Source organism: Pleurodeles waltl, chromosome 3_1 (assembly GCF_031143425.1).
Source record: "Pleurodeles waltl isolate 20211129_DDA chromosome 3_1, aPleWal1.hap1.20221129, whole genome shotgun sequence".
Lineage (NCBI taxonomy): Eukaryota > Metazoa > Chordata > Amphibia > Caudata > Salamandridae > Pleurodeles > Pleurodeles waltl.
The window spans coordinates 4,075,383-4,147,471 of NC_090440.1; positions in this window are offsets into that span (position 1 = coordinate 4,075,383).

Here is a 72,089-nt window from a genome sequence, read left to right on the forward strand (position 1 = left end):
GGAAATGCTTTCTTGGGCACAGATGTGCCCAATTCTGCATAAGCCAGTCTACACCGGTTCAGGGGACCCCTTAGCCCTGCTCTGGCGCGAAACTGGACAAAGGAAAGGGGAGTGACCACTCCCCTGACCTGCACCTCCCCTGGGAGGTGTCCAGAGCTCCTCCAGTGTGCTCCAGACCTCTGCCATCTTGGAAACAGAGGTGCTGCTGGCACACTGGACTGCTCTGAATGGCCAGTGCCACCAGGTGACGTCAGAGACTCCTTCTGATAGGCTCCTTCAGGTGTTGCTAACCTATCCTCTCTCCTAGGTAGCCAAACCCTCTTTTCTGGCTATTTAGGGTCTCTGTCTCTGGGGAAACTTTAGATAACGAATGCAAGAGCTCATCCGAGTTCCTCTGCATCTCTCTCTTCACCTTCTGCCAAGGAATCGACTGCTGACCGCGCTGGAAGCCTGCAAAACTGCAACATAGTAGCAAAGACGACTACTGCAACTCTGTAAAGCTGATACTGCCGCCTTCTCGACTGTTTTCCTGGTGGTGCATGCTGTGGGGGTAGTCTGCCTCCTCTCTGCACTAGAATCTCCGAAGAAATCTCCCGTGGGTCGACGGAATCATCCCCATGCAACCGCAAGCACCAAAAAGCTGCATTACCGGTCCCTTGGGTCTCCTCTCAGCACGACGAGCGAGGTCCCTCGAATCCAGCAACTGTGTCCAAGTGACCCCCACAGTCCAGTGACTCTTCAGTCCAAGTTTGGTGGAGGTAAGTCCTTGCCTCCCCACGCCAGACTGCATTGCTGGGAACCGCGACTTTTGCAGCTACTCCGGCACCTGTGCACTTCCGGCGGAAATCCTTTGTGCACAGCCAAGCCTGGGTCCACGGCACTCTAACCTGCATTGCACGACTTTCTAAGTTGGTCTCCGGCGACGTGGGACTCCTTTGTGCAACTTCGGGTGAGCACCGTTTCACGCATCCTTGTAGTGCCTGTTTCTGGCACTTCTCCGGGTGCTACCTGCTGCTGAGAGGTCTCCTTGTCTTGCTCGACGTCCCCTCTACCTCCTGGCGCAATTTGCGACATCCTGGTCCCTCCTGGGCCACAGCAGCATCCAAAAACGCTAACCGCACGATTTGCAGCTAGCCAGGCTTGTTGCCGTTCTTTCGGCGGGAAAACACTTTTGCACGACTCTCCATGGCGTGAGGGATCCGTCCTCCAAAGGGGAAGTCTCTAGCCCTTGTCGTTCCTGCAGAAACCTCAGCTTCTCCTGTCCAGTAGAAGCTTCTTTGCACCCACAGCTGGCATTTCCCGGGCATCTGCCCATCTCCGAATTGCTTGTGACTTTTGGACTTGGTCCCCTTGTTCCACAGGTACCCTCGACTGGAAATCCATTGTTGTTGCATTGCTGGTTTGTGTCTTTGTAGGAGGCTGGACTGGCTTGTAGTGAGTACCAAGGGGTACTTGCACCTTGCACCAGGCCCAGTTATCCCTTATTAGTGTATAGGGTGTCTAGCAGCTTAGGCTGATAGATAATGGTAGCTTAGCAGAGCAGCTTAGGCTGAACTAGGAGACGTGTGAAGCTACTACAGTACCACTTAGTGTCATATGCACAATATCATACGAAAACACAATACACAGTTATACTAAAAATAAAGGTACTTTATTTTTATGACAATATGCCAAAGTATCTTAGAGTGTACCCTCAGTGAGAGGATAGGAAATATACACAAGATATATATACACAATAGCAAAAATATGCAGTATAGTCTTAGAAAACAGTGCAAACAATGTATAGTTACAATAGGATGCAATGGGGAAACATAGGGATAGGGGCAACACAAACCATATACTCCAAAAGTGGAATGCGAACCACGAATGGACCCCAAACCTATGTGACCTTGTAGAGGGTCGCTGGGACTATTAGAAAATAGTGAGAGTTAGCAAAATAACCCTCCCCAAGACCCTGAAAAGTGAGTGCAAAGTGCACTAAAGTTCCCCTAAGGACAAAATAGTCGTGTTAGAGGAATAATGCAGGAAAGACACAAACCAGCAATGCAACAACTGTGGATTTCCAATCTAGGGTACCTGTGGAACAAGGGGACCAAGTCCAAAAGTCACAAGCAAGTCGGAGATGGGCAGATGCCCAGGAAATGCCAGCTGTGGGTGCAAAGAAGCTTCGACTGGACAGAAGAAGCTGAGGTTTCTGCAGGAACGAAAAGGGCTAGAGACTTCCCCTTTGGTGGACGGATCCCTCTCGCCTTGGAGAGTCGTGCAGAAGTGTTTTCCCGCCGGAATGATGCCACAAGCCTTGCTAGACGCAAATCGTGCGTTTGGCGTTTTTTGGACCCTGCTGGGGCCCAGGAGGGACCAGGAGGTCGCAAATTGGACCTGAAGAGAGAGGGGACGTCGAGCAAGACAAAGAGCCCTCACTGAAGCAGGTAGCATCCGGAGAAGTGCCAGAAACAGGCACTACGAGGATGCGTGAAACGGTGCTTGCCGAAGTTGCACAAAGGAGTCCCACGTCGCCGGAGACCAACTTAGAAAGTCGTGCAATGCAGGTTAGAGTGCCGTGGACCCAGGCTTGGCTGTGCACAAAGGATTTCCGCCGGAAGTGCACAGGGGCCAGATTAGCTGCAAAGTCGCGGTTCCCAGCAATGCAGCCCAGCGAGGTGAGGCAAGGACTTACCTCCACCAAACTTGGGCTGAAGAGTCACTGGACTGTGGGGGTCACTTGGACAGAGTCGCTGGATTCGAGGGACCTCCCTCGTCGTGCTGAGAGGAGGCCCAAGGGACCGGTAATGCAGCTTTTTGGTGCCTGCGGTTGCAGGGGGAAGATTCCGTCGACCCACGGGAGATTTCTTCGGAGCTTCTGGTGCAGAGAGGAGGCAGGCTACCCCCACAGCATGCACAAGCAGGAAAACAGTCGAGAAGGTGGCAGGATCAGCGTTACAGAGTTGCAGTAGTCGTCTTTGCTACTATGTTGCAGGTTTGCAGGCTTCCAGCGCGGTCAGCGGTCGATTCCTTATCAGAAGGTGAAGAGAGAGATGCAGAGGAACTCGGCTGAGCTCATGCATTCGTTATCTAAAGTTTCCCCAGAGACAGAGACCCTAAATAGCCAGAAAAGAGGGTTTGGCTACCTAGGAGAGAGGAAAGGCTACTAACACCTGAAGGAGCCTATCAGCAGGAGTCTCTGATGTCACCTGGTGGCACTGGCCACTCAGAGCAGTCCAGTGTGCCAGCAGCACCTCTGTTTCCAAGATGGCAGAGGTCTGGAGCACACTGGAGGAGCTCTGGACACCTCCCAGGGGAGGTGCAGGTCAGGGGAGTGGTCACTCCCCTTTCCTTTGTCCAGTTTCGCGCCAGAGCAGGGGCTAAGGGGTCCCTGAACCGGTGTAGACTGGCTTATGCAGAATTGGGCACATCTGTGCCCAACAAAGCATTTCCAGAGGCTGGGGGAGGCTACTCCTCCCCTGCCTTCACACCATTTTCCAAAGGGAGAGGGTGTCACACCCTCTCTCAGAGGAAGTTCTTTGTTCTGCCATCCTGGGCCAGGCCTGGCTGGACCCCAGGAGGGCAGCTGCCTGTCTGAGGGGTTGGCAGCAGCAGCAGCTGCAGTGAAACCCCAGGAAGGGCAGTCTGGCAGTACCAGGGTCTGTGCTACAGACCACTGGGATCATGGAATTGTACCAACAATGCCAGGATGGCATAGAGGGGGCAATTCCATGATCATAGACATGTTACATGGCCATATTCGGAGTTACCATGGTGAAGCTACATATAGGTAGTGACCTATATGTAGTGCACGCGTGTAATGGTGTCCCCGCACTCACAAAGTTCAGTGAATTGGCTCTGAACAATGTGGGGGCACCTTGGCTAGTGCCAGGGTGCCCTCACACTAAGTAACTTTGCACCTAACCTTTACCAGGTAAAGGTTAGACATATAGGTGACTTATAAGTTACTTAAGTGCAATGTAAAATGGCTGTGAAATAACGTGGACGTTATTTCACTCAGGCTGCAGTGGCAGGCCTGTGTAAGAATTGTCAGAGCTCCCTATGGGTGGCAAAAGAAATGCTGCAGCCCATAGGGATCTCCTGGAACCCCAATACCCTGGGTACCTCAGTACCATATACTAGGGAATTATAAGGGTGTTCCAGTAAGCCAATGTAAATTGGTAAAAATGGTCACTAGCCTGTCAGTGACAATTTGGAAAGAAATGAGAGAGCATAACCACTGAGGTTCTGATTAGCAGAGCCTCAGTGAGACAGTTAGTCACTACACAGGTAACACATTCAGGCACACTTATGAGCACTGGGGCCCTGGGTTACCAGGGTCCCAGTGACACATACAACTAAAACAACATATATACAGTGAAAAATGGGGTTAACATGCCAGGCAAGATGGTACTTTCCTACACAACCCCCCCCCAAATGAAGGACAATAAGACTAGCCATGACCTGATGAGTCTTCATTGTCTAAGTGGAAATATCTGGAGAGTCCATCTGCATTGGAGTGGCTACTCCCAGGTCTATGTTCCACTGTATAGTCCATTCCCTGTAGGGATATGGACCACCTCAACAATTTAGGATTTTCACCTTTCATTTGTTTTAGCCAAAGTAGAGGTTTGTGGTCTGTCTGAACAATGAAGTGAGTGCCAAACAGGTATGGCCTCAACTTCTTCAGAGCCCAGACCACAGCAAAGGCCTCCCTCTCAATGGCAGACCAACGCTTTTCTCTAGGGGTCAACCTTCTACTAATAAAAGCAACAGGTTGATCCTGGCCCTCAGAATTAAGTTGTGATAGGACTGCCCCTACTCCTAATTCAGATGCATCAGTTTGGACATAGAATTTTTTAGAGTAACAAGGGCTTTTCAGGACAGGTGCAGAGCACATGGCCTGCTTCAGCTCCTCAAAAGCTTTCTGACAGCTTGCTGTCCATAATACCTTTTTAGGCATTTTCTTGGAAGTGAGGTCATTAAGAGGGGCTGCAATGGAGCCATAGTTCTTAATGAACCTCCTGTAATACCCAGTGAGGCCTAGGAAGGCTCTCACCTGAATCTGAGTGGTAGGGGGAACCCAATCAATAATAGTTTGGATTTTCCCCTGAAGTGGTGCAATCTGTTCCCCACCAACAAGGTGTCCCAGATAAACCACCTTACTCTGCCCTATCTGGCACTTTGAAGCTTTGATAGTGAGGCCTGCCTTTTGCAGAGCCTCCAAAACTTTCCATAGGTGGACCAGGTGATCATCCCAGCTGGAGCTAAAGACAGCTATATCGTCCAAATATGCTGCACTGAAAGCTTCCAGCCCTTGCAGGACTGTGTTCACCAACCTCTGAAAAGTGGCAGGTGCATTTTTCAAACCAAAAGGCATTACAGTAAACTGGTAATGTCCTCCAATGGTAGAAAATGCAGTCTTAGGTTTAGCATCTTCTGACAATTTGATCTGCCAATACCCTGCAGTCAAATCAAAAGTGCTTAGATACTTGGCAGATGCCAGTGTATCTATGAGCTCATCTGCCCTGGGTATAGGGTGAGCATCAATTTTGGTTACCAAGTTGAGACCTCTATAGTCTACACAAAACCTCATTTCCTTCTTTCCATCTTTAGAATTGGGGTTTGGTACCAGTACCACAGGAGAAGCCCATGGACTGTCAGAGTGCTCAACCACTCCTAGTTCCAACATTTTCTGAACTTCTTGCTTTATGCAGTCCCTGACATGGTCAGGCTGCCTATAGATCTTACTTTTGACAGGTAAACTGTCTCCAGTATCTATAGTGTGCTCACACCAAGAAGTGGTGCCTGGCACAGTAGAGAAGAGTTCTGAAAATTGTCCTAGGAGATTTATGCAATTGTCTTTCTGCTCAGCAGTAAGACAATCAGCCAAAACTACACCTTCCACCAGAGCATCTTGTTCTGTGGAAGAGAAGAGATCAGGTAGAGGATCACTGTCTTCTTCCTGTCCCTCATCAGTTGCCATGAGCAGGGTGAGATCAGCCCTGTCATAGTAGGGTTTCAGGCGGTTGACATGGAGCACCCTAAGGGGACTCCTGGCAGTGCCTAAGTCAACCAAGTAGGTGACTTCACCCTTCTTTTCAACAATTGTGTGGGGTCCACTCCATTTATCTTGGAGTGCTCTTGGGGCCACAGGCTCCAAGACCCACACTTTCTGCCCTGGTTGGTACTGAACCAAAACAGCCTTCTGATCATGCCATTGCTTCTGGAGCTCTTGGCTGGCCTGAAGGTTTTTACTGGCCTTTTTCATGTACTCAGCCATCCTTGATCTGAGGCCAAGTACATAATCCACAATATCCTGCTTGTAGGAGGCTGGACTGGCTTGTAGTGAGTACCAAGGGGTACTTGCACCTTGCACCAGGCCCAGTTATCCCTTATTAGTGTATAGGGTGTCTAGCAGCTTAGGCTGATAGATAATGGTAGCTTAGCAGAGCAGCTCAGGCTGAACTAGGAGACGTGTGAAGCTACTACAGTACCACTTAGTGTCATATGCACAATATCATAAGAAAACACAATACACAGTTATACTAAAAATAAAGGTACTTTATTTTTATGACAATATGCCAAAGTATCTTAGAGTGTACCCTCAGTGAGAGGATAGGAAATATACACAAGATATATATACACAATAGCAAAAATATGCAGTATAGTCTTAGAAAACAGTGCAAACAATGTATAGTTACAATAGGATGCAATGGGGAAACATAGGGATAGGGGCAACACAAACCATATACTCCAGAAGTGGAATGCGAACCACGGATGGACCCCAAACCTATGTGACCTTGTAGAGGGTCGCTGGGACTATTAGAAAATAGTGAGAGTTAGAAAAATAACCCTCCCCAAGACCCTGAAAAGTGAGTGCAAAGTTCACTAAAGTTTCCCTAAGGACAAAATAGTCGTGTTAGAGGGAAAATGCAAGGAAAACACAAATCAGCAATGCAACAACGATGGATTCCTGACTGAGGGTACCTGTGGAACAAGGGGACCAAGTCCAAAAGTCACAAGCAACTCGGAGATGGGCAGATGCCCAAGAAATGCCAGCGGTTGGTGCAAAGAAGCTCTTACTAGGCTGAAGAACTGTGAATACTGCAGGAACGACAAGGGCTGGAGACTTCCCCTTTGGAGGATGGATCCCCCACGCCTTGGAGAGTCGTGCAGAAGTGTTTTCCCGCCGGATGGACGCCAACAAGCCTTGCTACACGCAAATCGTGCGTTTGGCGTTTTTGGACGCTGCTGGGGCCCAGGAGGGACCAGAAGGTCGCAAATTGGACCTGCCGAGAGAGGGGACGTCGAGCAAGACAAAGAGCCCTCACTGAAGCAGGTAGCACCCGGAGAAGTGCCAGAAACAGGCACTACGAGGATGCGTGAAATGGTGCTCGCCGAAGTTGCACAAAGGAGTCCCACGTCGCCGGAGACCAACTTAGAAAGTCGTGCAATGCAGGTTAGAGTGCCGTGGACCCAGGCTTGGCTGTGCACGAAGGATTTCCGCCGGAAGTGCACAGGGGCCGGAGTAGCTTGCAAAGTTGCGGTTCCCAGCAATGCAGCCCAGCGAGGTGAGGCAAGGACTTACCTCCACCAAACTTGGGCTGAAGAGTCACTGGACTGTGGGGGTCACTTGGACGGTGTCGCTGGATTCGAGGGACCTCGCTCGTCGTGCTGAGAGGAGACCCAAGGGACCGGAAATGCAGCTTTTTGGTGCCTGCGGTTGCAGGGGGAAGATTCCGTCGACCCACGGGAGATTTCTTCGGAGCTTCTGGTGCAGAGAGGAGGCAGGCTACCCCCACAGCATGCACAAGCAGGAAAACAGTCGAGAAGGCGGCAGGATCAGCGTTACAGAGTTGCAGTAGTCGTCTTTGCTACTATGTTGCAGGTTTGCAGGCTTCCAGCGCGGTCAGCGGTCGATTCCTTATCAGAAGGTGAAGAGGGAGATGCAGAGGAACTCGGCTGAGCTCATGCATTCGTTATCTAAAGTTTCCCCAGAGACAGAGACCCTAAATAGCCAGAAAAGAGGGTTTGGCTACCTAGGAGAGAGGAAAGGCTACTAACACCTGAAGGAGCCTATCAGCAGGAGTCTCTGACGTCACCTGGTGGCACTGGCCACTCAGAGCAGTCCAGTGTGCCAGCAGCACCTCTGTTTCCAAGATGGCAGAGGTCTGGAGCACACTGGAGGAGCTCTGGACACCTCCCAGGGGAGGTGCAGGTCAGGGGAGTGGTCACTCCCCTTTCCTTTGTCCAGTTTCGCGCCAGAGCAGGGGCTAAGGGGTCCCTGAACCGGTGTAGACTGGCTTATGCAGAATTGGGCACATCTGTGCCCAACAAAGCATTTCCAGAGGCTGGGGGAGGCTACTCCTCCCCTGCCTTCACACCATTTTCCAAAGGGAGAGGGTGTCACACCCTCTCTCAGAGGAAGTTCTTTGTTCTGCCATCCTGGGCCAGGCCTGGCTGGACCCCAGGAGGGCAGCTGCCTGTCTGAGGGGTTGGCAGCAGCTGCAGTGAAACCCCAGGAAGGGCAGTCTGGCAGTACCAGGGTCTGTGCTACAGACCACTGGGATCATGGAATTGTACCAACAATGCCAGGATGGCATAGAGGGGGCAATTCCATGATCATAGACATGTTACATGGCCATATTCGGAGTTACCATGGTGAAGCTACATATAGGTAGTGACCTATATGTAGTGCACGCGTGTAATGGTGTCCCCGCACTCACAAAGTTCAGTGAATTGGCTCTGAACAATGTGGGGGCACCTTGGCTAGTGCCAGGGTGCCCTCACACTAAGTAACTTTGCACCTAACCTTTACCAGGTAAAGGTTAGACATATAGGTGACTTATAAGTTACTTAAGTGCAGTGTAAAATGGCTGTGAAATAACGTGGACGTTATTTCACTCAGGCTGCAGTGGCAGGCCTGTGTAAGAATTGTCAGAGCTCCCTATGGGTGGCAAAAGAAATGCTGCAGCCCATAGGGATCTCCTGGAACCCCAATACCCTGGGTAACTCAGTACCATATACTAGGGAATTATAAGGGTGTTCCAGTAAGCCAATGTAAATTGGTAAAAATGGTCACTAGCCTGTTAGTGACAATTTGAAAGTAATGAGAGAGCATAACCACTGAGGTTCTGGTTAGCAGAGCCTCAGTGAGACAGTTAGGCACCACACAGGGAACATATACATGCACACCTATGAGCACTGGGGCCCTGTGTGACAGGGTCCCAGTGACACATACATATAGGCCACAAACCTATGAGCACTGGGGTCCTGACTAGCAGGATCCCAGTGACACATAACAACCATACTGAAAACATGGTGTTTTCACTATGAGCACTGAAGCCTGGCTATCAGGATCCCAGTGAGACAGTGAAAACAGTGACAAACACCCTGACATACACTCACAAACAGGCCAAAAGTGGGGGTAACAAGGCTAGAAAGAGGCTACCTTCTCACACAACCCCCCCCCAAACGAAGGACAATAAGGCTAACCTTGGCCAGTTGAGACTTTATTGTCTAAGTGGTGATAAGTAGAGAGTAGCTCTGCAATAGACTGGTTACTCCCTTTATCATCCACTATATGGTTACTTCCCTGTGGGGATGTAAACCACCCTGTTTGAAGTTTTTTAGCTAAGCAACAATGTGAAGATGTATTTTCAGAGTTTCTATCAGTAAGTTTTAGTTTAGAGCAGTGGGAATTGTCCACTGAACCTATTTGTAGTGATGGAAATGCCAGACAGGGATGCTGTCTCAGAAAAGCCATAGCTGGGCAAAAACTTTGTCCATCTGGCTGGAAGAGAGAACAGGGATGCTGTTTCTCTTGAGTTGGAGCAGGGCAGGGATGCTGTCCTATGAGCTCCACACTAGGGCAGGGATGCTGTCCTAAGTGTTGTGAGGTAGTGCAGGGTTTCTGCACTAAAGTTTCTCTGGGAGGGTTGGAGGGATGCTCCATGTTAACTAAAATGGTGCTGTTTTTCTCACCAATGTTAGTTATCCCACAGAGAGGTACTTCCACCTCAGGGAGTCTAGCTTTGCCAGCTGATGATTCCCTTGGAACAGGTGCCACCCCAGGAGAGGTTTCTCCCACCACAGGAATAGTATCCTGAATGGTAGGGTGGTTAGGGGATACTGTGATACCCTTTTTACCTGTTGATGGAGAGGGATCCTGAGTTTTCAGGCCTTCTCTCCTTTGCTTTTTCATTTCACTTGAAATGAGAGGGAACAATTCCTCAGGGATGCCCAGCATGGCTGCATGGGCATAAAACTCTACATCAGCCCAACCTGAGGCCTCTAGGTCATTACCTAAGAGACAGTTTACAGGTAAGCTAGGTGATACCACCACCTGCTTAGGGCCAGTAACTCCACCCCAACTAAACTGAATTATAGCTAAGGGAAGAAACTTAGTGGAGTTATGGACATCAATAATCTTATATTGTTGTCCAATGATGTGTTGTTCAGGAGGCACTAGGTTTTCAGTCACCAAAGTGAAACTGGCACCTGTGTCCCTGTAGGCCAAGGCCTCAACACCATTTATTGAAACTGTCTGCCTGTACTTATCCATTGTAAGGGGACAAGCAGCCAGTGTGGCAAGGCCAATGCCACTAGGTGTGACAGAAACTGTCTTGGGACTGATTACATCAGTTTCCACTATGGACCCATAAGTGAACCCAACTACACCCTTTGCTTGACTGTTGCCAGCAGTCCCACCACTAGTACCACTACTGCTAGGGGCACTAGAGCTTGATGTATTAGTGGTGGTAGGCTCAGGGGGTTTACCTGGACAGGACTTATCCCCTGGCCTATGGCCTCTATTTTTACACACAAAGCACCAAGGCTTTTTAATGTGTGCAGGTTGGGAAGAAGAGGAAGAATTTGTTTTATCCCCACCCTCTGAAGAGTGTTTAAGATTTGAAGTGGGATCTTTGGTTTTACCCTTATCCCCATGCTTATCTTGAGATTTTTCACCATCTTTCTTCTTATTGCCATCTTTGTCACCCCCTGTATGAACTTTTCTGTTCACCCTTGTTCTGACCCATTTGTCTGCCTTCTTTCCCAATTCTTGGGGAGAGGTCAGATCAGAGTCTACCAGGTACTGGTGCAACAAATCAGACACACAATTATTAAGTATATGCTCTCTCAGGATTGTATTATACAGGCTTTCATAATCAGTAACTTTACTGCCATGTAACCACCCCTCCAAGGCCTTCACTGAATGGTCAATGAAATCAACCCAGTCTTGTGAAGACTCCTTTTTGGTCTCTCTGAACTTTATCCTGTACTGTTCAGTGGTTAAGCCATAACCATCCAGGAGTGCATTCTTAAGAACTGTAAAATTATTGGCATCACTTTCTTTCACAGTAAGGAGTCTATCCCTACCCTTTCCACTAAATGATAGCCATAGGATAGCAGCCCACTGCTTTTGAGGGACATCCTGTACAGCACAGGCCCTCTCAAGTGCAGCAAACCACTTGTTAATGTCATCCCCCTCCTTATAAGGGGGAACTATCTTGTGCAGATTCCTGGAATCATGCTCTTTTGCAGGATGACTATGGGGAATACTGCTGCTGCCACCATGGGTATCTAAACCCAACTTCTGTCTTTCCTTCTCTAATTCTAAAGACTGTCTATCCAAATCCAGCTGTTGCTTCTTGAGCTTCAGTCTGGTTTGCTCCACTCTCAATCTATTGAGCTCCCTTTCTAACAATCTGTCATCAGGGTGGGTGGGAGGGACATTTCTAGATACAGAGGTATGATGGGAATGAACAGAAGGAGACCTGTCCCTTACAAGGGGCAACCTAACAGCTTGGCTACCAGCATAATGTGAGAGCACATCATCAGTATGATGTGATTCAACCTCTGTACCAACTATGCTAGACTGTCTAGTAATGGGCAGGCTGAGAAGTTTCTTTCCTGAACCTTTTCCTGGGGGAGTCCCTGGATCAGATTGAGAACCATTAGCTACTTTTTCTACAGATTGGGCACTTATGGCCTTATCCTGTACTCTAAGCATATTAATTAACAGTTCTAAGGAAGGATTCTTCCCTACACTCAAACCTCTCTCTATGCAGAGACTCCTTGCTCCTTTCCAGCTAAGGTGATCATATGCAAGTTTGGACAGTTCAACTTTTTGGCCTGTGCCAGACATTTTTTACAGAGAGTTAAAGTGATAGCAAAAGATAAAAAAAGTTTTCAGAACTTTTTGGAAAGACAGAAAAAAAACTTTTTAAACTTTTAAGAACTTTTTGAAAGTTTAGAAGTACTTTTCAGCACTTAGAAAAGAGTGAAAAGAGGAAATGCAAAACTTTTTGGCTATGTGTATATACACTGACCTTGTTTTGTATATTTTTCTCTTATGAAAAGTACAATGACAAGAGTGGTAAGTAGTCTCAAAGCACTTATCCCACCGCTGCACAACCAATGTAGGAGGCTGGACTGGCTTGTAGTGAGTACCAAGGGGTACTTGCACCTTGCACCAGGCCCAGTTATCCCTTATTAGTGTATAGGGTGTCTAGCAGCTTAGGCTGATAGATAATGGTAGCTTAGCAGAGCAGCTCAGGCTGAACTAGGAGACGTGTGAAGCTACTACAGTACCACTTAGTGTCATATGCACAATATCATAAGAAAACACAATACACAGTTATACTAAAAATAAAGGTACTTTATTTTTATGACAATATGCCAAAGTATCTTAGAGTGTACCCTCAGTGAGAGGATAGGAAATATACACAAGATATATATACACAATAGCAAAAATATGCAGTATAGTCTTAGAAAACAGTGCAAACAATGTATAGTTACAATAGGATGCAATGGGGAAACATAGGGATAGGGGCAACACAAACCATATACTCCAGAAGTGGAATGCGAACCACGGATGGACCCCAAACCTATGTGACCTTGTAGAGGGTCGCTGGGACTATTAGAAAATAGTGAGAGTTAGAAAAATAACCCTCCCCAAGACCCTGAAAAGTGAGTGCAAAGTTCACTAAAGTTTCCCTAAGGACAAAATAGTCGTGTTAGAGGGAAAATGCAAGGAAAACACAAATCAGCAATGCAACAACGATGGATTCCTGACTGAGGGTACCTGTGGAACAAGGGGACCAAGTCCAAAAGTCACAAGCAACTCGGAGATGGGCAGATGCCCAAGAAATGCCAGCGGTTGGTGCAAAGAAGCTCTTACTAGGCTGAAGAACTGTGAATACTGCAGGAACGACAAGGGCTGGAGACTTCCCCTTTGGAGGATGGATCCCCCACGCCTTGGAGAGTCGTGCAGAAGTGTTTTCCCGCCGGATGGACGCCAACAAGCCTTGCTACACGCAAATCGTGCGTTTGGCGTTTTTGGACGCTGCTGGGGCCCAGGAGGGACCAGAAGGTCGCAAATTGGACCTGCCGAGAGAGGGGACGTCGAGCAAGACAAAGAGCCCTCACTGAAGCAGGTAGCACCCGGAGAAGTGCCAGAAACAGGCACTACGAGGATGCGTGAAATGGTGCTCGCCGAAGTTGCACAAAGGAGTCCCACGTCGCCGGAGACCAACTTAGAAAGTCGTGCAATGCAGGTTAGAGTGCCGTGGACCCAGGCTTGGCTGTGCACGAAGGATTTCCGCCGGAAGTGCACAGGGGCCGGAGTAGCTTGCAAAGTTGCGGTTCCCAGCAATGCAGCCCAGCGAGGTGAGGCAAGGACTTACCTCCACCAAACTTGGGCTGAAGAGTCACTGGACTGTGGGGGTCACTTGGACGGTGTCGCTGGATTCGAGGGACCTCGCTCGTCGTGCTGAGAGGAGACCCAAGGGACCGGAAATGCAGCTTTTTGGTGCCTGCGGTTGCAGGGGGAAGATTCCGTCGACCCACGGGAGATTTCTTCGGAGCTTCTGGTGCAGAGAGGAGGCAGGCTACCCCCACAGCATGCACAAGCAGGAAAACAGTCGAGAAGGCGGCAGGATCAGCGTTACAGAGTTGCAGTAGTCGTCTTTGCTACTATGTTGCAGGTTTGCAGGCTTCCAGCGCGGTCAGCGGTCGATTCCTTATCAGAAGGTGAAGAGGGAGATGCAGAGGAACTCGGCTGAGCTCATGCATTCGTTATCTAAAGTTTCCCCAGAGACAGAGACCCTAAATAGCCAGAAAAGAGGGTTTGGCTACCTAGGAGAGAGGAAAGGCTACTAACACCTGAAGGAGCCTATCAGCAGGAGTCTCTGACGTCACCTGGTGGCACTGGCCACTCAGAGCAGTCCAGTGTGCCAGCAGCACCTCTGTTTCCAAGATGGCAGAGGTCTGGAGCACACTGGAGGAGCTCTGGACACCTCCCAGGGGAGGTGCAGGTCAGGGGAGTGGTCACTCCCCTTTCCTTTGTCCAGTTTCGCGCCAGAGCAGGGGCTAAGGGGTCCCTGAACCGGTGTAGACTGGCTTATGCAGAATTGGGCACATCTGTGCCCAACAAAGCATTTCCAGAGGCTGGGGGAGGCTACTCCTCCCCTGCCTTCACACCATTTTCCAAAGGGAGAGGGTGTCACACCCTCTCTCAGAGGAAGTTCTTTGTTCTGCCATCCTGGGCCAGGCCTGGCTGGACCCCAGGAGGGCAGCTGCCTGTCTGAGGGGTTGGCAGCAGCAGCAGCTGCAGTGAAACCCCAGGAAGGGCAGTCTGGCAGTACCAGGGTCTGTGCTACAGACCACTGGGATCATGGAATTGTACCAACAATGCCAGGATGGCATAGAGGGGGCAATTCCATGATCATAGACATGTTACATGGCCATATTCGGAGTTACCATGGTGAAGCTACATATAGGTAGTGACCTATATGTAGTGCACGCGTGTAATGGTGTCCCCGCACTCACAAAGTTCAGTGAATTGGCTCTGAACAATGTGGGGGCACCTTGGCTAGTGCCAGGGTGCCCTCACACTAAGTAACTTTGCACCTAACCTTTACCAGGTAAAGGTTAGACATATAGGTGACTTATAAGTTACTTAAGTGCAGTGTAAAATGGCTGTGAAATAACGTGGACGTTATTTCACTCAGGCTGCAGTGGCAGGCCTGTGTAAGAATTGTCAGAGCTCCCTATGGGTGGCAAAAGAAATGCTGCAGCCCATAGGGATCTCCTGGAACCCCAATACCCTGGGTAACTCAGTACCATATACTAGGGAATTATAAGGGTGTTCCAGTAAGCCAATGTAAATTGGTAAAAATGGTCACTAGCCTGTTAGTGACAATTTGAAAGTAATGAGAGAGCATAACCACTGAGGTTCTGGTTAGCAGAGCCTCAGTGAGACAGTTAGGCACCACACAGGGAACATATACATGCACACCTATGAGCACTGGGGCCCTGTGTGACAGGGTCCCAGTGACACATACATATAGGCCACAAACCTATGAGCACTGGGGTCCTGACTAGCAGGATCCCAGTGACACATAACAACCATACTGAAAACATGGTGTTTTCACTATGAGCACTGAAGCCTGGCTATCAGGATCCCAGTGAGACAGTGAAAACAGTGACAAACACCCTGACATACACTCACAAACAGGCCAAAAGTGGGGGTAACAAGGCTAGAAAGAGGCTACCTTCTCACACTGCTTAGGAGCTTTTAAAGGTTGTTCCCAACCCTCCTTTACAAGTGTGAGTGGACCCCTAACAGGGTGTCCAAAAAGAAGTTCAAAGGGGCTGAAGCCCACTCCTTTCTGGGGTACCTCCCTGTAGGCAAAAAGGAGGCATGGTAGAAGGATATCCCATCTCCTGCGGAGTTTTTCAGGGAGACCCATAATCATGCCTTTTAGAGTTTTATTAAATCTCTCCACCAGTCCATTTGTTTGTGGATGATAGGGTGTTGTGAACTTGTAAGTTACACCACACTCCTTCCACATGGCCTTTAAGTATGCAGACATGAAATTGCTTCCCCTGTCTGATACTACTTCCTTTGGGAAGCCCACCCTGGAAAATATTCCCAGGAGGGCCTTTGCCACTGCAGGTGCTGTAGTGGTCCTTAAAGGAATAGCTTCAGGATATCTTGTGGCATGGTCCACTACCACTAAGATAAACCTATTGCCTGAAGCAGTAGGAGGGTCAAGGGGGCCAACTATGTCAACCCCTACCCTTTCAAAGGGAACCCCAACCACAGGCAGTGGGATAAGGGGTGCCTTTGGAGTGCCACCTGTTTTGCCACTGGCTTGACAGGTTTCACAGGACTTACAAAATTCCTTTGTGTCCTCAGACATCCTAGGCCAATGAAACAATGGAACCAATCTGTCCCAAGTTTTCATTTGACCCAGGTGCCCAGCTAGGGGAATGTCATGTGCCAGTGTTAGGAGGAACTTTCTGTACTCCTGAGGAATCACTAATCTCCTGGCAGCTCCAGGTTTAGGATCCCTATGCTCAGTGTACAAGAGGTTGTCCTCCCAGTAAACTCTGTGAGAGTCACTGACATCCCCATTAGCCTGTTTGACAGCTTGCTGTCTGAGACCCTCTAATGTGGGACAGGTTTGCTGTGCCACACTCAGCTCCTCTCTGGCAGGCCCCCCTTCACCCAAAAGCTCAGCAGTGTCTGCTTCCAGCTCCTCTGGTGTAGGTTCTGCACAGGGAGGGAATTCTTCTTCCTCAGAAGTAGAATCCACTGTAGAGGGAGGGATAGTAGGAAGTGGTTTGCTTCTACTAGCCCTAGCTTTAGGGAGCACTTGGTCCATTGTTCCAGGATCCAAGCTTCCCTGTCCTTTTTGCTTTTTGGCCTGAGCCCTTGTCAAAGCAAAAATATGCCCTGGGATGCCCAGCATTGCTGCATGGGCCTCCAACTCCACATCTGACCAAGCTGATGTCTCCAAATCATTCCCTAATAGACAGTCTACAGGTAAATCTGAAGCTACCACAACTTTCTTTGGACCAGTTACCCCCCCCCCAGTTGAGATTTACAACAGCCATGGGGTGGCTTTGTGTTAAGTTGTGAGCATCGGTTACTTGGTACTGGTGTCCAAGTATGTGTTGTTCAGGGTGCACCAGTTTCTCAATCACCATTGTGACACTGGCACCTGTGTCCCTGTAGGCCTGGACCTCAACACCATTTATTAGGGTTAGTTGCTTATACTTCTCCAAGTTATGGGGGCAAGCAACCAAAGTGGCTAAATCAATAGCCCCTTCAGAGACTAAAGTAGCCTCTGTGGTCTCCCTAATTAGACCAACCCCAACTAAATTACCAAAAGTGAGCCCAGCTACTCCCTTGGATTGGCTATTAGTAGGTTTGCTCCCACCACCACTGCTATTAGTAGGGACACTAGGTGTAGCAGTAGGGGTTGTAGTGGTAGGAGCTGTGGTGCCTTTCTTTGGACAACTGGGATCTGTTGTCCAATGGCCTTTTATTTTACATAAATAGCACCATGGTTTATTTTCCTTGTTCTGATTAAAGGAGGATTTTGACCCACCACCCCCACCAGAGTGTTTTTGTGGGCCTGATGAAGACTCATTTTTAGATTTGTCCCCACCCTTTTCTGAAGACTTACCATCCTTCTTTTTGTTGCCATCTTTGTCACCCCCGTATGAACTTTTCTGTTCACTCTTGTTCTGACCCATTTGTCTGCCTTCTTTCCCAATTCTTGGGGAGAGGTCAGATCAGAGTCCACCAAGTACTGGTGCAACAAATCAGACACACAATTATTAAGAATATGCTCTCTCAGGATCAAGTTATACAGGCTGTCATAATCAGTAACTTTACTGCCATGTAACCACCCCTCCAAGGCCTTCACTGCCTGGTCAATGAAATCAACCCAGTCTTGTGAAGACTCCTTTTTGGTCTCTCTGAACTTTATCCTGTACTGTTCAGTGGTTAAGCCATAACCATCCAGGAGTGCATTCTTAAGAACTTGGAAATTATTAGCATCATTTTCTTTTACAGTAAGGAGCCTATCCCTACCTTTTCCACTAAATGATAGCCATAGGATAGCAGCCCACTGCCTTTGAGGGACATCCTGTACAACACAGGCCCTCTCAAGTGCAGCAAACCACTTGTTAATGTCATCCCCCTCCTTATAAGGGGGAACTATCTTGTGCAGATTCCTGGAATCATGCTCTTTTGCAGGATGACTATGGGGAATACTGCTGCTGCCACCATGGGTATCTAAACCCAACTTCTGTCTTTCCTTCTCTAATTCAAAAGACTGCCTATCCAAATCCAGCTGTTGCTTTTTAAGCTTCAGTCTGGTTTGTTCCACCCTCAACTTATTGAGTTCCCTCTCTAACATTCTGTCATCAGGGTTGGTGGGAGGGACATTTCTAGAAACAGAGCTATGATGGGAATGAACAGAAGGAGACCTGTCCCTTACAGAAGCCAACTTAACAGCTTGGTTTACAGAAACATTACTACCAGTATGGTGAGAATATATGCTTTTGCTATGATGTGAGACAACACTATTTCTATGGTGTGGCTCATCATCATTACCATCTATGCTAGATTGTCTAGTAATGGGCAGGCTAGGAAGTTTCTTTCCTGAATCTTTTCCTGGGGGAGTCCCTGAATCAGATTGGGAACTATTAGGTACTTTTTCAACAGATGGGGCACCTATGGCCTTATCCTGTTCTCTAAGCATGTTAATTAACAGTTCCAAGGCAGGATTCTTCCCTACACTCAAACCTCTCTCTATACAGAGACTCCTTGCTCTTTTCCAGCTAAGGTTGTCATATGCAAGTTTGGACAGATCAACACTTTGGCCTGTGCCAGACATTTTTTAGAGAGAGTTAAAGTGATAGAGAAAGAGACAAAAGTTTTCAGAACTTTTTGGAAAGACAGAAAAAAAACTTTTTAAACTTTTAAGAACTTTTTGAAAGTTTAGAAGTACTTTTCAGCACTTAGAAAAGAGTGAAAAGAGGAAAATGCAAAATTTTTTGGCTATGTGTATATACACTGACCTTGTTTTGTATATTTTTCTCTTATGAAAAGTACAATGACAAGAGTGGTGAGCAGTCTCAAGCACTTATCCCACCACTGCACAACCAATGTAGGAGGCTGGACTGGCTTGTAGTGAGTACCAAGGGGTACTTGCACCTTGCACCAGGCCCAGTTATCCCTTATTAGTGTATAGGGTGTCTAGCAGCTTAGGCTGATAGATAATGGTAGCTTAGCAGAGCAGCTTAGGCTGAACTAGGAGACGTGTGAAGCTACTACAGTACCACTTAGTGTCATATGCACAATATCATAAGAAAACACAATACACAGTTATACTAAAAATAAAGGTACTTTATTTTTATGACAATATGCCAAAGTATCTTAGAGTGTACCCTCAGTGAGAGGATAGGAAATATACACAAGATATATATACACAATAGCAAAAATATGCAGTATAGTCCTTAGAAAACAATGCAAACAATGTATAGTTACAATAGGATGCAATGGGGAAACATAGGGATAGGGGCAACACAAACCATATACTCCAAAAGTGGAATGCGAACCACGAATGGACCCCAAACCTATGTGACCTTGTAGAGGGTCGCTGGGACTATTAGAAAATAGTGAGAGTTAGCAAAATAACCCTCCCCAAGACCCTGAAAAGTGAGTGCAAAGTGCACTAAAGTTCCCCTAAGGACAAAATAGTTGTGTTAGAGGAATAATGCAGGAAAGACACAAACCAGCAATGCAACAACTGTGGATTTCCAATCTAGGGTACCTGTGGAACAAGGGGACCAAGTCCAAAAGTCACAAGCAAGTCGGAGATGGGCAGATGCCCAGGAAATGCCAGCTGCGGGTGCAAAGAAGCTTCGACTGGACAGAAGAAGCTGAGGTTTCTGCAGGAACAAAAAGGGCTAGAGACTTCCCCTTTGGTGGACGGATCCCACTCGCCTTGCAGAGTCGTGCAGAAGTGTTTTCCCGCCGGAAGGACGCCAACAAGCCTTGCTAGACGCAAATCGTGCGTTTGGCGTTTTTTGGACCCTGCTGGGGCCCAGGAGGGACCAGGAGGTCGCAAATTGGACCTGAAGAGAGAAGGGACGTCGAGCAAGACAAAGAGCCCTCACTGAAGCAGGTAGCACCCAGAGAAGTGCCAGAAACAGGCACTACGAGGATGCGTGAAACGGTGCTCGCCGAAGTTGCACAAAGGAGTCCCACGTCGCCGGAGACCAACTTAGAAAGTCGTGCAATGCAGGTTAGAGTGCCGTGGACCCAGGCTTGGCTGTGCACAAAGGATTTCCGCCGGAAGTGCACAGGGGCCGGAGTAGCTGCAAAGTCGCGGTTCCCAGCAATGCAGCCCAGCGAGGTGAGGCAAGGACTTACCTCCACCAAACTTGGGCTGAAGAGTCACTGGACTGTGGGGGTCACTTGGACAGAGTCGCTGGATTCGAGGGACCTCGCTCGTCGTGCTGAGAGGAGGCCCAAGGGACCGGTAATGCAGCTTTTTGGTGCCTGCGGTTGCAGGGGGAAGATTCCGTCGACCCACGGGAGATTTCTTCGGAGCTTCTGGTGCAGAGAGGAGGCAGGCTACCCCCACAGCATGCACAAGCAGGAAAACAGTCGAGAAGGCGGCAGGATCAGCGTTACAGAGTTGCAGTAGTCGTCTTTGCTACTATGTTGCAGGTTTGCAGGCTTCCAGCGCGGTCAGTGGTCGTTTCCTTATCAGAAGGTGAAGAGAGAGATGCAGAGGAACTCGGATGAGCTCTTGCATTCGTTATCTGAAGTTTCCCCAGAGACAGAGACCCTAAATAGCCAGAAAAGAGGGTTTGGCTACCTAGGAGAGAGGAAAGGCTACTAACACCTGAAGGAGCCTATCAGCAGGAGTCTCTGACGTCACCTGGTGGCACTGGCCACTCAGAGCAGTCCAGTGTGCCAGCAGCACCTCTGTTTCCAAGATGGCAGAGGTCTGGAGCACACTGGAGGAGCTCTGGACACCTCCCAGGGGAGGTGCAGGTCAGGGGAGTGGTCACTCCCCTTTCCTTTGTCCAGTTTCGCGCCAGAGCAGGGGCTAAGGGGTCCCTGAACCAGTGTAGACTGGCTTATGCAGAATTGGGCACATCTGTGCCCAACAAAGCATTTCCAGAGGCTGGGGGAGGCTACTCCTCCCCTGCCTTCACACCATTTTCCAAAGGGAGAGGGTGTCACACCCTCTCTCAGAGGAAGTTCTTTGTTCTGCCATCCTGGGCCAGGCCTGGCTGGACCCCAGGAGGGCAGCTGCCTGTCTGAGGGGTTGGCAGCAGCAGCAGCTGCAGTGAAACCCCAGGAAGGGCAGTCTGGCAGTACCAGGGTCTGTGCTACAGACCACTGGGATCATGGAATTGTACCAACAATGCCAGGATGGCATAGAGGGGGCAATTCCATGATCATAGACATGTTACATGGCCATATTCGGAGTTACCATGGTGAAGCTACATATAGGTAGTGACCTATATGTAGTGCACGCGTGTAATGATGTCCCCGCACTCACAAAGTTCAGTGAATTGGCTCTGAACAATGTGGGGGCACCTTGGCTAGTGCCAGGGTGCCCTCACACTAAGTAACTTTGCACCTAACCTTTACCAGGTAAAGGTTAGACATATAGGTGACTTATAAGTTACTTAAGTGCAGTGTAAAATGGCTGTGAAATAACGTGGACGTTATTTCACTCAGGCTGCAGTGGCAGGCCTGTGTAAGAATTGTCAGAGCTCCCTATGGGTGGCAAAAGAAATGCTGCAGCCCATAGGGATCTCCTGGAACCCCAATACCCTGGGTACCTCAGTACCATATACTAGGGAATTATAAGGGTGTTCCAGTAAGCCAATGTAAATTGGTAAAAATGGTCACTAGCCTGTCAGTGACAATTTGGAAAGAAATGAGAGAGCATAACCACTGAGGTTCTGATTAGCAGAGCCTCAGTGAGACAGTTAGTCACTACACAGGTAACACATTCAGGCACACTTATGAGCACTGGGGCCCTGGGTTACCAGGGTCCCAGTGACACATACAACTAAAACAACATATATACAGTGAAAAATGGGGGTAACATGCCAGGCAAGATGGTACTTTCCTACAGTCTTTCCTGCAGTATTCCCCTATCACGACTTCTTTGTCCTTTGGGGAACTTTAGTGCACTTTGCACTCACTTTTCAGGGTCTTGGGGTGGGCTATTTTTCTAACCCTTACTATTTTCTCATAGTCCCAGCGACCCTCTACAAGGTCACATAGGTTTGGGGTCCATTCGTGGTTCACATTCCACTTTTGGAGTATATGGTTTGTATTGCCCCTATCCCTATGTGTCCCCATTGCATCCTATTGTAACTATACATTGTTTGCACTGTTTTCTAAGACTATACTGCATATTTTTGGTATTGTGTATATATATCTTGTGTATATTTCCTATCCTCTCACTGAGGGTACACTCTGAGATACTTTGGCATATTGTCATAAAAATAAAGTACCTTTATTTTTAGTATAACTGTGTATTGTGTTTTCTTATGATATTGTGCAAGTGACATTAGTGGTACTGTAGGAGCTTCACTCGTCTCCTAGTTCAGCCTAAGCTGCTCTGCTAAGCTACCATTATCTATCAGCCTATGCTGCTAGACACCCTATACACTAATAAGGGATAACTGGGCCTGGTGCAAAGTGCAAGTACCCCTTGGTACTCGCTACAAGCCAGTCCAGCCTCCTACACCAGGTGTTACAGTTCCTGCAGGGGGAGGCGAGAAGCACCTCCACCCAGTACAGGCTTTGTTCCTGGCCGCAGAGTGACAAAGGCACTCTCCCCATGTGGCCAGCAACATGTCTGGTGTGTGGCAGGCTGGCAAAAACTAGTTAGCCCGCAGTGGAAGTCGGGTAGGTTTTCAGGGGGCATCTCTAAGATACCCTCTGGGTGTATTATACAATAAAGTGCACACTGGCATCAGTGTGCATTTATTGTGCTGAGAAGTTTGATACCAAACTTCCCAATTTTCAGTGTAGCCATTATGGTGCTGTGGAGTTCGTGTTTGACAGACTCCCAGACCATATACTCTTATGGCTACCCTGCACTTACAATGTCTAAGGTTTTGCTTGGACACTGTAGGGGCATAGTGCTCATGCACATATGCCCTCACCTGTGGTATAGTGCATCCTGCCTTAGGGCTGTAAGGCCTGCTAGAGGGGTGACTTACCTATGCCACAGGCAGTGTGCAGTTGTGGCATGGCACTCTGAGGGGAGTGCCATGTCGACTTAGTCCTTTTCTACCCACCAGCACAAACAAACTGCAAAGCAGTGTGTATGTGCTGAGTGAGGGGTCCCTAGGGTGGCATAAGACATGCTGCAGCCCTTAGAGACCTTCCCTGGCATCAGGGCCCTTGGTACCAGGGGTACCAGTTACAAGTGGCTTACGTGGGTGCCAGGGTTGTGCCAATTGTGGCGACAAAGGTACAATTTATGGAAAGAACACTGGTGCTGGGGCCTGGTTAGCAGGGTCCCAGTACTCTTTCAAATCATAACTTGGCATCAGAAAAGGCAAAAAGTCAGGGGGTAACCATGCCAAGGTGGCATTTCCCTACAGCGTCCACAAGGTCACATAATGCCGAGAAGGGGTTAAACACAAACTGTGTGGTCTCACGCACCAGACGAGAGCGCTCCTCTACTGCCTGTGCCGGGGTGGTTTTAGTCCCCAAATGAGTCCGGCGCTTACGTTTCCCCTTGGGAGGCAACCATCTCTCTCCTGTGTCTTCCAGCTGTGCCGGTTGGGTGAGACACTTGGCGTGGAACCAGGTCCATGCATCTTCCGCAGAGGCAAAAATATGTGCTTTAGGGCCATCCTGAACACGTAGTTTCGCAGGGAACAGAAGGGCATGTTAAATGTTATGTTCGCCGAGACGCTGCTACACCTGGTAGAAGAAGCTACATTTCTTTTGAACTTCGGCAGTGAAGTCCGGGTACGCAGTTATTATAGCATTCTCAAACTTCAGTGGGCCCTCCTTACGAAACAACTAGAGAACTAGATCTCTGTCCCAGTAATTGGGTAATCGGGCTATCAATGTGTGGGGATACGCTCCCGGTGGCAGGGGTCTGCCTGGAACCCTATGGGCACGTTCCACCGAGAAGAACTTTAGCACTCTATCCTGCAGGACTCTGTCTGTGAGCCACTTTTCTATGAACAATTCAGCGTTGAGACCCTCTGCCCTCTCTGGAAACCCCACCAATCGGATGTTATTCCGTCGCAATCTCCCCTCTGCATCGTCCGCCCTGCGTTGCAACCCGTCCACCTCTGTAGTCAAGTGAAGCATCTTCTCCTGGAGTGCCCTCACGGTGGGGGTTAGCTCAGCCACATCTCTCTCCGCATCTGTAACTCTCTCAGCCAAAACCCGGTGGTCAGTTCAGAGTAGATTGACATCAAGTGTTACGGCATCAATCTTTGTCTCCAGGGTGGTGTTGGTGTCCATTATTGCCTGCAGCACCCTTTCGAATTGCGAAGTGTGACTATGTAGGGAAACTTCCATTTGTCGTACTGCCTGGGAGGTCGTATCCTGCCCCGTAGCTGGGGTATCAGCCGCGTCCATGTTCACCTCAGGTGTACTAGTAGTCTTTGGTTTGCCCATTCGGCCTCTCAAGCTTTGGGGAAGCCCTCAGGGGGTCTTCCCACCCAATATTGCACCAATTAGGCCGGCGCCGGTGGTGGCCGTCAAGGCGGAGGTAGCAGGCGTCCCACCAGGTGACCTCGGAACACCAGTAGGCCTCCACCCCTTCGTGGTGTGAGCACCACTATATTGGGCACGGTAAAGATCTGGGCTGGGCCGTGCTCACCAGGCCACAGCACGAACAACACCCTAAATCATGCTAGCGAGATGGTCTTCACTGTCAAAGTGGGTGCTGGGTGGTTGACTCCAAACGTCTTGCTATTGACTCTCCACTTGTTGAGGAACCCTACCAGGACGAACCCCTGGTCTGCGCAAGGTGTGGGGCCCTGTGAGGCAGGGTCGAGTGGACCGACGACATAGGCCAACCTGCAGTGGCACCAGGGTACAGTCAACAGATCTCCAGTCCCCAGGGCGTGCCTCCAGGCCTCGGGCCATCACTGTGTGCCCTTGATTTCGAGTCCGGTAGATGGCCTCTTATCTCACGCTGGATCTTAAATTCCAGCCTCAGAGCACGGAATGCATAGGCTGCGGCTCGATGAATGCCGCTGATGCGTCGCACCACAGCTTCGAAGCTCCCGCTCGTACGACCGCAAGCCTTCGCGTCCCCCAAGCAGTCACCAGTGCCGGGGTATGTTAGTCCCGAAGGACGATGAGCCCAAGCCAGACGGCGCCCGCACCCCAGCGGTGACAACAGATACACTCACCGGGGCCGGCGCTTGTCTCTGCGGCCTCAGTGTTCAGCACGCCAGGGGAGAGGCCCCTCTGTTCCAAGTTCCGCTCCCCCTCAGCGAGGGCCAGAGTTCTGCAGGATGCTCCTGCGGCAGCAGGGCATGCGGCGATCTGACAGAGAAGTCCGGAGATCGCCAGGAAACAGGAGATTTTACTGGCCGGGAGCAGAGCTGCAAATTATGCTGCCGCTCCGGTCGCCATCTTAGCCACGCCCCAACAAATCCAAAGTTTCTACCAAAAGTTGTATCAACATTCCATATAAATCAAACAGTGGAACTGCCGGTCTTCTTCCCACAGCCAGATTCTGTGGCAGAAAGAGCTCTGCATAAATGGGACCTCAAAAGATCTTTAATATACTATGTAAGCAGAACTAAACCATTTAGAAGGACTAAACAACTCTTTGTAGCTTTTCAACAACCACATACAGGCAATCCTATATCAAAACAAGGTTTAGCAAGATGGATTGTAAAGTACATCCAAACATGCTATATCGAAGCAAAAAGACAGTTTTTAGTTACTCCAAAAGCACATTCTACATGAAAGAAAGGTGCAACAATGGCTTTTTTAGGGAATATATCAATGGCTGAAATATGTAAAGCAGCTGCATGGTCAACACCTCATACATTCACTAAACACTACTGTGTAGAGGTATTATCACAACAACAAGCCACAGTAGGTCAAGCTGTTCTAAGAACATTATTTTAAACAACTTCAACTCCCACAGGCTAACCACTGCTTTTATGGGAGGACTAACTTCTTTTGTAGTCTATGTACAGCATGTGTATCTGCAGCTACACATGCCATTGAACGGAAAATGTCACTTACCCAGTGTACATCTGTTCGTGGCATGTTCCGCTAAAGATTCACATGCACCCTCCCTCCTTCCCGGCAGCCTGTAGTTTAAATTAACACATTTTTATATACATTTACATTTGCATGGACATCTCTTACTTTATACCTATATACTCTATCATTCCTCCCTTTACCCTCTGCAGGAAAACAATCCAACAATGGAGTTGATGCCCATGCGAGTAGAACCGAAGAGGAGGTGTCACTCGATCCCGTGACTCTAAAACACTTCTTCAAATAAAAACAACTTGTAACACTCCGAGCCCAACACTAGATGTCGGAATCCATATGCACAGCATGTGAATCTGCAGTAGAACATGCCACGAACAGATGTACACTGGGTAAGTGACATTTTCCATATATATATGCAATCCGAAAGTGCTCAATTTTGAGGTAGTGTGCTCAAGCAGCCTTAGACTTAACAGAGAGGAGTGTAAGACATCTACAAATACACACAATAGTCAATACATGAGAGAACTCAAAAAGGAGATCCACACCAATTTATGAAAATGGCAAGTATCTATATATGTTTAGGCATCAAAGAAAAATTGTTCAGGTAAGTACGTTTTGAAAAAGTGGACACTGCAATTTCTGAATTCTGCAAAGTTATCCTATGGGAGGAAGAATAAGTTCTGCAAACAAGTAGAGTACAGTGACTTACACGACCAAACTCCAGGAGTTAAGGTGATTGGTGGACAAAGTCGAAGGCAGCACCAGCAGTACACCACCAACGGAACAGGGGCAGCCGGGTGCAGGGTGCCAAACAGTGTTGGGTGCCCAATAAGTTTGAATAGAGATCGGTCACTGCGGAAAGAGGCTGCAGGTTCTAGCTAAGAGGCCTCTAGGGCTGAAACAACAGTGGGACTCAGGCCTTCTGATGCTCGGGCACAGGTAGGCACCTTTGGTCCTCCTCTCCAATGCCCTGGGGTGACGGCTGCTGGGATGTCTTCAGGTGTAGGGTTTTCCTTACTGGAGCAGTCGCGATAGAGGGAAGCTGTGTGCAGAGACTCAAGCGAATTTGAATCCAGGAGGGATGTTGGCACCTCCACCCAGGAAGAGCTTTGTTCTACAAACCAGAGAGACAGATCTCTCCCCCAAGGTTTGTAGATTGGGTGTCTGGAGGCGGCAGGCTGGAAAGAACCAGTCCAGGGACCCCCAGTCTCTTCTCTGGCACAAAACTGGACAAAGGAAAGGGGAGTGACCACTCTCCTGTCCACCCCCACCCCAGGAGTGGTGTCCAGAGATCCTCCAGGTGGCCACTCGATTCTGCCATCTTGGAAACAAGATGTGCAGAGGTCCCTGGGAGCATCTGAGTGGCCAGGTCAGGTAGGTGACGTCAGTGACCCGCTCAGATAGGTGGTCACCAAGCAAAGTGACCACAAGGGCTATTTTGGGACTCTCTTGCGGATGGGTCCCCAGATTTGGCATGCAAGACTCCACCAGAACTCCTCTACATTGACCTCTTCTGCTCCTGGCCACCAGAACTGCAACTGGGCACTTCAGGAACTGAACAAGACTGCAACTCCTGAGACAACCTCGCCTTGCAACATTGTTTCCCCGGCTCCTTCCAGTGTAGGAGGCTGGCCTGGTTTGTAGTGGGTACCTTGGGTACTTATACCTTACACCAGGTCCAGTTATCCCTTCTTAGTGAATGTAGTAGTGTTCTAGCAGCTTAGGCTGATAGAGGTAGCTATAGCAGAGCAGCATAGGCTGAACTAGGAGACATGCAAAGCACATGCAATACCACTTATAGTTACACAGTACTTATACACAAGTAAAGACAATACTCAGTGTTACCAAAAATAAAGGTATTTATTTGGGTGGCACAATACCAAAAATATCTTAGAGACAATACCCTTTCTGGAGGTAAGTATTATACACAATATATACACTAGACACCAAAATTAGACAAGTAAATAGTCATAGAACAATGCAAACAGTAGGAAATCCTATAGAATGCAAAGGGAGAAAATAGGTCTCCGGGCAACACAAACCACATACTAAAAAAGTGGATTGTGTACAATACAGTAAAGGTAAGTAAATTACCCCACCCCAGAGCCCAGAAAAGCAGTAGAGTACTACAAGTTTCCTTAGGACACACTACACCTTGTTTTGGGGATTTTGCAGCAGCCCACCAAGTCTGCAAAGAACAACTGCTGGATTATTGGACCTGAAGACCTGCAAAGGAAGGGGACCTAGTCCAGAAGTCGAAAGAAGTTCCAGAAGGACAGGAGCCCCTGCCAACCCAGAAGATGGTGCAAAAGAAGAGTCCCCGGTTGGTTGAAGACTGCAGAAATGCACCCTAGGAAGATGCCAGCAGGTTCCTGCATAATGCAAAAGATGCCCCATGGCGTGAGGATCGTTGCAGATGAAATTTTGTGTTGGAAGGCACCAACAAGCCTCGGCTACGACAAAAGTGCATTTTTCTTCAAAATGGCACTGGATGGACCCAGGAGGGACCTGAGGGCCTCAACTCTGTGTGAGGAGGAAGAGGTGGCTCTCAGCACTTTACAGAGCCCTCAGGATGCCAGCCAGCACCACCAGAAGCTGCAGGATCTGGGTTCAAAGGAGGTGCAAAATGCAGTTGATGCAGCACAACAAAAGAAGGTCACACGCCGCCGGAGAACAACTCAGCGAGTTGAGCGTCACAGGGTGCAGTACTGGGGACCTGGGCCAGGCTGTGCACGAAGGAAGTTTGCAAAGAGTGCACAGAGGCCTCAGGAGGCGAAGAAGACACAATACACAGGGGTACCGTCATTCTCGGAGAAGACAAGGTCTTACTTCCTCCAAATTGTGTCAGCAGGACCTCAGTACAGTCTATGTCGATGATGTCCACCCTCTTTGTCCTTAGGAGCACGCTCGTCGCCATGAGAGGAGTCCCAGGGTACCGGTCGTTGCCTTGGATGGTGCCTGCTGGGACCAGGGGAGTGACTTGGTCACTCCACTGGAGATTTCTTCAGTCCTTCTGGTGCAGGATGAAGGCAGGGAGTCCCCCAGAGCATGCACACCGTGGAAACTGTTGCAGTTACTGACTTGGAGCTGAGGTTGCTGAAGAAAAGTGTCTCTTGTAGACACTTTGTTGCAGTTACAGCGTTTCTTGGAGCAGGCTGTGGTTATCCGAGGTCAGAGGATGTTGAAGTTGTTGCAGAGGATTCTTGAAGGAAACTTGCAAGCAGAATCTGAGGAGAACCCACAGGAGAGACCCTAAATAGCCCTGAGAGAGGGATTGGCTCCCTTATCAGGTATGGACCTATCAGGAGGGGTCTCTGACGTCACCTGCTGGCACTGGCCACTCAGAGCCCTCCAGAGTGCCCCCACACCTTGCAAAGCAAGATGGTTGAAGTCTGTGACACACTGGGGGAGCTCTGGGCACCACCCCTGGGGTGGTGATGGACAGAGGAGTGGTCACTCCCCTTTCCTTTGTCCAGTTTCCCGCCAGAGCACGGGAGAAGGGGTCCCTGAACCGGTGTTGACTGGTTTTTGCAAGGAGGGCACTATCTGTGCCGTTCAAAGCATTTCCAGAGGCTGGGGAGGCTACCCCTCCCCAGCCTGTTACACCTATTTCCAAAGGGCGAGGGTGTAACACCCTTCTCTCAGAGGAAATGCTTTGTTCTGCCTTCCAAGGACTAGGCTGCCCAGACCCCAGGAGGGCAGAACCCTGTCTGTGAGGTGGCAGCAGCTGTAGCCGCAGTGCAAGCCTCAGAGCTGGTTTTGGCAGTACTGAGGTTCCATGGTGGAGCCCGCAGGATGCATGGAATTGACTCCCCAATACCAGATTTGGAATGGGGGGACAATTCCATGATCTTAGACATGTTACATGGCCATATTTGGAGTTACCAATGTGAAGCTACATATAGGTATTGACCTATATGTAGTGCACACGTGTAATGGTGTCCCCGCACTCACAAAGTTCGGGGAAATGGCCCTGAACTATGTGGGGGCACCTTTGCTAGTGCAAGGTGTAGGAGGCTGGCCTGGCTTGTAGTGGGTACCAAGGGGTACTTACACTCTGTACCAGGTCCAGTTATCCCTTATTAGTGTAGAAGAGGTGTTTCTAGCAGCTTAGGCTGATAGAAGGTAGCTATAGCAGAGCAGCTTAGGCTGAACTAGGAGACATGCAAATCTCCTACTATACCACTGGTGTCATATGCACAATATCATAAGAAAGCACAATACACAGATATACTAAAAATAAATGTACTTTATTTTTATGACAATATGCCAAAAGTATCTCAGTGAGTACCCTCAGTATGAGGATGCCAAATATACACAAGATATATGTACACAATACCAAAAATATGCAGTAATAGCAAAAGGAAGTAATGCAAGCAGTGTAAAGTTACAATAGATTGCAATAGGAGCACATAGGTATAGGGGCAACACAAACCATATACTCCAAAACTGGAATGCAAACCACAAATGGACCCCAAACCTATGTGAGCTTGTAGAGGGTCGCTGCGACTGTAAGAAAACAGTGAGGGTTAGAAAAATAGCCCACCCCAAGACCCTGGAAAGTAGGTGTAAAGTGCACCTATAACCCCCAGAGAGCACAGAAGTCGTGATAGAGGGTTTCTGCAAGGAAGACCAAGACCAGCAAAGCAACAACAGTGGATTTCCGGACCTGAGTACCTGTGAAACAAGGGGACCAAGTCCAAGAGTCGCAACAATGTCGAGAGTGGGCAGATACCCGGGAAATGCCAGCTGAAGGTGCAAAGGAGCTGCCACCGGATGGAAGAAGCTTGGTGTTCTGCAAGAACGAAGAGGACTAGGAACTTCCCCTTTGGAGGATGGATGTCCCACGTTGTGAAGAAGCTTGCAGAGGTGTTCCCATGCAGAAAGACCACAAACAAGCCTTGCTAGCTGCAAGGGTTGCGGTTAGGGTTTTTGGATGCTGCTGTGGCCCAGGAGGGACCAGGATGTCGCCACTTGGATGAGGAGACAGAGGGGGTGCCCAGCAAGTCAGGGAGCCCTCACAGAAGCAGGCAGCATCCGCAGAAGTACCGAAACAGGCACTTAGAAGAGGAGTGAACCGGAGTCCACCCGAAGTCAGAAAAGGGAGTCCCACGACGCCGGAGGACAACTCAGAAGGTTGTGCACTGCAGGTTAGAGTGTCGGGGACCCAGGCTTGGCGGTGCACGAAGGGAATCCTGGAAGAGTGCACAGGAGCTCGAGCAGCTGCAAATCACACGGTACCCAGCAATGCAGTCTAACGTGGGGAGCCAAGGACTTACCTCCACCAAACTTGGACTGAAGAGTCACTGGACTGTGGGAGTCACTTGGACAGAGTTGCTGAGTTCCAGGGACCATGCTCGTTGTGCTGAGAGGGGACCCAGAGGACCGGTGATGCAGTCTTTTGTTGCCTGCGGTTGCAGGGGGAAGATTCCGTCGACCCACGGGAGATTTCTTCAGAGCTCCTGGTGCAAGATGGAGGCAGGCTACCCCAAGAGCATGCACCACCAGGAAACAGTCGAGAAAGCTGGCAGGATGAAGCGATACAAGGTTGCAGTAGTCGTCTTTGCTACTTTGTTGCGGTTTTGCAGGCGTCCTGAGCAGTCAGCGGTCGATTCTTTGGCAGAAGGTGAAGAGGGAGATGCAGAGGAACTCTGATGAGCTCTTGCATTCGGTATCTGAAGAATTCCCCAAAGCAGAGACCCTAAATAGCGAGAAAAGGAGTTTTGGCTACCTAGGAAGGAGGATAGGCTAGTAACACAGGTAAGAGCCTATCAGAAGGAGTCTCTGACGTCACCTGCCGGCCCTGGCCACTCAGAGCAGTCCAGTGTGCCAGCACACCTCTGAATCCAAGATGGCAGAGGTCTGGGGCACGCGGGAGGAGCTCTGGGCACCTCCCCTGGGAGGTACAGGTCAGGGGAGTGGTCACTCCCCTTTCCTTTGTCCAGTTTCCCGCCAGAGCACGGGAGAAGGGGTCCCTGAACCGGTGTTGACTGGTTTTTGCAAGGAGGGCACTATCTGTGCCGTTCAAAGCATTTCCAGAGGCTGGGGAGGCTACCCCTCCCCAGCCTGTTACACCTATTTCCAAAGGGCGAGGGTGTAACACCCTTCTCTCAGAGGAAATGCTTTGTTCTGCCTTCCAAGGACTAGGCTGCCCAGACCCCAGGAGGGCAGAACCCTGTCTGTGAGGTGGCAGCAGCTGTAGCCGCAGTGCAAGCCTCAGAGCTGGTTTTGGCAGTACTGAGGTTCCATGGTGGAGCCCGCAGGATGCATGGAATTGACTCCCCAATACCAGATTTGGAATGGGGGGACAATTCCATGATCTTAGACATGTTACATGGCCATATTTGGAGTTACCAATGTGAAGCTACATATAGGTATTGACCTATATGTAGTGCACACGTGTAATGGTGTCCCCGCACTCACAAAGTTCGGGGAAATGGCCCTGAACTATGTGGGGGCACCTTTGCTAGTGCAAGGTGTAGGAGGCTGGCCTGGCTTGTAGTGGGTACCAAGGGGTACTTACACTCTGTACCAGGTCCAGTTATCCCTTATTAGTGTAGAAGAGGTGTTTCTAGCAGCTTAGGCTGATAGAAGGTAGCTATAGCAGAGCAGCTTAGGCTGAACTAGGAGACATGCAAATCTCCTACTATACCACTGGTGTCATATGCACAATATCATAAGAAAGCACAATACACAGATATACTAAAAATAAATGTACTTTATTTTTATGACAATATGCCAAAAGTATCTCAGTGAGTACCCTCAGTATGAGGATGCCAAATATACACAAGATATATGTACACAATACCAAAAATATGCAGTAATAGCAAAAGGAAGTAATGCAAGCAGTGTAAAGTTACAATAGATTGCAATAGGAGCACATAGGTATAGGGGCAACACAAACCATATACTCCAAAACTGGAATGCAAACCACAAATGGACCCCAAACCTATGTGAGCTTGTAGAGGGTCGCTGCGACTGTAAGAAAACAGTGAGGGTTAGAAAAATAGCCCACCCCAAGACCCTGGAAAGTAGGTGTAAAGTGCACCTATAACCCCCAGAGAGCACAGAAGTCGTGATAGAGGGTTTCTGCAAGGAAGACCAAGACCAGCAAAGCAACAACAGTGGATTTCCGGACCTGAGTACCTGTGAAACAAGGGGACCAAGTCCAAGAGTCGCAACAATGTCGAGAGTGGGCAGATACCCGGGAAATGCCAGCTGAAGGTGCAAAGGAGCTGCCACCGGATGGAAGAAGCTTGGTGTTCTGCAAGAACGAAGAGGACTAGGAACTTCCCCTTTGGAGGATGGATGTCCCACGTTGTGAAGAAGCTTGCAGAGGTGTTCCCATGCAGAAAGACCACAAACAAGCCTTGCTAGCTGCAAGGGTTGCGGTTAGGGTTTTTGGATGCTGCTGTGGCCCAGGAGGGACCAGGATGTCGCCACTTGGATGAGGAGACAGAGGGGGTGCCCAGCAAGTCAGGGAGCCCTCACAGAAGCAGGCAGCATCCGCAGAAGTACCGAAACAGGCACTTAGAAGAGGAGTGAACCGGAGTCCACCCGAAGTCAGAAAAGGGAGTCCCACGACGCCGGAGGACAACTCAGAAGGTTGTGCACTGCAGGTTAGAGTGTCGGGGACCCAGGCTTGGCGGTGCACGAAGGGAATCCTGGAAGAGTGCACAGGAGCTCGAGCAGCTGCAAATCACACGGTACCCAGCAATGCAGTCTAACGTGGGGAGCCAAGGACTTACCTCCACCAAACTTGGACTGAAGAGTCACTGGACTGTGGGAGTCACTTGGACAGAGTTGCTGAGTTCCAGGGACCATGCTCGTTGTGCTGAGAGGGGACCCAGAGGACCGGTGATGCAGTCTTTTGTTGCCTGCGGTTGCAGGGGGAAGATTCCGTCGACCCACGGGAGATTTCTTCAGAGCTCCTGGTGCAAGATGGAGGCAGGCTACCCCAAGAGCATGCACCACCAGGAAACAGTCGAGAAAGCTGGCAGGATGAAGCGATACAAGGTTGCAGTAGTCGTCTTTGCTACTTTGTTGCGGTTTTGCAGGCGTCCTGAGCAGTCAGCGGTCGATTCTTTGGCAGAAGGTGAAGAGGGAGATGCAGAGGAACTCTGATGAGCTCTTGCATTCGGTATCTGAAGAATTCCCCAAAGCAGAGACCCTAAATAGCGAGAAAAGGAGTTTTGGCTACCTAGGAAGGAGGATAGGCTAGTAACACAGGTAAGAGCCTATCAGAAGGAGTCTCTGACGTCACCTGCCGGCCCTGGCCACTCAGAGCAGTCCAGTGTGCCAGCACACCTCTGAATCCAAGATGGCAGAGGTCTGGGGCACGCGGGAGGAGCTCTGGGCACCTCCCCTGGGAGGTACAGGTCAGGGGAGTGGTCACTCCCCTTTCCTTTGTCCAGTTTCCCGCCAGAGCACGGGAGAAGGGGTCCCTGAACCGGTGTTGACTGGTTTTTGCAAGGAGGGCACTATCTGTGCCGTTCAAAGCATTTCCAGAGGCTGGGGAGGCTACCCCTCCCCAGCCTGTTACACCTATTTCCAAAGGGCGAGGGTGTAACACCCTTCTCTCAGAGGAAATGCTTTGTTCTGCCTTCCAAGGACTAGGCTGCCCAGACCCCAGGAGGGCAGAACCCTGTCTGTGAGGTGGCAGCAGCTGTAGCCGCAGTGCAAGCCTCAGAGCTGGTTTTGGCAGTACTGAGGTTCCATGGTGGAGCCCGCAGGATGCATGGAATTGACTCCCCAATACCAGATTTGGAATGGGGGGACAATTCCATGATCTTAGACATGTTACATGGCCATATTTGGAGTTACCAATGTGAAGCTACATATAGGTATTGACCTATATGTAGTGCACACGTGTAATGGTGTCCCCGCACTCACAAAGTTCGGGGAAATGGCCCTGAACTATGTGGGGGCACCTTTGCTAGTGCAAGGTGTAGGAGGCTGGCCTGGCTTGTAGTGGGTACCAAGGGGTACTTACACTCTGTACCAGGTCCAGTTATCCCTTATTAGTGTAGAAGAGGTGTTTCTAGCAGCTTAGGCTGATAGAAGGTAGCTATAGCAGAGCAGCTTAGGCTGAACTAGGAGACATGCAAATCTCCTACTATACCACTGGTGTCATATGCACAATATCATAAGAAAGCACAATACACAGATATACTAAAAATAAATGTACTTTATTTTTATGACAATATGCCAAAAGTATCTCAGTGAGTACCCTCAGTATGAGGATGCCAAATATACACAAGATATATGTACACAATACCAAAAATATGCAGTAATAGCAAAAGGAAGTAATGCAAGCAGTGTAAAGTTACAATAGATTGCAATAGGAGCACATAGGTATAGGGGCAACACAAACCATATACTCCAAAACTGGAATGCAAACCACAAATGGACCCCAAACCTATGTGAGCTTGTAGAGGGTCGCTGCGACTGTAAGAAAACAGTGAGGGTTAGAAAAATAGCCCACCCCAAGACCCTGAAAAGTAGGTGTAAAGTGCACCTATAACCCCCAGAGAGCACAGAAGTCGTGATAGAGGGTTTCTGCAAGGAAGACCAAGACCAGCAAAGCAACAACAGTGGATTTCCGGACCTGAGTACCTGTGAAACAAGGGGACCAAGTCCAAGAGTCGCAACAATGTCGAGAGTGGGCAGATACCCGGGAAATGCCAGCTGAAGGTGCAAAGGAGCTGCCACCGGATGGAAGAAGCTTGGTGTTCTGCAAGAACGAAGAGGACTAGGAACTTCCCCTTTGGAGGATGGATGTCCCACGTTGTGAAGAAGCTTGCAGAGGTGTTCCCATGCAGAAAGACCACAAACAAGCCTTGCTAGCTGCAAGGGTTGCGGTTAGGGTTTTTGGATGCTGCTGTGGCCCAGGAGGGACCAGGATGTCGCCACTTGGATGAGGAGACAGAGGGGGTGCCCAGCAAGTCAGGGAGCCCTCACAGAAGCAGGCAGCATCCGCAGAAGTACCGAAACAGGCACTTAGAAGAGGAGTGAACCGGAGTCCACCCGAAGTCAGAAAAGGGAGTCCCACGACGCCGGAGGACAACTCAGAAGGTTGTGCACTGCAGGTTAGAGTGTCGGGGACCCAGGCTTGGCGGTGCACGAAGGGAATCCTGGAAGAGTGCACAGGAGCTCGAGCAGCTGCAAATCACACGGTACCCAGCAATGCAGTCTAACGTGGGGAGCCAAGGACTTACCTCCACCAAACTTGGACTGAAGAGTCACTGGACTGTGGGAGTCACTTGGACAGAGTTGCTGAGTTCCAGGGACCATGCTCGTTGTGCTGAGAGGGGACCCAGAGGACCGGTGATGCAGTCTTTTGTTGCCTGCGGTTGCAGGGGGAAGATTCCGTCGACCCACGGGAGATTTCTTCAGAGCTCCTGGTGCAAGATGGAGGCAGGCTACCCCAAGAGCATGCACCACCAGGAAACAGTCGAGAAAGCTGGCAGGATGAAGCGATACAAGGTTGCAGTAGTCGTCTTTGCTACTTTGTTGCGGTTTTGCAGGCGTCCTGAGCAGTCAGCGGTCGATTCTTTGGCAGAAGGTGAAGAGGGAGATGCAGAGGAACTCTGATGAGCTCTTGCATTCGGTATCTGAAGAATTCCCCAAAGCAGAGACCCTAAATAGCGAGAAAAGGAGTTTTGGCTACCTAGGAAGGAGGATAGGCTAGTAACACAGGTAAGAGCCTATCAGAAGGAGTCTCTGACGTCACCTGCCGGCCCTGGCCACTCAGAGCAGTCCAGTGTGCCAGCACACCTCTGAATCCAAGATGGCAGAGGTCTGGGGCACGCAGGAGGAGCTCTGGGCACCTCCCCTGGGAGGTACAGGTCAGGGGAGTGGTCACTCCCCTTTCCTTTGTCCAGTTTCGCACTAGAGCAGGGCTGGGGGATCCCTGAACCGGTGTAGACTGACTTATGCAGAGATGGGCACCATCTGTGCCCATCAAAGCATTTCCAGAGGTTGGGGGAGGCTACTCCTCCCCAGCCCTGACACCTTTTTCCAAAGGGAGAGGGTGTAACACCCTCTCTCTGAGGAAGTCCTTTGTTCTGCCTTCCTGGGCCAAGCCTGGCTCGACCCCAGGAGGGCAGAAACCTGTCTGAGGGGTTGGCAGCAGCAGCAGCTGCAGTGAAACCCCGGGAAAGGTAGTTTGGCAGTACCCAGGTCTGTGCTAGAGACTCGGGGGCTCATGGAATTGTCTCCCCAATGCAAGATTGGCATTGGGGTGACAATTCCATGATCTTAGACATGTTACATGGTCATGTTCGGAGTTACCATTGTGACGCTATACATAGGTAGTGACCTATGTATAGTGCACGCGTGTAATGGTGTCCCCGCACTCACAAAGTCCGGGGAATTTGCCCTGAACGATGTGGGGGCACCTTGACTAGTGCCAGGGTGCCGACACACTAAGTAACTTTGCACCCAACCTTCACCAGGTGAAGGTTAGACATATAGGTGACTTACAAGTTATTTAAGTGCAGTGGTAAATGGCTGTGAAATAAGGTGGACGTTATTTCACTCAGGCTGTGGTGGTAGGCCTGTGTAAGAATTGTCAGAGCTCCCTATGGGTGGCAAAAGAAATGCTGCAGCCCATAGGGATCTCCTGGAACCCCAATACCCTGGGTACCTTAGTACCATATACTAGGGAATTATAAGGGTGTTGCAGTATGCCAAGGTGAATTGGTGAATTGGTCACTAGCCTGTTAGTGACAATTTAGAAAGCAGAGAGAGCATAACCACTGAGGTTCTGGTTAGCAGAGCCTCAGTGAGACAGTTAGTCATCACACAGGGAACACATACAGGGCACACTTATGAGCACAGGGGCCCTGGCTGGCAGGGTCCCAGTGACACATACACTAAAACAACATATATACAGTGAAATATGGGGGTAACATGCCAGGCAAGATGGTACTTTCCTACACAAAGGTGCCCTCACACTTAGGAACTGTACACCTAACCTTTAGCAAGTGAAGGTTAGACATATAGGTGACTTAGTTATTTAAGTGCAGTGAAAATGCCTGTGAAATAGTGTGTGCACTATTTCACGCAGGCTGCAATGGCAGTCCTGTGTAAGGGTTTGTCTGAGCTCCCTGTGGGTGGCAAAAGAAATGCTGCAGCCCATATGGATTTCCTGGAACTCCAATGCCCTGGGTACCTCAGTACCATATACTAGGGACTTATAAGGGGGTCCAGTGTGCCAATTGAAGTTGCTAACTGAAATCACTGGCCTACAGTGACAAATCTAAAAGCAGAGAGAGAATAAGCACTGAGGTTCTGGTTAGCAGAGCCTCAGTGATACAGTTAGGCACTACACCGGCATACACTTTCGGCCACAAACTATGAGCACTGGGGTCCTGGCTAGCAGGATCCCAGTGACACAGTAAAAACACACTGACACACACTCACAAACAGGCCAAAAGTGGGGGTAATCATGCTAGAAAAATTCTACTTTCCTACAATTACGCACAAAATACCTTTTTTTTTTTAATTAAACTTCAAAAATTCATATCTCAAAAACTACTTAATCAATTTTGATTATCTTGGTCTTAAAATTACATAAAAATCTGAAGTATTTTTATAAATTGGTCTTGAGTTATTCCTTTGAGTGTGTCACATGATTGATACAGTGAGTACAATCAATGCTTTGCACTTCTCCAAGATTGGCCTAACTGCTTGACCAAGCTACCTTAAAAATTAGAGCATTTGGTGATCTAGTTTTTATCCCTGTAAACCAACGTGTGGTTGCCTGGACCTCCTGCACAGTGTGCTTAGCTTTGCACACTACAAAGAGGGCTACCCTTCTACATTTGGTGGATCGCGTGGGATAAAATCTTTGCATTTGCTGATACCATTTTGTCAATTTTGTGAGCACACAGATAACCCTCCAAATTACCTTTAGTAAATTATTTAACTGACTAAACATATTTTTTTACAAATGTTTAAAACAATCCCTACAACTTTAGCAAAAAGTTTTAAAAGGCCTTACTTTAGTTGGCCTATCCAAAAATGGGATTCCAAATTACTAAGAAGATCCCAACTCTAGCAAAGTAAAAATGACAGATGCAGAGACCAAGACCCAGGCGTTTGGCCTGGAACCTTATGAGGCATATAGTTATGACCAGTTAAGGAGACCTCCGCAGGCTGTACCAAATTCATACTGATAAGAGCCCCAGTGCAGAGAAACTTAAGTTTCTGGTGGCCAGGTATGAAATTGATAACCCTCCAGAAATAGATAATGATCTGTGGCGGGTGAGGATCCTGTGGAAAATGGGGATTAGGATAGCTCCTCTTCCCCTAGAAGCTCTAAATCACCCACAGAAACAGACCTGGACATTGGCAGGCTGACCAAGAGACTGGCCTTAGAGAGTCAGCTCTTGGTACTAGAGAAACAAAGAAAAGAGTTTGGCCTAGGACCCCCCTCTGGTGGCAGCATACTAATAAGTAGGGAGGAAGAGAAACCTTTCAACCTAAGAATGCCAAAAGGAGTTGTCCCCTCCCCCCCACCATGAAGGAGATGATATCCAGAAATGGTTCATTGCCTTTGAGAGAGAGAGCCTGCATTGGAAGGGATGTCCAAAAGAAGCACTGGAACGCTCTGGTATGGGAATTGTTCTCAGGGAAGTGCAGGGATAGGCCCCTGACACTGAGTGAAACATGCTAAATCCTATGACCTCATGAAGGGCACCCTGATTGAGGGCTTTGGATTTATCACTGTGGAATACCGCATAAAATTCAGAGGGAATCAGAAATCCCAGAGTCAGTCCTGGGTAGAATTTGTGGACTTCTCAGTAGCAATTGTTAGGTGGTTGGTTAGAAGGCAACAAGATACATGATTATGAAGGGCTGTACAATTTAATAATGAAAGAACACCTTTTGAGTAATTGTGTCCATGACAAGTTGCACCAGTACCTAGTAGATCTGGGGCCAATCTCCCCCTAAGCGTTTGGGAGGAAGGCTGATCAATGGGTGAGAATTAGAGTGTCCAAAACTAGAACTGAAGGGGGATGACCAAAAGAAAGGGTCAGGGAAGTCCCCCCTAGAGAAAAAGATGGGGCACCCTAGAAATAAAGAAAAGTAGTCCTTAGGCCCCCAAAAATCTGTCCAGGAGGGTGGGCCCAAAGACCCCTCACAAAACACAGGTGGGTACCAGGGTAAAAACTGAGATGCCACTAAGGCATGGTGCCACAACTGTCCAAAGGCAGGGCACCACACCAAGGACACTTCTTGCCCCAAAAACAGGCCCACTAGTAATCCCCCAGGGGTAACCAGTGTAGCCACTGGGGATGACTCCTCAGATAAGGAGGTCCTCATAGTCTTTACCTGGAAGGTGGGTCCCACAGGTGAGTTGCAGATTTCAGAGGGGAGTAGACACTTCCACTACTTACAGGTGAATGGAATCTCAACCACTGCCCTGAGAAACACCTGTGCCAGTCACACAATTGTGCATGACAGGCTGGGGCTCTCAAACCAGTATATCCTGGGAGAGACTGCCAGAGTAAGGGTTATCGCAGGGAAAGTCACTGATAGGCCAGTAGCTGTAGTGCCCATAGCAATAGATGGGTTCCTTAGCTGGAGAAGGGTGGTAGTCGCTGCAGACCTCCCCCTTGACTGTCAATCAATCAATCAATAATATTTATAAAGCGCGCTACTCACCCGTGACGGTCTCAAGGCTCTAGGGGAGGGGGTTACTGCTGCTCGAAGAGCCAGGTTTTGAGCTACCTCCGGAATGCGAGGTGGTCCTGGGTGGTCCTGAGGTTGGCGGGGAGGGAGTTCCATGTCTTGGCCGCCAGGTAGGAGAAGGATTTCCTGCCATTGTGTGCGTGGGCGTGTAGAAACTGAGGCGACGGTTGAGGTTTTCGGGTCCCTTGTTGTGGAGGGCTTTGTGTACGTGGGTGAGGAGCCTGAAGGTGATCCTTTTGTTGACGGGTAGCCAGTGCAGGTGTCTCAGGTGGGCGGAGATGTGGCTGTTGCGGGGTATGTCGAGGATGAGGCAAGAAGAGGCGTTTTGTATTCGCTGAAGACGTTTCTGGAGTTTTGTGGTGGTTCCTGCGTATAGGGTGTTTCCGTAGTCCAGGCGGCTTGTGACGATGGCGTGGGTCACAGTTTTTCTGGTGTCGGCGGAGATCCAGCGGAAGATCTTTCAAAGCATGCGGAGAGTGAGGAAGCAGGAAGACGATACGGCGTTGACTTGTATGGTCATGGTGAGAAGCGGGTCCAGGATGAATCCGAGGTTGCGTGCGTGGTCTGAAGGGGTTGGTGCGGTGCCTAGGGCCGTGGGCCACCAAGAGTTGTCCCAGGCGGACAGGGTGTTTCTGAGGATGAGGACTTCCGTTTTGTCTGAGTTCAGTTTCAGACGGCTGAGTTTCATCCATTCTGCGACGTCTTTCATTCCATCCTGCAGGTTGGTCTTGGCGATGGTAGGGTCCTTGGTGAGGGAAAGTACCAGCTGGGTGTTGTCGGTGTAGGAGATGATGTTGATGTTGTGTTTGTGTGCGATGTCGGCGAGGGGGCTCATGTAGACATTGAAGAGAGTCGGCTGAGCGAGGAGCCCTGTGGGACGCCGCAGATGATCTTGGTGGGGTCCGAGCGGAACGGCGGAAGGTAGACTCTTTGGGAGCGGTTAGAGAGGAAAGAGGTAATCCAGTCCAGGGCCTGTCCTTGGATACCCGTGGAGCGGAGGCAGGATATTAGGGTTCGGTGGCAGACGGTGTCGAAGGCAGCCGAGGGCGGCTGTTTCTCCATTGTCCATCATAGTTCTGATGTCATCGGTGACTGCGATGAGGGCGGTTTCTGTGCTGTGGTTGGCTCGGAATCCGGACTGGGAGGGGTCGAGTAGGTTGTTGTCTTCAAGGAATTTGGTCAGTTGCTTGTTTACGGTCTTCTCGATGACTTTGGCAGGGAAGGGGAAGAGCGAGATGGGGCGGAAGTTCTTCAGGTCACTGGGGTCTGCCGTACGTTTCTTTAGGAGAGCGTTGACTTCCGCGTGCTTCCAGCTCTCGGGGAAGGTGGCAGATGCAAACGAGCTGTTGATGATGGTCTGGAGATGGGGGGCGAAGATGTCGTCGGCTTTTTTGAAGATGAAGTGGGGGCAGGGGTCCGAGGGGGCACCGGAGTGGATGGTGTTCATGGTAGTTTTGGTCTCTTTCGCGCTGATGTGTGTCCAGGCGTTGAGGGTGATGGCTGGGGCTGTGGGTTCTGTGGTGGTTGGCTGGGTCTGAGGACCGAAGCTGTCGTTTAGGTCGGTGATCTTTCGATGGAAGAAGGTAGCAAGGGAGTTGCAGAGATCTTGTGAGGGCGTGATGGAGTTGGAGTTGGCGTTAGGATTGGAGAGCTCTTTGACGATGTTGAAGAGTTCTTTGCTGTTGTGAGTGTTCTAGTCCAGTCTGTCTTTGAAGGATGTACTCTTGGTGGTGCGAATCAGCTGATGGTGTTTGCGGGTGGCGTTTTTGAGGGCAGACATGTTTTTTACGGTGTGGTCTTTGCGCCAGGCTTTCTCGAGGGTACGGCAGGTTTTTTGGGATTCCTTGAGGGTGTCTGTGAACCATTGAGGTTTCCTGGCATTGGTCTGTCTTGGGAGGCGTCTGAGGGGTGCGAGGTTGTCCGCGCAGTTGGTGATCCAATGTGTGAGGCTGAGGGCTGCGTTGTTGGCGTCGGTGGAGATGGTAGGTTGGTTGTGGCTGAGAGTGGAGAGTAGCTGTTCCGTGGAGATTTTGTTCCAATGTCTGCGTGGGATGGGTTGTGTGCGGAGGTGGAGAGTCTTGCGTCTGAAGGTGAAGTGGACACATCTGTGGTCGGTCCAGTGTATTACGGAGGAGTGGCTGAAGGATACGTGGTTGCTGGCAGAGAAGATGGGGTCGAGCGTGTGTCCAGCGATGTGGGTGGGGGTGTTCACCAGTTGCTTGAGACCGAGGTTGGCGAGGTTGTCGAGCAGGGTGGTGGTGTTGGGGTCATTGTTCTGCTCCAGGTGGAAGTTGAGGTCTCCGAGGAGGATGTAGTCCGGCGAGGCTAGGGCGTGCGGGGAGATGAAGTCAGCGATGGATTCGCTGAAGAGGGCGCGTGGTCCAGGGGGTCTGTAGATGAGAGTTCCTCTGAGGGTGGTCCTGGGGTTGGTGTGGATCTGGAAGTGCATGTGTTCGCGGCGAGGGGGGTGTCTTCGGTGGAAGTGGTGACGTTGATGGAGTCCTTGAATATGATGGCGATTCCTCCTCCGACTTGGTTGGTGCGGTCTCTCCTGGTAATCTTGTAGCCGTCGGGGATGGCTATGGCGATGTCGGGGGCCGAGGAGGCGTTCATCCAGGTCTCAGTGATGAAGGCGACGTCCGGTGCGATGGAGTCCAGGAGGTCCCATAGTTCAATGGCGTGCTTGTGGACGGAGCGTGTGTTGATGAGGATGCATTTGAGGTGGTTATTGGCGCGTGGGCTGGCGGGCGGGGTGCAGTCGAGGTGGAAGGTGTGCTTGCAGGTAAGGTATGCGAAGGGTCCGTGAGTGTGTTTCGGGTTGGCTTGGAAGCAGGTTCTAGAGCATCCTGGGTTGAGTGCGTGGAGGGAGGTGGGGTCGTAGCGGCGCTGCAGGGTTTGGGAGTACCGGGGGCCAGGGGTCGTGGCGCGGGGCGCGGTCCAGGCGCGGGCGGGCTTGCCTTTGGCGCGCCAGCAGCGCGGCCGCACAGCGGCCGCCATAAGAGAGAGGAGGGGTCAGCTGGGGGCGGGAGGACGAATGGGAGCAGGGGCGGGGCCGAACGGGTGGTGGCGGCGGGAAAGCAGGGGGCGGGGGGCAAGGGGGGTCAGATAGAGGGAAGGGAAAGAAGAGAGGGAAGGGAAGAGATGGATTACAGAAGAAGAGAAGAGAGGAATACAGAAGAAGAGAAGAGAAGAGTACAGAAGAAGAGAAGAACACAGAAGAAGAGAAGAACACAGAAGAAGAGAAGAGAAGAGTGCAGAAGAAGAGAAGAACACAGAAGAGGAGAGGAACACGAAAGAAATGGACTACAGAAGAAGAGAGGAGTACAGAAGAAGAGAAGAGTACAGAAGAAGAAAAGAACACGAAGGATGGGGTGCAGAAGAGGCGAAGAACACAGGAGAAGAGCAGAACAAGAAGAAAATGCGGTGAGGAAGAAGAGCAGAACACAGAGGAAAATGCGGTGAGGAGGAAGAGCAGAACAAGAGGAAAATGCGGTGAGGAAGAAGAGCAGAACACAGAAGAAGAAAAGAACACAAAGGATTGGGTGCAGAAGAGGAGAAGAGCACAGAAGAAGAAAAGAACACGAAGGATGGGGTGCAGAGGAGAAGAGCACAGGAGAGGCGCAGAACACGAAGAAAATGGGCTACAGAAAAGGAGCAGAAGACGGAGGAAAATGGCTACCAGAAGGAAGAGCAGAAAGCGAAGGGAAATGGACAGAGAGAGGACAGCAGGGGTATGAAGAAAAGTTGGAGGAGAGAGAGTTAAGGAGACAGAGGTGAGTAACGAGGGACTGGGCGGGGGAGCGCAGGGAGTACTTGCGGTTTTGCTGGGAGGTGGCAGGAGCCTGGGCAGGTGGAGCTGCAGCAGCGGGGGAAGCGACCTACCCTAGGGTCAAGGGACTGTCTCCTTGGAAATGACCACCCGGAGTTTGGTCACAGCCCAAAAGAGAAACTGGCAGAGAGCCAGACCTCTCCCAAGGATTCTAGTGGTGCTGACCCTGCAGTGAGGGCATGCAGGCCCCAGAAGAAAAAGAGAAAGCAAAAGAAAAGGAAAGGTGAGTCCGTGTGACTCCGTGACCGGCGCCATTGGCATCGGATTGTTGGAAACGACTCTGTCACAATGCCGCAATAACTCTAAATCAAAGCATTTGTGTTTCTAAGCGCTATATTCAAGTTTAATCTTTAAAAATTCATAACTTTGCTTGTGTCTGTTGGATTTTTGTTGTTTTGGTCTTGTTTGATTTAGATAAATGTTGGCTATTATTCTAAACTGGTGTTGAGTCCTTTTGTGGTGTTTTCATTGTGTTACTATGTGTGTTTGTACAAATACTTTACACATTGCCTCTAAGATAAGCCTGACTGCTTGTGCCAAGCTACCAAGGGGGTGAGCAGGGATTATCTGCGCTGTGTATCTCCCTTACCTTGACTAGATTGAGGGTTCCTGCTTGGGCATAGTGCAAACTGACTGACTGCCATCCAGAGACTCAATTTCGAACACATGGATTATTGCACGATTGGCGATGTACTTCAGCATGGGCAAACTATTTATTTTGTCTCTCCCCTTTGCACCGCACGGCGGCCATAAAGCTGACAGTGTGAACAGGCACAACAGAGTGAACTCCATCAGCGGTATTGAAACGCTGATCACATTGTTCACAGTTACTTAATCAGAGTCATTTCTTGAAACTCTCCCCTTAAAAAACGTGAAATTGGTGAATGCTTTATGTAAAACATAAATCCTCAAAGCAAAAGCGCCACTCCCGACACAACCGGAGAGCCGATACTACAATGTTCACTGCACTCTGGAATACTCGACCCACAATGCTGTGCAGAGCATTACTTTTACAAAACATTTTTGCTCATAACTCAGCCTGTGGTGGTCCTAGGGCAATGGGACCACCACCCAAACATTCACAACAATGTGTTCTTCTTGTTTACATTATCTTTGGGTCTGTTAGCGCAACATTTTAATGAGTTTTACTAATTAATGTTCATGTATTTCTAGTGTTGGATTTGTGTAGAAAATGTAATAACTTAGAGAAACATAATGCATGCACTTGGAGGTGTGCCCACATGAGTGTCCGCCAATGTTCACGAAGTGTACTTCATAGTTTATTAATATGAAATATTGAGCTTATGTTTCATTAATGTAGGGATATGTCATATTAAGGGTTATGCATTATGTATTAGCTTTATTGATTGAAGGCCTTAACTTAGCCAAATCTTGGCCTAGTTGCACGGCCTCATGTCAAGCTGCTTTTTCTTGAGCGTTTAATAAAATGTCTGCTTAGAGGATTAAACTGTGATTTTCCACTGTGCTGACCATGTGCTCGTAGCTGAAGTTCTTTCTCATGGGACCTGCTTGCTAGAAGATGAAGTTCTCGCTAGTGCAACAATGTTTAATGTGATGTGTGTAGGCGACTTTCCCAGGAGAAGACATTGAAGACACTGACTGGAGTATGAGCTGCAACAATATTGTTACCCGATGAGCCGAATGACAGGAGCGGGACAGGAGGAGCCAATCATCAGCATGTGAACCATGTACGAGTAGAAATTGTAGATTTGAAGTTTTAGATTCATTGGACAAAGTGTGAACATGTGATCCCCTGACCAATTAGGATGTGGGCAGTAGTTTTAGGAAATCTAACTTGGCCAGACTGCACCCAGAGAAGATCCGCCTTTCTTTCGACCTGTCCAGATGCGCCATTCTCCCCTTTTGTTCTAGAGAGTTTTTATATTCCTTCGAACCGCTTAGAGAGAGACTTTGCTTTTTCTGAACTTTGATGCTGAATCTTTGAGCCTTGCTGGCCAGACTGATGTCCTGATGATGAACTGTCACAGCTGGCTGACCCTTACTGAGGAGAGGTCTACTGACTATGATAATGTTGGTCTATTTGCCTGTCCCTAGGTACCAACCACGCTATTTTGATATAGCCACAGTTAGATGTTTTTCCAAATTTGTGTGGACTAAATTGTTTTGCATGAATCCCAAACATGCTATGCTAATCTGATGTCCGTTAGGGATCTCACTGATGAAGTCTGCTACATGTAATAACAAACTGATGTCTTTTCTTTGCTGAATCTAAATGTATGTGCTTGCGTTTGCACAGTTATTTTTGCTACTAACTTGGACTGTAACTTTTAATGTGTAGTAGCTCAAGCTTTGATTAGATTGAGATTCTTTCGCCGCTTTGGACAGCCAGTATTGTTTCTGTATGTTCATCATTTGATTTTGAGATTAACCTACGTTATATTAGTATTGTATACAATATAGGGAAATAAATATTCTAACTTTTACATAAAGGTGTGGTCATTCAGGACTGCAAGGCCATGGTGTGTGACAGTTACTGCCTCTCATTGATTACTACTGTTATTGATGGTTATGGGTTATTGATCTGTGCATGTATGGGATATACGGTGGGAAAACCTCGAAGGGAGTCAAAAAGTTCCTCAACCTGTTTCCATCTCCTTGTAAGTTTACTTATTAAGGTCCGACGTGCCAACAGGTCCCCCCACTATGTTAATGGGGACCCCAAAATAATAACCCTGCCCATCATTTTATGTCTGTTTAAGCTCTCTCACGGCTGGAGCTTTTGTTTTGTAGCTGGGAATAGCTTGTGTCTTAAGGGCCTTGTTTGCAATAGCATTGTTAGAGGCCTGTTACTCCTGAGTATATGTAATGCACTATGCTCTCAATATATGGTTATACTGCATTATTTATTTCCATTTTCTTTTCATGTGGTTATGCTCTCTAGTGGCTAACTATATAGTCATATGACTGTGTTTCTTACAAATGCTATTTTCACTGTGGTGTTCTCTAGGATATGTTGTAAGCATTACAGACATATAAACATATTCAAATATTTGTGGCACAGAAACTTGTCCCTTAATGCTTTGCAGGGTATTACTTTTACTAAAGAGTTTTGCTCATAACTCAGCCTGTGGTGGTCCTAGGACAATAGGACCACCTTCAAAGCATGGAACACAATGTGCTCGTTCTGTCTACATCTTCTCTGGGTCCCCACACGATGGGGAGGACTCCAAAATAATAACCCCTACCCCCATTTATTATCTTTTCAAGCTTTCACATGGCTGGAACTTTTGTTTTACAACCAGGAGAAGTTCTGTTTTATGGTCCTTGTCTGTAATATCTTTGTCAGAGTCATACTCCTTGAAAATATTGAATGCACTATGCCCTCTAGGGGCTAAATATATGGTTACACTGCATTTCTTCCCCATTCGTTTTTTCATGTGATTATGCTCCCCAAAGGCTGACTGTATGGTTACATGATAATGTTTCTTCCAAATGCTATTTTTACTGTGGTGTTCTCTACGGGCTGTTCTAAGCTTTGCAGTCAACATACTATAATATTCGCAGAACAAAAACTCGCCCCATAATGCTTTTCAGGGCATTACTTTTATAAAAATGTTTTTCTCATATTGCTCATAACTCAGCCTTTGGTGGACCTAGGACAATGGGACCACCTTAAAAACTCTCTGTCTACATCATGTCTGGGTCCCTACACTAGGTTAGTGGTGACCTCAAAATAATAACCCCTCCTACCATTCAGTGTCTTTTAAACTTTCTCATGGCTGCAACTTTTGTTTTGCACCTGGGAGATGTTTTGTTTTAAAGGCCTTGCAGGAAAGTGCCACTGTTGTTATGGTTACTCCCTCTCCCCTCCCCCCACCCCACCCCACCCCACCCCACCCCACCCCACTTTTTGCCTAATGTTGATGCCAACTTTGATTGAAAGTGTGCTGAGGTCTGCTAACCAGGTCCCATCACCAGTGTTCTTTCCCTAAACTGTACCTTTGCTTCCACAATTATCACAGCCCTGGCACACAGTTAAGTCCCTTGTAAAAGGTACCTCTGGTACCAAGGGCCCTGTGGCCGGAGAAAGTGCCCAAGGGCTGCAGCATGTATTATGCCACCCTGAGGGACCCCTCACTCAAGACATGCACACTGCCTCACAGCTTGTGTGTGCTGGTGGGGAGAAAAAGGCAAAGTCGACATGGATACCCACAAACCACTGCCTGTGGCATAGGTAAGTCACCCCTCTAGCAGGCGTTACAGCCCTAAGGTAGGGTGCACTATACCACAGGTGAGGGCATAGCTGCATGAGCAATATGTCCCTACAGTGCCTAAGTCCATTCTAAGACATTGTAAATGCAGTGTAGCCATATTGAGTATATGGTCTGGGAGTTTGTCATTACGAACTCCACAGCTCCATAATGGCTTCACTGAATACTGGGAAGTTTGATATCAAACTTCTCAGCACAATAAACCCACGCTGATGCCAGTGTGGGATTTATTGAAAAATGCACCTGGAGGGCATCTTAGAGATGCCCCCTGGATGTTAGTCAAAATGCTAATGTAGGACTGACCAGTCTGTGCCAGTCTGCCACTTTCAGACAAGTTTCTGATTACATGGGGTGAGAGCCTTTGTGCTCTCGGTGGTCAGAAACAAAACCTTTTATCCTGGGTGGAGGTGCTTCACACCACCCCCTGCAGGAACTGTAACACCTAGCGGTGAGCCTCAAAGGCTCAAGCCTCGGGTTACAGTGGCCCAGGGCACTCCGGTTAGTGGAGTTGCCCGACCCCCGGATAAAGCCCCACTTTTGGCAGCAAGTCCAGCAGGAAAATTAGGGAGGACAAGGAGGAGTGACCATCTGTAAGGAAATGCCTCATTGGCATGGTTGCCCCCTGACTTTTTGCCTTTGCTGATGCTATGTTTACAATTGAAAGTGTGCTGAGGCCTGCTAACCAGGCCCCAGCACCAGTGTTCTTTCCCTAACCTGTACTTTTGTATCCACAATTGGCAGACCCTGGCATCCAGATAAGTCCCTTGTAACTGATACTTCTAGTACCAAGGGCCCTGATGCCAAGGAAGGTCTCTAAGGGCTGCAGCATGTCTTATGCCACCCTGGAGACCTCTCACTCAGCACAGACACCCTGCTTGCCAGCTTGTGTGTGCTAGTGAGAACAAAACAAGTAAGTCGACATGGCACTCCCCTCAGGGTGCCATGCCAGCCTCTCACTGCCTATGCAGTATAGGTAAGACACCCCTCTAGCAGGCCTTACAGCCCTAAGGCAGGGTGCACTATACCATAGGTGAGGGTACCAGTGCATGAGCACTGTACCCCTACAGTGTCTAAGCAAAACCTTAGACATTGTAAGTGCAGGGTAGCCATAAGAGTATATGGTCTGGGAGTCTGTTTTACACGAACTCCACAGCACCATAATGGCTACACTGAAAACTGGGAAGTTTGGTATCAAACTTCTCAGCACAATAAATGCACACTGATACCAGTGTACATTTTATTGCAAAATACACCCCAGAGGGCACCTTAGAGGTGCCCCCTGAAACTTAACCGACTATCTGTGTAGGCTGACTAGTTCCAGCAGCCTGCCACACTAGAGACATGTTGCTGGCCCCATGGGGAGAGTGCCTTTGTCACTCTGAGGCCAGTAACAAAGCCTGCACTGGGTGGAGATGCTAACACCTCCCCCAGGCAGGAGCTGTAACACCTGGCGGTGAGCCTCAAAGGCTTACCCCTTTGTCACAGCACCGCAGGACACTCCAGCTAGTGGAGTTGCCCGCCCCCTCCGGCCCCGGCCCCCACTTTTGGCGGCAAGGCCGGAGAAAATAATGAGAATAACAAGGAGGAGTCACTGGCCAGTCAGGACAGCCCCTAAGGTGTCCTGAGCTGAGGTGACTCTAACTTTTAGAAATCCTCCATCTTGCAGATGGAGGATTCCCCCAATAGGATTAGGGATGTGACCCCCTCCCCTTGGGAGGAGGCACAAAGAGGGTGTACTCACCCTCAGGGCTAGTAGCCATTGGCTACTAACCCCCCAGACCTAAACACGCCCTTAAATTTAGTATTTAAGGGCTCTCCCTGAACCTAGAAATTAGATTCCTGCAACAACAAGAAGAAGGACTGCCTAGCTGAAAACCCCTGCAGAGGAAGACCAGAAGACAACAACTGCCTTGGCTCCAGAAACTCACCGGCCTGTCTCCTGCCTTCCAAAGAACTCTGCTCCAGCGACGCCTTCCAAAGGGACCAGCGACCTCTGCCTCCTCTGAGGACTGCCCTGCTTCGACGACGACAAGAAACTCCAGAGGACAGCGGACCTGCTCCAAAAAGACTGCAACTTTGTTTCAAGAAGCAGCTTTAAAGAACCCTGCAACTCCCCGCAAGAAGCGTGAGACTTGCAACACTGCACCCGGCGACCCCGACTCGGCTGGTGGAGAACCAACACCTCAGGGAGGACCCCCGGACTACTCTACGACTGTGAGTACCAAAACCTGTCCCCCCTGAGCCCCCACAGCGCTGCCTGCAGAGGGAATCCCGAGGCTTCCCCTGACCGCGACTCTCTGAAACCTAAGTCCCGACGCCTGGAAAAGACCCTGCACCCGCAGCCCCCAGGACCTGAAGGACCGGACTTTCACTGCAGAAGTGACCCCCAGGAGTCCCTCTCCCCTGCCCAAGTGGAGGTTTCCCCGAGGAAGCCCCCCCTTGCCTGCCTGCAGCGCTGAAGAGATCCCTTGATCTCTCATTGACTTACATTGCGAACCCGACGCTTGTTCTAACACTGCACCCGGCCGCCCCCGTGCCGCTGAGGGTGAAATTTCTGTGTGGGCTTGTGTCCCCCCCCGGTGCCCTACAAAACCCCCCCTGGTCTGCCCTCCGAAGACGCAGGTACTTACCTGCAAGCAGACCGGAACCGGGGCACCCCCTTCTCTCCATTGCAGCCTATGCGTTTTGGGCACCACTTTGAACTCTGCACCTGACCGGCCCTGAGCTGCTGGTGTGGTGACTTTGGGGTTGCTCTGAACCCCCAACGGTGGGCTACCTTGGACCAAGAACTGAACCCTGTAAGTGTCTTACTTACCTGGTAAAACTAACAAAAACTTACCTCCCCCAGGAACTGTGAAAATTGCACTGTGTCCACTTTTTAAATAGCTATTTGTGAATAACTTGAAAAGTATACATGCAATTGAAATTATTCAAAGTTCCTAATGTACTTACCTGCAATACCTTTCAAACAAGATATTACATGTTAAATTTGAACCTGTGGTTCTTAAAATAAACTAAGAAAATATATTTTTCTATAACAAAACCTATTGGCTGGATTTGTCCCTGAGTGTGTGTACCTCATTTATTGTCTATGTGTATGTACAACAAATGCTTAACACTACTCCTTGGATAAGCCTACTGCTCGACCACACTACCACAAAATAGAGCATTAGTATTATCTATTTTTACCACTATTTTACCTCTAAGGGGAACCCTTGGACTCTGTGCATGCTATTCCTTACTTTGAAATAGCACATACAGAGTCAACTTCCTACATTGGTGGATCAGCGGTGGGGTACAAGACTTTGCATTTGCTGGACTACTCAGCCAATACCTGATCACACGACAAATTCCAAAATTGTCATTAGAAATTGATTTTTGCAATTTGAAAAGTTTTCTAAATTCTTAAAAGACCTGCTAGGGCCTTGTGTTAGATCCTGTTTAGCATTTCTTTTAGAGTTTAAAAGTTTGTAAAAGTTTGAATTAGACTCTAGAACCAGTTTTAGATTCTTAAAAAGTATTCCAACTTTTAGAAGCAAAATGTCTAGCACAGATGTGGCTGTGGTGGAACTCGACACCACACCTTACCTCCATCTACAGATGAGAGAGCTAAGGTCACTCTGTAAACTAAAGAAAATAGCAATGGGCCCCAAACCTACCAAAGTACAGCTCCAGGAGCTTTTGGCAGAGTTTGAAAAGGCCAACCCCTCTGAGGGTGGCAACTCAGAGGATGAAGATAGTGACTTGGAGGGAAATTCCCCCCCTCCAGTCCTACTTAGGGAGAGCAGGGCTACTCAAGCCCTGACTCCACAAATAATAGTCAGAGATGCTGGTTCCCTCACAGGAGGGACCAACAACTCTGAAATCACTGAGGATAACTCCAGTGAAGAGGACATCCAGTTAGCCAGGATGGCCAAAAGATTGGCTTTGGAAAGACAGATCCTAGCCATAGAAAGGGAAAGACAAGAGATGGGCCTAGGACCCATCAATGGTGGCAGCAACATAAATAGGGTCAGAGATTCTCCTGACATGTTGAAAATCCCTAAAGGGATTGTAACTAAATATGAAGATGGTGATGACATCACCAAATGGTTCACAGCTTTTGAGAGGGCTTGTGTAACCAGAAAAGTGAACAGATCTCACTGGGGTGCTCTCCTTTGGGAAATGTTCACAGGAAAGTGTAGGGATAGACTCCTCACACTCTCTGGAAAAGATGCAGAATCTTATGACCTCATGAAGGGTACCCTGATTGAGGGCTTTGGATTCTCCACTGAGGAGTATAGGATTAGATTCAGGGGGGCTCAAAAATCCTCGAGCCAGACCTGGGTTGACTTTGTAGACTACTCAGTAAAAACACTAGATGGTTGGATTCAAGGCAGTGGTGTAAGTAATTATGATGGGCTGTACAATTTATTTGTGAAAGAACACCTGTTAAGTAATTGTTTCAATGATAAACTGCATCAGCATCTGGTAGACCTAGGACCAATTTCTCCCCAAGAATTGGGAAAGAAGGCGGACCATTGGGTCAAGACTAGGGTGTCCAAAACTTCCACAGGGGGTGACCAAAAGAAAGGGGTCACAAAACCTCCCCAGGGGAAAGGTGGTGAGACAGCCAAAACTAAAAATAGTAAAGAGTCTTCTACAGGCCCCCAAAAACCTGCACAGGAGGGTGGGCCCAGAGCCTCTTCACAAAACAATCCTGGGTACAAGGGTAAAAACTTTGATCCCAAAAAGGCCTGGTGTCGAAACTGTAGTCAGTCTGGACACCAAACTGGAGACAAGGCCTGTCCCAAGAAAAGTTCCACTCCAAACTCCAATCCAGGTAACACTGGAATGGCTAGTCTCCAAGTGGGATCAACAGTGTGCCCAGAGCAAATCAGGGTCCACACTGAAGCTACTCTAGTCTCTGAGGGTGGGGTGGATTTAGCCACACTAGCTGCCTGGCCGCCTAACATGCAAAAATACAGGCAGCAGCTCTTTATTAATGGGACAAGTGTAGAGGGCCTGAGGGATACAGGTGCCAGTGTCACCATGGTGACAGAGAAACTGGTTTCCCCTGGCCAATACCTGACTGGAAAAACTTATACAGTCACCAATGCTGACAATCAAACTAAAGCACATCCCATGGCAATGGTAACTTTAGAATGGGGAGGGGTCAATGGCCTGAAACAGGTGGTGGTCTCCTCAAACATCCCAGTAGACTGTCTGCTTGGAAATGACCTGGAGTCCTCAGCATGGGCTGAGGTAGAACTAAAAACCCATGCAGCCATGCTGGGTATCCCTGAACTGGTGTGTGTAAAAACAAGAGCACAATGCAGGGCACAGGGTGAAAAAGTAGAGCTGGAGTCTGGAAAGATGGCCCAGCCTACCAAGAGAAAAGGAAAGTCAGTTGGGAAACCAACTGCAACACAGTCAGAAAAAGAGAACCTCTCTTCTCAGGAAGAAGTTCTGCCCTCTGAGGGAACTGAGCCTTTGGAGCTTGAACCTTATCAGGTTGAGCTCTTAGGCCCAGGGGGACCCTCAAGGGAGGAGCTGTGTAAGGGACAAGAAACCTGTCCCTCTCTTGAAGGCCTTAGACAGCAAGCTGCTGAAGAGTCCAAGGGCAAGAAAAATGGAACACATAGGGTCTATTGGGAAGATGGACTCCTGTACACTGAGGCCAGAGACCCCAAACCTGGTACCACTAGGAGAGTGGTAGTGCCTCAGTCGTTCAGAGAGTTTATTCTGACCTTAGCCCATGATATTCCCCTTGCTGGGCATTTGGGACAAACCAAGACGTGGGAGAGGTTAGTCAACCACTTCTACTGGCCCAATATGTCCCAGAAGGTTAAGGAGTTTTGCCTCTCCTGCCCCACCTGTCAATCCAGTGGTAAGACAGGTGGGCATCCAAAGGCCCCCCTCATTCCACTTCCAGTGGTGGGGGTCCCCTTTGAAAGAGTGGGTGTGGACATAGTTGGTCCACTAGAACCTCCCACAGCCTCAGGAAATATGTATATCCTAGTAGTAGTGGATCATGCTACTAGGTATCCTGAAGCTATTCCCCTTAGGTCGACTACTGCCCTGCAGTAGCCAAGGCCCTCATTGGTATCTTTACCAGAGTGGGTTTCCCTAAGGAGGTGGTGTCTGACAGAGGTACCAACTTCATGTCAGCATACCTAAAACACATGTGGAATGAGTGTGGAGTGACTTACAAATTCACTACACCATACCATCCACAAACTAATGGCTTAGTTGAGAGATTCAACAAGACATTAAAAGGCATGATCATGGGGCTCCCAGAAAAACTCAAAAGGAGATGGGATGTCCTCTTGCCATGTCTGCTTTTTGCTTACAGAGAGGTGCCACAGAAGGGAGTAGGATTCTCACCCTTTGAACTTCTGTTTGGTCACCCTGTAAGGGGACCACTTGCTCTTGTTAAAGAAGGGTGGGAGAGACCTCTTCATGAGCCTAAACAAGACATAGTGGACTATGTACTTGGCCTTCGCTCTAGAATGGCAGAGTACATGGAAAAGGCAACCAAAAACCTTGAGGCCAGCCAACAGCTCCAGAAGTTTTGGTATGACCAAAAGGCTGCACTGGTTGAGTTCCAACCAGGGCAGAAAGTCTGGGTTCTGGAGCCTGTGGCTCCCAGGGCACTCCAGGACAAATGGAGTGGCCCTTACCCAGTGCTATAAAGGAAGAGTCAGGTCACCTACCTGGTGGACCTGGGCACAAGCAGGAGCCCCAAGAGGGTGATCCATGTGAACCGCCTTAAGCTCTTCCATGACAGGGCTGATGTAAATCTGTTGATGGTAACAGATGAGGATCAGGAGGCAGAGAGTGAACCTCTCCCTGATCTTCTGTCATCAGACCCAAAAGATGGCTCAGTAGATGGAGTGATCTACTCAGACACCCTCTCTGGCCAATAGCAAGCTGATTGTAGGAGAGTCCTACAACAGTTTCCTGAACTCTTCTCCCTAACCCCTGGTCAGACACACCTGTGTACCCATGATGTGGACACAGGAGACAGCATGCCTGTCAAAAACAAAATTTTTAGACAGTCTGACCATGTTAAGGAAAGCATCAAGGTGGAAGTCCACAAGATGCTGGAATTGGGAGTAATTGAGCGCTCTGACAGCCCCTGGGCTAGCCCAGTGGTCTTAGTCCCCAAACCTCACACCAAAGATGGAAAGAAAGAGATGAGGTTTTGTGTGGACTACAGAGGGCTCAATTCTGTCACCAAGACAGATGCTCATCCAATTCCTAGAGCTGATGAGCTCATAGATAAATTAGGTGCTGCCAAATTCTTAAGTACCTTTGACTTGACAGCAGGGTACTGGCAAATAAAAATGGCACCTGGAGCAAAAGAGAAAACAGCATTCTCCACACCTGATGGGCATTATCAGTTTACTGTTATGCCCTTTGGTTTAAAGAATGCCCCTGCCACCTTCCAAAGGTTGGTGAATCAAGTCCTTACTGGCTTGGAGTCCTTTAGCACAGCTTATCTTGATGATATTGCTGTCTTTAGCTCCACCTGGCAGGATCACCTGGTCCACCTGAAGAAGGTTTTGAAGGCTCTGCAATCTGCAGGCCTCTCTATCAAGGCATCCAAATGCCAGATAGGGCAGGGAACTGTGGTTTACTTGGGCCACCTTGTAGGTGGAGGCCAAGTTCAGCCACTCCAACCCAAGATCCAGACTATTCTGGACTGGGTAGCTCCAAAAACCCAGACTCAAGTCAGGGCATTCCTTGGCTTGACTGGGTATTACAGGAGGTTTGTGAAGGGATATGGATCCATTGTGACAGCCCTCACTGAACTCACCTCCAAGAAAATGCCCAAGAAAGTGAACTGGACTGTGGAATGCCAACAGGCCTTTGACACCCTGAAACAAGCAATGTGCTCAGCACCAGTTCTAAAAGCTCCAGATTATTCTAAGCAGTTCATTGTGCAGACAGATGCCTCTGAACATGGGATAGGGGCAGTTTTGTCCCAAACAAATGATGATGGCCTTGACCAGCCTGTTGCTTTCATTAGCAGGAGGTTACTCCCCAGGGAGCAGCGTTGGAGTGCCATTGAGAGGGAGGCCTTTGCTGTGGTTTGGTCCCTGAAGAAGCTGAGACCATACCTCTTTGGGACTCACTTCCTAGTTCAAACTGACCACAGACCTCTCAAATGGCTGATGCAAATGAAAGGTGAAAATCCTAAACTGTTGAGGTGGTCCATCTCCCTACAGGGAATGGACTTTATAGTGGAACACAGACCTGGGACTGCCCATGCCAATGCAGATGGCCTTTCCAGGTTCTTCCACTTAGAAAATGAAGACTCTCTTGGGAAAGGTTAGTCTCATCCTCTTTCGTTTGGGGGGGGGTTGTGTAAGGAAATGCCTCCTTGGCATGGTTGCCCCCTGACTTTTTGCCTTTGCTGATGCTATGTTTACAATTGAAAGTGTGCTGAGGCCTGCTAACCAGGCCCCAGCACCAGTGTTCTTTCCCTAACCTGTACTTTTGTATCCACAATTGGCAGACCCTGGCATCCAGATAAGTCCCTTGTAACTGGTACTTCTAGTACCAAGGGCCCTGATGCCAAGGAAGGTCTCTAAGGGCTGCAGCATGTCTTATGCCACCCTGGAGACCTCTCACTCAGCACAGACACCCTGCTTGCCAGCTTGTGTGTGCTAGTGAGAACAAAACGAGTAAGTCGACATGGCACTCCCCTCAGGGTGCCATGCCAGCCTCTCACTGCCTATGCAGTATAGGTAAGACACCCCTCTAGCTGGCCTTACAGCCCTAAGGCAGGGTGCACTATACCATAGGTGAGGGTACCAGTGCATGAGCACTGTACCCCTACAGTGTCTAAGCAAAACCTTAGACATTGTAAGTGCAGGGTAGCCATAAGAGTATATGGTCTGGGAGTCTGTTTTACACGAACTCCACAGCACCATAATGGCTACACTGAAAACTGGGAAGTTTGGTATCAAACTTCTCAGCACAATAAATGCACACTGATACCAGTGTACATTTTATTGCCAAATACACCCCAGAGGGCACCTTAGAGGTGCCCCCTGAAACTTAACCGACTATCTGTGTAGGCTGACTAGTTCCAGCAGCCTGCCACACAAGAGACATGTTGCTGGCCCCATGGGGAGAGTGCCTTTGTCACTCTGAGGCCAGTAACAAAGCCTGCACTGGGTGGAGATGCTAACACCTCCCCCAGGCAGGAGCTGTAACACCTGGCGGTGAGCCTCAAAGGCTCACCCCTTTGTCACAGCACCGCAGGACACTCCAGCTAGTGGAGTTGCCCGCCCCCTCCGGCCCCGGCCCCCACTTTTGGCGGCAAGGCCGGAGAAAATAATGAGAATAACAAGGAGGAGTCACTGGCCAGTCAGGACAGCCCCTAAGGTGTCCTGAGCTGAGGTGACTCTAACTTTTAGAAATCCTCCATCTTGCAGATGGAGGATTCCCCCAATAGGATTAGGGATGTGACCCCCTCCCCTTGGGAGGAGGCACAAAGAGGGTGTACTCACCCTCAGGGCTAGTAGCCATTGGCTACTAACCCCCCAGACCTAAACACGCCCTTAAATTTAGTATTTAAGGGCTCTCCCTGAACCTAGAAATTAGATTCCTGCAACAACAAGAAGAAGGACTGCCTAGCTGAAAACCCCTGCAGAGGAAGACCAGAAGACAACTGCCTTGGCTCCAGAAACTCACCGGCCTGTCTCCTGCCTTCCAAAGAACTCTGCTCCAGCGACGCCTTCCAAAGGGACCAGCGACCTCTGCCTCCTCTGAGGACTGCCCTGCTTCGACGACGACAAGAAACTCCCGAGGACAGCGGACCTGCTCCAAAAAGACTGCAACTTTGTTTCAAGAAGCAGCTTTAAAGAACCCTGCAACTCCCCGCAAGAAGCGTGAGACTTGCAACACTGCACCCGGCGACCCCGACTCGGCTGGTGGAGAACCAACACCTCAGGGAGGACCCCCGGACTACTCTACGACTGTGAGTACCAAAACCTGTCCCCCCTGAGCCCCCACAGCGCCGCCTGCAGAGGGAATCCCGAGGCTTCCCCTGACCGCGACTCTCTGAAACCTAAGTCCCGACGCCTGGAAAAGACCCTGCACCCGCAGCCCCCAGGACCTGAAGGACCGGACTTTCACTGCAGAAGTGACCCCCAGGAGTCCCTCTCCCCTGCCCAAGTGGAGGTTTCCCCGAGGAAGCCCCCCCTTGCCTGCCTGCAGCGCTGAAGAGATCCCTTGATCTCTCATTGACTTACATTGCGAACCCGACGCTTGTTCTAACACTGCACCCGGCCGCCCCCGCGCCGCTGAGGGTGAAATTTCTGTGTGGGCTTGTGTCCCCCCCCGGTGCCCTACAAAACCCCCCCTGGTCTGCCCTCCGAAGACGCGGGTACTTACCTGCAAGCAGACCGGAACCGGGGCACCCCCTTCTCTCCATTGCAGCCTATGCGTTTTGGGCACCACTTTGAACTCTGCACCTGACCGGCCCTGAGCTGCTGGTGTGGTGACTTTGGGGTTGCTCTGAACCCCCAACGGTGGGCTACCTTGGACCAAGAACTGAACCCTGTAAGTGTCTTACTTACCTGGTAAAACTAACAAAAACTTACCTCCCCCAGGAACTGTGAAAATTGCACTGTGTCCACTTTTTAAATAGCTATTTGTGAATAACTTGAAAAGTATACATGCAATTGAAATGATTCAAAGTTCCTAATGTACTTACCTGCAATACCTTTCAAACAAGATATTACATGTTAAATTTGAACCTGTGGTTCTTAAAATAAACTAAGAAAATATATTTTTCTATAACAAAACCTATTGGCTGGATTTGTCCCTGAGTGTGTGTACCTCATTTATTGTCTATGTGTATGTACAACAAATGCTTAACACTACTCCTTGGATAAGCCTACTGCTCGACCACACTACCACAAAATAGAGCATTAGTATTATCTATTTTTACCACTATTTTACCTCTAAGGGGAACCCTTGGACTCTGTGCATGCTATTCCTTACTTTGAAATAGCACATACAGAGCCAACTTCCTACACCATCCCAGCTAGGATCACCCCTAAGGTGTCCAGAACTCAGGAGACCCTTTCCCTGCAAAATCCTCCATCTTGGTTTGGAGGACAGGGACCAATAGGGTTAGGTTTGTGCCCCCTCCCCAAAGGGAATGCGCACAAGAAGGGTGTAGCCACCCTCAGGGTCAGTGGCCCTCTGACCCCTGAAACGCCCCTAAATCCAGGATTTAAGGGCTCGCATGAACCTAATTCATCAGATTCCTGGCGACCTGACAAGAATGAAGGACTGCTAAGCTGAACCCCAGCAGAGAATAAAGGAAGGCGAAAACTGACTTGGTCCCAGCCCTACCGACCCGTCTCCTGCTTCAAAGAACCTGCACAAGAACAGAGACGCAACCAGCAGGACCAGCGACCTCTGCCAAGCTCCAGAGGACTGCCCTGCACCCAAAAAGGCTAAGAACTCCTATGGACAGCGGCCCTGTCCAAGAAGAAACAACAACCAAAGATTACAGCCTCGCTCTAAATGTGTGAGTCTTGATCACTCTGCACCCGATGCCCACGGTCCGTGTCCAGGTGGCCCAACCAGCTAGAGAGGATCCCCAGGCAATTGTGAGGAAGTGCCTACCCTGGGTTGACCTCTCCACCTCTCCACGGCGACACCTGCAGAGGGAATCCCGAGGACCCCTCTGACTGCAAAAGCTTTGAACGAAAATATCAGATGCCTAAAGACACGCTGCACCCGCAGCCCCCAGGCTTTGGAGAACCCAACCTCCAGTGCAGCTACGTTCAGTAGGCGGCCCTCCTCCCTGTCCAGCCTGTGGTTTAGCCGAGCCGACCCCCTGGATCTTGCCTGCAGCATTTGAGTGACCACTGGGGTCCCCTCATAGAGAATCATTGGAAACCCAACGCCTTGTTTGCACCCTGCACCCAGCTGCCCAGTGCCACTGAGGGTGTATGTTTGGTGCCTACTTGTGCCCTCCCAGTGCTCCTCCAAAGTCGCAGGTACTTACCTGCCTGCAGATCTGAAACAGAGTGGCCCCAGTCTCCATAGGAGCCCACGTTAAAATTTGCCTCAACCTTGACCTCTGCACCTGATCGGCCCCATGTTGCTGGTGGTGGGTATTTGAGGTTACCTTGAACCCTGACCTGTGGACTTCCTAACCCCTGGAGACTGGAACTGTAAGTCAAGTAAATTGCAGTGTCAACTTTTAAAACAGATAATTGCCAATATTTCAAAAACTCATTTTCAAAGTGCTATTGATATATGTGTGAAATACGAATCTACTGAAGTACTTACCTGCAACTTGAATTTGTCTGGAGTTAAGTCATTGAGTGTGTGTTTTCACTTATTGCCTATGTGTGTACAACAAATGCTTAACACTACTCTCTGATAAGCCTATCTGCTCGACCACATTACCACAAATAGAGTATTAGAATTATCTACTTTTGCGTCTAAGGGGAACCCCTGGACTCTGTGCACACTATGGGGCATATTTATACTCCGTTTGCGCCGATATTGCGTCGTTTTTTTCGACGCAAATTCGACGCAAAACTAACTCCATATTTATACTTTGGCGTTAGACGTGTCTAGCGCCAAAGTTCATGGAGTTAGCGCCATTTTTTGGCGTGAACACCTTCCTTGCGTTAATGAGATGCAAGGTAGGCGTTCCCGTCTAAAAAAAATGACTCCCAGGCATGTGCGTGGTATTTATACTCCCGGGCAAAAATCACACCCGGGAGTGGGCGGGGCAAAAAACCCTGCATTTGCACCTGAATTTAACGCCTGGGTCAGGGCAGGCGTTAAGGGACCTGTGGGCTCAGAATGAGCCCAGAGGTGCCCTCCCCTGCCCCCAGGGACACCCCCTGCCACCCTTGCCCACCCCAGGAGGACACCCAAGGATGGAGGGACCCACCCCAGGGACATTAAGGTAAGTTCAGGTAAGTATATATATTTTTTTTTTGTGGCATAGGGGGGCCTGATTTGTGCCCCCCTACATGCCACTATGCCCAATGACCATGCCCAGGGGACAGAAGTCCCCTGGGCATGGCCATTGGGCAAGGGGGCATGACTCCTGTCTTTGCTAAGACAGGAGTCATGTTAATGGGGGATGGGTGTCGTAAAAAAATGGCGCAAATCAGGTTAAGGCGATTTTTTGGACTCAACCTGACTTGCCCCATTTTGAGACGCCCATACGCCATTTTCCCCTACGCCGGCGCTGCCTGGTGTACGTGGTATTTTTCCACGCACACCAGGCAGCGCCAGTCGGCTAACGCCGGCTAGCGCCATTCTATAAATACGGCGCCCGCATGGCGCTTCAGAATGGCGTTAGACGGCGCTAATTTTTTTGACGCTAAACTGCGTTAACGCAGTTTAGCGTCAAAAAGTATAAATATGGCCCTATATCTCATTTTTATATAGTATATAACGAGCCAGCTTCCTACAGGCCATGTCTGTAATATCTTTGCGGTAGGCCTGCTAGTCCTAAAAACATTCTCTAGGGGCGGAGTATATGGTTACACTGCATGACCGTCTCCTCTCTTTTTTCCTGGGGTTATCCCCTCTAGGGGCTAAGTGTATGGTTACACAACCATGTTTTTTACAAATGATGTTTTTGTTATGGTGTCCTCTAGAGGCTGGTTTGAGCATTACAGCTGAATGCCAAACGTTTATTTCCGATAAAGGTTTACATGATAATTGTGTATGTTTTAATAATCTCCCATATTACAATTATGACAATAATTCAGGCCAATTTAACATCCTTATTACACTGTGACTGTTTGAACACTCTTGATATGTTTGGGTGACCCTTCTCGTTTATATCTCCTCCGTGTCTGTCTTGTGTCTTTTTTGGGGTATTATGTTAGCCAGCCAGCAACTGATGGTAGGTGAGCTGAAACTGGTATTCCATTGGAATTAGCACGGCAGATTTAAATTAGAATGTTAAATGGGAACATTTTCATCTTTTGCTGCAGATACGGGAAGAAGGTAAATGGAAGTGCTTTAGTTACATGCAGGGCCACTGGAATTATATGGCAGGAAAAGACGAAAATATGAGGCAGGGTTGACCAATTTATGTGGCAAGAAAAGTCCAGTTATCTATTTACAATGCCAATGGCTCTAACTCAAGCAAATGCAAGACATATTGCATTACAAATGTTAGTTAAATATTGGGACACAGGTGGACTCCTTCCAGGAGATTGTGATTTCACCTCCCACAGCGGAAAAAACATTTGTTAACTTTGTGCCCAAAGAACGAGTTACTTACCTTCGGTAACGACTTTTCTGGTGGATACATTAGCTACCTGTGGATTCCTCACCTAATGAATACTCCCATGGTGCCAGCATTCGACGGAAATCTTCTTCCTAGCTTCTGCACGTCGACGAGGACGTCACATTTGCCCACGCGACGCCGTCTGACGTCATACAGGCAATAAGAAGTCCTCGCTGACGTGCCGACGTCAGTACCAACATTTTTTACGTGCCTGAGAACAATAATCTAATGTGATGAAAGACAAAAGCAACATCTCATAACATTGCAAACCACACATCATTGCAAGAAGATGGCTATAAATTTAATATATATATATATACATTTCTTTTTCTTTTCTTTTTAAATAAATAAATATATACACTAAATATATATATACAAATATATATATATATATATATATATATATATATATATATATATATATATATATATATATATATATACACACATATAAACATATACAAATGTCCATATATACATAATCTATTACAGACCTCAAGACCAAGAGGAGCACACTCAAGAATTACTTGGTGAGACCAAAAAGGCAACGGGGAGGCGGGTGGGACCGTGAGGAATCCACAGGTAGCCAATGTATCCACCAGAAAAGTCGTTACCGAAGGTAAGTAACTCGTTCTTCTGATGGATACAACTACCTGTGGATTCCTCACCTAATGAATAGAGTCCCAAAGCAGTACCGCGCTCGGTGGTGGGTGCCTGTATGGTCAAACCAAGAAATCCTGCAGCACTGACCGTGCAAAATGGCCGTCCCTTCTGACCTCAGAGTCCAAGCAGTAATGCTTCGCAAAAGTGTGAAGGGACGACCAAGTTGCGGCCTTGCAGATGTCGACCACAGGAACACCTCTAGCCAAGGCCGAAGTGGCCGACTTAGCCCTGGTGGAATGAGCTCTAATACCATCAGGAGGATCCTTCTTTGCTAAAGAGTAAACCATTTTAATGCAAAGAACAACCCACCTGGAGAGTGTTCTCTTGTGGACTGCCTATCCTCTCCTCTTGCCCAAGTATCCGATGAAAAGCTGATCCTCTGAAATCCTTTGTTCTGCCTATGTAAAAGCTTAACGCCCTCTTTGGGTCCAAGCGATGTAGTCTCTCTTCTTCCTTTGAAGGATGAGGCGGAGGATAGAACGTGGACAGAGTAATTGACTGGGCCAAATGGAAGGGTGAAACAACCTTCGGAAAGAAAGCAGCCTTGGTCCTCAACACCACCTTATCCCCGTAAAAAGTTGTATAAGGAGGTTTCGCTGACAAAGCCTGCAACTCACTCACTCTCCTTGCAGATGTTATAGCAACCAGGAAGACTGTCTTAAGAACTAACAATCTTAAGGGGCAAGAATGCATAGGTTCAAAAGGGTACCCCATAAGGAAAGTTAGTACCAAGGACAAATCCCATTGAGGCATAACGAAAGGATTTGGAGGATATTTATTCATAAGGCCCTTCAAGAATCTAAGTACTATAGGAGATTTAAATAACGAGGGTTGGTCTGGAAGACAAATGAAGGCTGACAAGGCAGACAAGTAACCTTTAATAGTAGCCACTGCACAACCCCTCTGTGCTAAAGACAAAGCAAGCAAAAGATAAAACATCTGACAAATGAGCACGTAAGGGATCAATCTGTCTCTCTCCACACCATACCACAAATTTAGACCACCTATTAGCGTAGATAGATTTAGTGGAGTGTCGCCTGGCCGCTAAGATAACATCCACTACATCAGGCGGGAGAGAGAAGGAACTCAGGTTGCCCCGTTCAATCTCCAGGCATGAAGGTGCAGACTCTGGAGGTTGGGGTGTAAAACCTGCCCCTGCGACTGCGAGAGGAGGTCTGCCCTGAGAGGGAGACGGAGCGGAGGGCACAGTGAGAGTTGGAGAAGGTCGGAATACCACACCCTACTTGGCCAATCCGGAGCTATTACGATTACCTGGGCCCGGTCTTGGCGAATTTTCCTCAATACTCGAGGAATCAAGGGTATGGGGGGAAACGCGTAAAGCAACTGGTCGCACCAGGTTCTCTGAAACGCGTCCCCCAAAGCTCCCTGCACTGGATACTGGAGGATGCAGAATAACGGACAGTGCGAGTTCTCCTGGGTGGCAAACAGATCTATCCGAGGAAACCCCCACAACTGGAAGATTAGACGGACTTGATCTGGATGGAGACGCCACTCGTGGTCGGCCGAGAAATGGCGACTGAGACTGTCCGCACGTACATTCAAGACTCCGGCCAGATGATTTGCTACCAAGCAAATCCGATGGTCCTTCGCCCAGGACCATAGCCGAAGAGCTTCTCTGCAGAGAAGGTACGACCCCACTCCTCCCTGTTTGTTTATATACCACATCGCGGTAGTGTTGTCCGTCAGGACCTGAACCGACTGACCGCGAAGGGATGGGAGGAAGGCCTTCAGAGCCAGACGTACAGCCCGTAACTCTAACAGATTGATATGAAAAATCTGTTCCTCTGGAGACCAAAGCCCTTTGATCTCCAGGTCCCCCAGATGAGCTCCCCACCCTAGAGTGGAAGCATCCGTTATGACCGTGGTCACTGGTGGAGGCTGCGTGAACGGCCTTCCTTGGGAAAGATTGTCATCCGCAACCCACCACTTCAAATCCGTGGCAGCATCTCTGGAGATCCTGACAGAACCTTCGAGATCTCCTCTGTGTTGAGACCACTGCCTTCGGAGACACCACTGAAGAGCCCTCATGTGCTAGCGAGCATGCGTGACCAACAGTATGCAGGAGGCAAACAGACCGAGCAGACGAAGGACCTTGAGGACTGGAATGACGCTCCACTTCGAAACATTGGAACCAACTCCTGAATATCTTGAATCTGCTGAGGCGGAGGAAAGGCTCGATCCAATGTTGTATCCAGTACTGCCCCTATGAACAGGAGGCGTTGAGAGGGCTCTAGGTGAGATTTGGGCACGTTCACCGAAAAGCCCAGGTCGAACAACAACTGGGTTGTCGACTGCAGATGATGCAACACAAGCTCCGGGGACTTGGCTTTGATCAACCAGTCCTCCAGGTAAGGGAATACTGCTATCCCCTTCCTTCTGAGCTCTGCTGCAACCACCGACATCACCTTAGTGAAGACTCGAGGTGCTGAAGTAAGACCAAACGGGAGGACCGCAAACTGATAGTGCTGCAACCCCACCACAAACCGGAGATACTTCCTGTGCGACTTGAGTATCGGGATATGAAAGTAAGCATCCTGCAAGTCGACAGACACCATCCAATCTCCCTTGTTCAACGCCAAAAGCACCTGAGCTAGGGTCAGCATCTTGAACTTTTCCTGTTTGAGGAACCAATTCAAAATCCTCAGGTCCAGGATTGGTCTCAACCGACCATCCTTCTTGGTGATCAGGAAGTATCTTGAGTAACAACCTTGACCCTTTTCCTGCTCTGGAACCAACTCCACCGCACCCTTTGAAAGGAGGACTTGAACCTCCTGTTCTAACAACAGGAGGTGTTCTTCTGAACAATAAGATGGGCGGGGTGAATGGGGGGCGGAAACTCCTGAAAGGGAAGGGTGTAGCCTTTACCCACAATGCTGGTAACCCAGGTGTCTGAAGTGATGACCTCCCACTTGTGAAGAAAATTCAGTAACCTCCCCCCTACAGGAGAGGAGTGAGTGGGAATTGGTGGAAGCCTAAGGCTGCTTCCCCTGCTGCACCCCTCCAGAGGACAAGGAAGAGGCAGAGTGCTGCTGAGAGGCTCCTCTGGTACGGACCCTACCCCTCCCTCTAAATGATCCAAAGGTGAGAGAGGAGGTAGGTTGTTGGAATTTTCCACGAAAGGAAGAGGAGGATGAGCCACGACCAAATCCTCGAAACCTCCTAAAAAATCTGGAGGAGGCAGAAGAAGCGGCTTGCAGTCCTAACGACTTGGCCGTGGCCCTGCTTTCCTTAAACCTCTCCAAGGCCGAATCTGCCTTGGCACCAAAAAGTTTGTCCCCATCAAACGGGAGGTCCAACAAGGTCGACTGCACATCTGAAGAGAACCCTGAGTTGCGAAGCCAAGCCTGTCTTCTCGCAACCACCGCTGTGCCCATCGCTCTAGCCACCGAGTCAGTTGTATCCAACCCAGATTGGATAACCTGGGTTGCAGCATCCTGAGCATCCGACACGAGATTCAAGAGTCCTTGAGGAAGCTCTGTATGCGAAGATGTTATCTCGTCCATCAGAGCATAGATGTACCGCCCCAAGATACACGTAGCGTTGGTGGACTTTAACGCCATGCTACAAGACGAAAACACTTTCTTTGACTGTGAGTCCATCTTTTTGGAGTCTCTGTCCGCCGGCACTGTTGGAAAAGATCCAGGCGCAGATCTTGCAGAACAGGAAGCCTGGACCACCAAGCTTTCCGGCGTAGGGTGTCTGGAAAGAAAGCCAGGGTCAGATGGTGCAGCCCGATACCTCCTGGCCACAGACCTATGGACAGCCGAGGAAGATACCGGCTTCTTCCAGACCTCCAATACTGGTTCAAGCAGCGCCTTGTTAAATGGCAAAAGAGGCTCTGCCGATGTAGAGGCCGGATGTAAGACCTCAGTCAGTAAATTCTGTTTTGCCTCAGCCACCGGCAAAGGCAGTTTGAGGAAGTTAGCCGCCTTCCTTATCACAGCATGAAAAGTGGCTGCCTCTTCAGTATACTCCCCTGGAGATGACAAGTCCCACTCAGGGGAAGTATCAAGGCCACTAGCTGTATCCATTCCATGAAGACCTTCGCTAGAATCCTCAATTTCTCCTTCCTCCAGGACCCGTTGATATTCTTGTTCCTCCAAGAGACGGAGAGCACGTCTCTTCGAATGTAACCTCTCCTCAATTCTCGGCGTCGACATGGCGTCTGCAGAAGTCGAGGAACGACGCCGATCACCGGATCCGTCCAACGCCGGGTCAGGCGCCACAGGAAGCTTCGACGCCGAGCCAGGAGTTGGATGAAGAGAAGTGTGTCTCAGAGTCTCAGAAGGCCCTGCCGGGGTCACTGGCCGAAACTCCAAAGCCGATGGAGCCGAAACCTCCGGGGCCGAAACCTCTGGAGCCACCGGAGCCGACACCGGCGCTGAGCCCACATCCCCCAAGGGGAGAAAGGGCATGAAGGGTGCTGGCCGTAGCGGCGCCGGAGCACCCAAGCTGAAAGCCAACGGACCCGAAGGACCAGTCGGAGCACCGCCTGGAGCCATCTGCTGGAAGATGGTAAACCGCATTTAAAAATGCGGTATTATCGGCTCCAGGGGAGGGAAAGCCAGATACTGGGGTGCCTGGATCGAAGGCGACCCTGACGCCGGCCTCGACGTCCGCGACGTCGGTGAGAACACCTGAGGCTGTGGCACCTCAAACACTGAAGACGTCTGCCCCGGCGAAGTCGGTGAAGCCGGAGAAGGCAACGGCGTTGATGGATGAGGAGTGACCGTGGGACTGACCTCCCAAGTCTTCCGACGCCGAGCCGATGGCGACCTCGATCAAGACCTCTCCTTGCTCGAATGGCGCTGTGAGTCCCGATGGTGTCGGGAGTCTCGATGACGTCGATGAGACTTCGGCGAGGAGAATTTTCCATGGTGTCTCTTCTCCTTTCTCTTCGACTTCGCCATAAAGAGTTTGGCCTCTCACTCCTTCAGGGCTTTCGGATTCATGTGTTGACATGAATCACACGTGGCCACATCGTGGTCGGAACTCAAACACCACAAGCAGTCCGAATGTGGGTCAGTAACCAACATTTTGCCCCCACACTCTCGACAGGGCTTGAAACCAGACTTCCTCTGAGACATAGTAACCTCAGAGAAAAAACACGCAGCAGAAAAATACACTGTAACTCGAAAAGCAACAGTAACTCCCTCGAAGATAACCGTTTCGAATGGCACGGAAAAAAGGGAACTGACGTCGGCACGTCGGCGAGGACTTCTTATTGCCTGTATGACGTCAGACGGTGTCGCGTGGGCAAATGTGACGTCCTCGTCGACGTGCAGAAGCTAGGAAGAAGATTTCCGTTGAATGCTGGCACCATGGGAGTATTCATTAGGTAAGGAATCCACAGGTAGTTGTATCCATCAGAAATGTAGGGTTGTGTTTAAAAAAATCAATGGGTCCCCCATCTGGCCTTGGGTCCTTACCAGCCGGGGACTTCGACTTGGCTCTTTCTACTGCACAGACTTCTAAAAGCGAATATGTCGTCTGGTAAAGGTTTCAGTGCATCCACAGATACTTGGGGTGTGTGATCCTGCCGAAGATGTTTGAGAAATGGCAAACCCACTCGGATTTATCAAAAAGAGACTCTCAAGAGCACATGCTCTGTTCATAACTTGTAGGTATCATAACAGTGAGGGGGTAGTGGGAGCTGCCTAGGGAACCTAGTAATGGTCTAAGGTACTGCAGCCCGCCTACATTCAGTACAGACTTATGGCTGGCGCAAGGGGCCATAGTAATGGTTTAAAGTGCCACAGCCTGTTACAGCAAGGACTTGTGTCTGACTTGAGGGACATCTCAAAATGTATTGAAGTCTGCATCAGGAAAGGGTTGATTGCAGCTTTTCAAAACTCCAAAGGCTTGAAAATGCATGATTTGTCTGAACCTTTTTTGTATGGTTTCTGTTTATTTAAGTCATGTGTGGTTGGCAGGTGCTACCTATGTAAAATGTAATTAGTGGGGCTGAACTTGCAATATGAGCAAAGTACTGCAAAACAAATAGGTCTCAGTTATAAGCCAGACATATTAGCTAGGACTATGCATGCTTTGAAAAAGTGAGACCCAGTGACTTTGCCAAAGCTTGATTAGAATTGTCATGATCCTGATGATGGCCCTTGGCATTGGACCAAAAGGGTTGAAACGTCAACTGCTGTTCTGGCATTGACTACAATACAAGAAAGATCTTTCCGATCGGAAGATCATCTAAAAGTTAAATGATCACATATGTCAGCTATTCTTAGGAAGTATGCTGCTCTTAATGGCAGACACTATCTAAGCTTTCGCTGCGCACTCCATTTCCTCAAGTAGCGCACCTTTAGTTCGCCGTTATTTGTTGAGGTACTTAATGTGCATTTAATGCTTTTGATGCTATAGGGCCTGATTTAGAGTGTGGTGGAGTGGTTCACCTGCACAAACGTGTTGGATGTCCCATCCCCTGTAATAAAGGTTCCATAGGCCAATAATGCATTCGTAATACGGCGGACGGGATATCCGTCACGTTTGTGATGGAGTAACTCCCTCACCAAACTCTAAATTAGGCCCATATTTTTGTAGTACAAGCATTCATCCATTGAGATCTTGCTGTTAGGAAAAAGCATAAGACGTAAATAATTCTTGAAGAAAACAGGTAAATCTTTGGAGCGTTGAAGAACTAAAGGCGATCTTAGCTCTAGCTGCTGCCAGACTGAGGAACTGAAATGAGAAAAAGAATGGAGCACACTAATAGTAATTTGCTTCAAATAATAGTTGAAACTCTCGATTATATGGTTCTATTTACGCTTCTATAGATGACCATAGTACCATTCAAGTGAGTAACAATTCTGTGTACTGGCTCCAAGACTACACTATTTGAAATTTACATTTAATACAAAAGAAAATACACATATATACATACAAATAAAACTACTGATCATAATTACAACAAAGAATTAGAGACACGAATATCACAAATTTGACACAACTCGTCTGATAAATAAATATTATTGATCTCCAAAGACTCAAAGTCAGGACACCCAAGTCCAATTAGTCCGTGGCACGGGTGTGTCCTGTCCAGTATATTGACTTGAGGCAATGCAGGTTCTTAGTATCCAATGCGAAACAATTAGCTGCAAATTCCGAACCAGATTCAGCCGACACGTGTTTCGTCCCCGAAGGGACTTTCTCAAGGCTCGTCCTTTTATGTTTGATGTGAGCTGTTCAGGCTCTATTTATCCAGTAGGGTACAGGGGCACTGTGCATCTGTGCTCATTTCATTTCCAATGGAAAGATTCCCGATGAAGTGCAATTAATTAACATGGCAAAAATGACATGCAGTTTACAGAGGTCACTCTGTAATCCAGACACTGTTTGATCTTACTGCCGGCAATCCTATCGTAGAAAAGCGCCTTTTCGCTGTGTTGATACGAAAAGGTGGGAATCTTTCCATTGGAAATGAAATGAGCACAGATGCACAGTGCCCCTGTACCCTACTGGATAAATAGAGACTGAACAGCTCACATCAAACATAAAAGGACGAGCCTTGAGAAAGTCCCTTCGGGGACGAAACACGTGTCGGCTGAATCTGGTTCTGAATTTGCAGCTAATTGTTTTGCATTGGATATTAAGAACCTGCATTGCCTCAAGTCAATATACTGGACAGTACACACCCGTGCCACGGACTAATTGGACTTGGATGTCCCGACTTTGAGTCTTTGGAGATCAATAATATTTATTTATCAGACGAGTTGTGTCAAATTTGTGATATTCATGTCTCTAATTCTTTGTTGTAATTATGATCAGTAGTTTTATTTGTATGTATATATGTGTATTTTCTTTTGTATTAAATGTGAATTTCAAATAGTGTAGTCTTGGAGCCAGTACACAGAATTGTTACTCACTTGAATGGTACTATGGTCATCTATGCTCCATTCTTTTTCTCATTATAGTTTGTTGGTGCAAGTTACTTGCCCCGCAATACATGTTTGACAACGGGCATGTTTAGGATGTACTGAGCACCATTGTTCACACTCTATATCAAAGGAAAGTGTGGCCTTTCTGTAGGGTTTTCTGTTGTCAATTATTTTTGTTCAATGAAATAGACTGAGGAACTGAGCAGGGTTTACAGCCTGAGGGCGTATTTAGATGTTGACCAGTGGCGGCTGGTGTTCAAGGGCTAAGGGGCTGCACCCCTAGCCTTTTCTGGCCTCTCTAGGGAAGCATAAATGTAATTACATGATGAAAGTAAAACATTTTCTGCAGAACATTTTCTGAGTGAAAGTTGTGCACTTTGAAAAGCCCCACTGCGCCTGTGTGAGTATG